Source organism: Mirounga angustirostris, unplaced genomic scaffold, assembly GCF_029215605.1.
Source record: "Mirounga angustirostris isolate CCGP_5_RB_7025 unplaced genomic scaffold, mMirAng1.0.hap1 SCAF_12, whole genome shotgun sequence".
Taxonomy (NCBI): Eukaryota; Metazoa; Chordata; class Mammalia; order Carnivora; family Phocidae; genus Mirounga; species Mirounga angustirostris.
This window is the reverse complement of record NW_026991720.1, coordinates 23,475,105-23,539,427: the sequence shown is the minus strand read 5'-3', so window position 1 is coordinate 23,539,427 and position 64,323 is coordinate 23,475,105. Positions and strand designations below refer to the sequence as shown.

At 45.6% G+C, this 64,323-nt stretch overlaps 1 protein-coding gene and 1 long non-coding RNA gene across 3 annotated transcripts; one reads left to right on the top strand and one right to left on the bottom strand.

The window, feature by feature from the left end:
* The first annotated feature begins 20,979 nt into the window (after nucleotides 1–20,979).
* Nucleotides 20,980–23,183, top strand: LOC135362074 (uncharacterized). The gene is made up of 3 exons (XR_010406397.1): nucleotides 20,980–21,116; nucleotides 22,623–22,928; nucleotides 23,051–23,183. It is a non-coding gene; the product is annotated as an uncharacterized LOC135362074 (long non-coding RNA).
* Nucleotides 23,184–32,666: 9,483 nt separating this feature from the next.
* Nucleotides 32,667–64,049, bottom strand: RBM28 (RNA binding motif protein 28). 2 transcript variants are annotated; one of them, XM_045869863.3, is made up of 19 exons: nucleotides 63,819–64,048; nucleotides 59,013–59,171; nucleotides 58,613–58,707; nucleotides 58,123–58,198; nucleotides 57,358–57,450; nucleotides 56,287–56,358; nucleotides 55,219–55,399; nucleotides 54,911–55,053; nucleotides 53,266–53,338; nucleotides 50,156–50,265; nucleotides 47,284–47,357; nucleotides 46,180–46,315; nucleotides 45,113–45,177; nucleotides 43,164–43,322; nucleotides 40,154–40,303; nucleotides 39,762–39,836; nucleotides 37,168–37,424; nucleotides 36,441–36,540; nucleotides 32,667–33,675 (listed from the first exon to the last, which is right to left on the bottom strand). In XM_045869863.3, the coding sequence occupies exons 1-19, from the start codon at nucleotides 63,934–63,936 to the stop codon at nucleotides 33,541–33,543; spliced, it is 2,271 nt and encodes a 756-aa protein (XP_045725819.1). In that variant the 5' UTR covers nucleotides 63,937–64,048; the 3' UTR covers nucleotides 32,667–33,540. The 2 variants fall into 2 exon arrangements, with proteins under 2 accessions (XP_045725819.1, XP_064431055.1); XM_064574985.1 differs by lacking the exon at nucleotides 39,762–39,836 and having other exon boundaries at nucleotides 63,819–64,049.
* Nucleotides 64,050–64,323: the final 274 nt, after the last annotated feature.

The following is a 64,323-nucleotide window of genomic DNA, read 5'->3' as shown; positions in this document are numbered from 1 at the left end:
GAGAGCAGTTCTAGGTCCAGGAGCCCACATCTGTGGTTCAGTCCTGCTGGGGAACCCCTGCACTCCTCCCTAGCTCCTTCTCTCCTCAGAGAGGCTGGTGGCTGGGCCACGCATGGGACTGAGGCTTTGGTCTACAGACAGGGAAGGGACAAGTCTGGTAGGGCCTGGAATACTGGGGAAATTGTAAGCCTGGGTAGAAACTCCAGCCTGAGAGGCTGAGGGCTTCCCTTCCAAGGACTCTGCTCTTCCTTACCCACTTCCTTGCCTTTTCCCTCTGTGCCTGTCCTCTGTGCTGAAACGCCCAGTCAGACAGCCAGCTGGCGGTCCTCTTTGGTATGGTTTCCACACAACTCACAAATCCTGCTCGCTACCAAAGAAAAGAATAGACCCAGAGTAGCCAGAAGAGACAGTGTCCCTTTCACAGGAGGAAGGGCTTCTGGGGAACCCTCCAATCCTTGTCCTGTCCCTGGAAACTTCCAGGCCATTCTCTCACTCCAACACTCTGCTGGTATCCTGAGCAAGCCACAGAGTGATGAGGTAAATGCCCCCCCCATACAAAAGTGGGCCCTGACCGCACCCATCCAGTCCTGTCCCTGGTCCTCATTGTGGAGGTCCTGAGGACTCAGCAGGACAGATTGGCCAGAGAGGAAGTGACCCAGCCCCAGAGCACTCTGGGAAACCTACTGTGTTGGCCTCAGACCCCACGATGGGGGTTAGTAGATCAGAGCCCCTTTCCAGCATTGTCTGAGGTGAATAGGACAGGGCTTATCTAAGCCTGCATGGGCCAAAAGAGAAGCCTAGTCAGCTTACTCTGCCTTCCTTCCCTAGATGATCAGGCTGTGTGCTGTTGGGACACTTCGATTCTAGAAGTTTCCGCCAGGTGGCAGAGAAAAATATCAGATGCCAGAAACTTATCCATCTGAAAGGATTTCCCCCATAGGAGAAAAAAACCCAATCACACCTTCTGCCAGTTGGAACGTCTGCAATCACTCACTCCTCATAAGTGGAAAAAGAATGTCAGGACTAATCAAATGACATCACTCTGGGAACCCAATGCATTCTGCACTGATCTTTGTGGAAAGCTTCATATGGGAAGATACAAATTCCGATTTGTCTTGTCTAGAGGAAAAATGAGTTTTAGATATGTTAAATCAAAAATGATATCTTACATACCAGACGTTAGTGATCCAGGACAAATGCCTTGGGAGAAAAATTACCCTGAAAATTTTAAGTATTCAGGTGGCCAAAGAGCTGGGAAGTGATGCAGCAGCACAAACACAGAGCGTCCACCCTGGACACGCACGGGTCCCGCACTGGGCCGCGGCAGACCAGGCGCCTCCCACAGAGTAGAGCCCTGGTTCCCGAGGACCGACCCTGGCAGCTTCCCACAACGACACCTCCTGCCCGCCTCTCCAGCACCTGCAGCTTCGCTGTCTTCCTGCTCAGCTGGGTTGCCAAGGTCTGAAGACCTCGGAAATGCCCATGGAACCAGCCCAGAGCAGGATGGTGGGGAGGGCTGGGGAGAGAGGAAAGAGGCCCAGTTTCCACTGGTTTCCCAAGCCTGACAGACACCGAGGCTATTTTTCTTTTAAGATTTTATTTATTTATTTGACAGAGAGAGAGAGCGAGCACAAGCAGGAGGGAGGGGCAGAGGGAGAAGGAGAAGGAGACTCCCCGCCAAGCAGGGAGCCCGATGCGGGGCTCGATCCCAGGACCCTGGGATCATGATCTGAGCCCAAGGCAGCCGCATAACGACTGAACCACCCAGGCACCCAACACCAAGGCTATTAAAAGCCAGTTTACAAAAACACTGGAGGGCATTGGTTGGTCTCTTCCAAGACAAGCGGGTGGGACAGAAAGGCCCAGGGAGATGTGGGTTCTAATCTGAGCTCTGCCCGTTGCTGGCTAGTGCCAAGGCTCTTGGACAAGTCTTTTCTCCCCTTTAATTCTTAGCTGATAAAACAAAGAGTTGGCTCTAAATGACATCCAGGGTCTCTTTCAATTCCATGACACAGATATTCTTCTTTCTTTCTGCTCTCTTTCTTTCAAGAGTCTGTAGAGCATGGTGAGAGCACAGTCTCTCAAATCGATCTGCATAGGTTTGCATCCAAGCTCTGCTGCTTTCTAACTCTGTGACCTTGAGCAAGTAACTTAACCTCTCTGTGCTTCCACTTCTGCAAAATGAAGATGATAGTATCTATCTCATAACCTTGTGAAAGGATAAAATGAGTTAATATGTGCAAAGGGCTTCGAGGAGCTCCTAGCACGTAGCTCTTATTTATTGAGCAATTACTGTGTGCCAGGCTCTGTAGCAGGCATAATAACTACAGAAATGAGCCAGAGTGCGTGGCCCTTCGTCTCCAGGATGTTATTGTCTCCTAGCAAAATGCTGCCAGGAAGTTCCTCTCTCATGGTCACCTATTTGTGTCCTGAAGGGTGGGTGACTCCTGGCATTCTGCCTTTGGTTTGGGGTTGGACATGCAGCAAGCCCCTCGCCCCCCCACAGGTCCCCAAAGCATGCACCATCAGCCCAACATCTCAGCTTTTTTCCTTTCCTGCTTCTTTATTGCTTTTCCACTCCTGACGCTACTTGCAGTCTGACTTCAAAGGTAATAGAAATAAATAAAAATCTCCTGCAAAAGAGCCTTTCCTCCTCCTCCCTCACCCCTTTCTCTCTTGAATTTTCTCCTGTCTCCTCTCGCTGGTGTTGCATCACTCAGTCTCGCAGCCTCGCTCCACTTGCCCCGTTTGGGGAGCTACAAGATCCCTCGGTGCCTCCCTGCCCTCCTAAGAACACACTCTGGCCTCGCTCTTCCAAGAACCCGATGCAGCCATAATCTCCTTGGTTAGTGAGGACATTGGCTGCGGGAACATTCGGCTTTGTTTTCCCAGGGGGCAGGCGCGGGGGTGGCAGCGGCAGAAATTGCTCAGCTCGTGCACAGTCAGCAGGGAAGGTAATAGGGATTAATCTGGGCACTGCCAAGTGCAGATGTGTCCCCAGCCCGGGAGGCAGGATGAGCAGTTGCTGTCTCAGGGCCCAGCTGCGACCTGCAGGGGGGCCCAGGGAGAAGGAGGAGGCACTGGCCCAGAACAGGCAGGCCCAAGGGGCTCCGTGCAGCATCCTGGAGGAATGGAGCTGCCCTGCCCAGCGCTGCCTGGCCAGGGGGGCTGCTTGATTGATGCCTTTAATAGACATGCTGGGGAGCTGGCAGGCCAAGTGTTTATGCCCAAATGCACATTGGCTGTTTAAGGAATTCCCAAATCCCTCGCTGGAGCCTAGATTATGAAAAACATTTCTAGAGGAATCCTGTGGCTTCCTTGCCACTATGATCATCCTCGGGCTGCCAGGGGGTGGGAGGGTTGGGGGAAGAGTGCAAAGGGCAGCCCTTTGGCCAATCCTGGCCAGTTCTGATCAGGCCCATTAAATTCTGGCAAATGGGGAGCTAGTGTAAAGATAGTTGTAAACGTTTCTTGAGTGCCTACATATGCCAGACTCTGGAGAAACGAAAGCAATAAGGAGCAAAAAGATAACCCGGTGGGCAGACAGTGCACAGAGGGAGGAGGAGGCTCCCAGAGCAGTGGGAAGCACACAGAGGTGGCCTTTGGGGTCCTGATACCCCTGCCATACCCTCCCCCACTCCTTCACTTCTGAGGAGCCAAAATTCTTGTTCAGTTACAGTGACTAATGAAGGGTTCCTTCCAGCATGATTTGTTTAAAGAGGACGTTCTGGAAGCCCCCCCAAACCCTCCAATAATAAGGGGGTTGGGGAACTATAATGGCAAATTTTTAGGAATCCTGACAGATCTGGGGAGGGGGAGGAATTTGGGGGATGGTCCTCAATAAATCATATGCTGACCTGAGTCAGGACACCTGGGATTTGGCCCATGCCTTGTCACTCTAGCTGGGTGAGTGGGGACAAGTCACCGAAGCTCTCCAGCCTACCTCCCAGGGTTTCTGCACTGTTTAGATGACATGACAGGTGGGACAGGAAAGGGAGAAGCACAGAACCTAGAGCACCACAGGCAGGTCCCATCTGTGGGAGCCTTTTCTATCTTCAGCCCACAGTGGTGATGCACCCCTTCCTCACATACCTCGTGCATGCTTACTGCTGAGGGTTTATTTTATTTTATTTATTCTAAGTGATCTCTACACCCAACGTGCGGCTCAAACTCAGGAACCTGAGATCAAGAGTCACGTGCTCTTCCGAATGATTCCCCCGGGGCACCCTGCTGCTGAGTTTTATATGGATCACTGTTCACATTCATTTATATACAAATAGTTGTTGAAATAATACAATATTTAATGAAGGTAAACAGAACAGTTGCGGGGGGCGGGGGGGAGAGTCTTTGCTATTGCTACATTTTGTGACCTGGCATCAAGCATCTGAAAAGGCAGGCTCGGGGCCATCTAAACAGGCTAGATGTTGCCCTGGGACCTGCTCAGCCTCTGGGCTTCCAAGCCCAACTGAAGGGGGAGATCAGGAAGTAGTCTAAGGTCTGGGATTCAGGTATGCAGGCTGGGCTCGGGGAGAGAAACAAAGCCATGTACGGTCTTTCACTGGAAACCAGACACAGGGACTCTAATCCTGAAGCTGGGTAGCTCTGGGCAAGTGTGTTCACTTCTCTTAGCCTCAGTTTCCTTATCTGCAAATCTGCATGCTGGACTTCATTTCTTAGGTCTGTACTAGATACACTATTATACAATTCCATAAATAAATGTATCAGGTGGGAAGACACCCAGTCAAGTCATCCAGCAGCCACAGTTAGTTGCTTGAGCCAACACACCAGTATAAGGCATTTGGAAAACAAGTTGTATTTCATGCACCCACTCAGGTCTGTGGGCAGTGGCTATCTGGAGTGCTGTGTTGAGAAGGAATCTGAAGACTTATCTCGGTACAGCAGGAGACAGGATAGTTTAGGGTTAAAAGCTGGGCTCAGAGGCAGACACCCCTCCACTTATGAGCTGTATGATTTGGGCAAATTACTCAATCTTTCCCAGCTCTGGGCTGGTTGTGATGATGGACGAGATAATGCCCCTAAAATCCTTGCATGATGGGATCAGGCACATAATCAATGCTCCAGGAGGATGGCCAGGGCTGTCTTGGGTGGGTCTGGAGGATGTATGCCAGCACAGGGACCTGCCCTGGGCCATTATCTTCTTCTCAACCCAGTGATCATCCTGGCTGTTCACTCTGTTTGTCCCAGGAAAGGTAATTAGGAATCTCATCAGGATAGAATCGAGTTAGAGGAGACAGCCCACCCCCAAATCCTCGTGAAACAGCTAAGTTGCTCCTTCCCTCTTCTTTTTATCCTGGAGGAGATTTATCATTTCCAGAAATGCCTTTGCACTCCCCAGCCTCTGCCCCTTTCTTGGGCCAGACAGCAGGAGGCGGGTGGCAGTCGCCTGTCTTCTGGGCTGGTCCCCGAGGGACTCAGGCCTCTCTGGGTACAGGTCTTCCTCCTGATCCCGATCCCGATCCTGATCCCCACCCCTGGCCTGGGGAGGCGCGGGTGCGTCCGGGGTGATGAACGCGCTGCCGCCTGGCCAACTGATTCCCAGCTGCGCGCTAACTCGCTGGGTCTGGGGAGAAAAATCCACCCGCTCAGCAAATTTCCCTTTATTGTTGGTTTTGTCTGTTGGCTTTCCCCCCCGTTCTCTCTTTTTCCTTTCTTCTCGTGAGTCAGCAACACGGAGTCCAGCGAAGCAGATGGGGTGAAGGGAGAGACGCACCGCGGCGCCCCCAGGTCCCTTCACCTAGTCCCGGCCGGCCGGCCCCGCGCTGTGGACACCCGCGCTTCTGGCCCTCGTTTTGCCCAGGAACTGAACGTCGGCCCCCTCCAGGGCCGGTCGAAGGGCACTGGCCGGGAAGGCGGGCGCCATCACCTGTGTTCTCGTGGGCAGATCCCTGCCTACCTGCAGCTCCCTTCCCTGCAAAGGCTCCTCCTTCCTCCTTAGCTCGTGGAAACTGGAAGAGTCCAGACCCTTTAATAAGTGCTTTACATTGAACTCATTTCAATCTCACTACCAATCTGTGAGTGATCCTGTTATTATCCCACACTGTTGCTGTCAGCAGCCAAACCAAGCAATAATAATATAATAATCAGAATACAGCAAACCAGCTATTTTTCATCTAAGCATTAAGAGTTGAAGGGATATTTAAAAGGTACCTGCCCACAAAAATATTACCCTTACACTCAGGTCTAAGAGTTTATGAGTATATTATGTATTTAGGAAAAGTATGACCCATGCAATATTTCTCTTTTGTCCATCTGGGATATACTTTTCCTAAAAAATGATCCATCATTAATCTACAATTCAAATTTAACTAGTGCCCTGTGTTTTTATTTGCTAAATCTGGCCATCCTAGCCTTACGGACCCTGCACCAAGGCTGCACAGAGGCCTCACCTACCTAGAAAAGCCCTCTGCAGGTACAACCCCAGAACCCCCAGCTATGGGGGGCCCCAGGTCACTCCTGTTTCTGCTCCACTCTACCGATTACACTCACCAGGATCTCTTCTTCCTCCTCCCCCACCTCTACAGCCTCTTCCCAAATTCATAAGCCCCCACCCCACCCCTGCCCAGGTGAGAAGATTGCCCCACAGTGGCCGCTCGGATGCTACAAAAGGATACAGCGTCTTGTCCAGAGCCCTTCCCTATGTACCCCTAATTCCATCCTGATGCCAGAGAGGAGAAAGACAGGAAAGAGTAAGAGGGTGCACAGCGAGGCTTTGAGATGTATGCTGAATTACCAGTGGACTCTGCCAGAGAGCCTGTAGATTGATTTTTTTTCAAGCAGCACATGCTTATGCGCCGGGCTCTAGGGATACGGAGTGACAGAGTGACGACCATGGGACCGTGTCCTGATGGAGCGTACATCTAGCAGGAGAACAAATTACTAGGTAAGTAACACCATGTGACAAGGGTTCTGCTGGTAGACAACATACAGCAGGGTCCCAGCGGCACCCAGTGGCCAGGGGGCTGGGGCAGAAAAAGACCCCCAAAAGAAGAGATGAGCTGAAACCCGAGGGCTGAGCAGGAGCTCTGCAGGTAGAGGGGATGTATAGGGTGGCTAGGGGTTAGAGTGAAGTGTTTTTGAAGTTCCCAAAACAAAAGAGAGGCTCTGGAACCTTGGAAACATGATGCTAAGTGAAAACAGCCAGACACAAAAGGCCCCATGTGGTAGGATTCTATTTATATGAAATGTTCAGAATCGTCAGTGCATAAAGAAGGATTAGCGGTTGTCAGAGCTGGGAGGGGGCAAATGAGGAGTGGCTGCTAATGGGATTGGGTTTCTTTTGGGGCTAAAAATGTTGCAGGGTTAGATAGTGGTGATGGTTGCACAACCTTGCGAATAACCAAAACTAACTAATTTTACACTTTAAAACGGTGAATTGCAGGCACCTGGGTGGCTCAGTCGGTTAAGCGTCTGCCTTCAGCTCGGGTCATGATCCCACCGTCCTGGCATCGAGCCCCGCGTCGGGCTCCCTGCTCAGCGGGGAGTCTGCTTCTCCCTCTGCCTGCCGCTCCCCCTGCTTGTGCTCTCTCTGTGTCAAATAAATAAATATTTTAAAAAACAAACAAACAAAAAAACCAGTGAATTGCATGTTATGTGAATGATGTCTCCATTTTTCACAAAGTGGGTGGGGTGGGAACCTGAGGCCCAATGAGCAACTGAATGAAGCCCAGGTCACGTGGGATAAAAGGGAGAGGTCGGCCAGGCCAGATCATGCAGGATGGACCTTTGGATGGACTTGACCTGGGAGCTCTGGAAACCAGGGCGGGCTTTGAACCTGAGCCCCATGGTCAGGTTGGCACTTTAGAAAGACCACTCTGGCTGCAGTGTGGAGGATGCTACCAAATGGGGGCCAGAAAGACCAGGTAGGAGGCTGCTGCCCTATCTAGATGAGGGATCATGGGGACCTGAATTGGGGCAGCAGGGAAAGAGGAAGGTAGGATTCAAGGGAGAGGACAGGAGGAACGACAGAGCTGGGGATGGCTGGATGTGGGGGGAGGGGTGCCAAGAGGGAGGCGTGGTATGTGGCCCAGGGAAACGGGACTGGGGACCACTTATTGGGACAGGGAAGCCTGGAGGTGGCGCAAAGGAGGGGGTGTCTTGAGAAAAATGGTGTGGTCCACCGTGTGGAACACCATAGGGAGTCTAGCAGGTGGGGACACACAGGTGTCCCCTGGATTCAGAGACAGATCAGTCACTGGTGACCCTGAGGGGACAGGGCTGGACCACAACTTGACTGAAGGGAGACTGAGGTAGATTGAGGAGGATGACTGGAGGAGGAAGAAGCAGAAGCTGATTCTGGAAGCAAGTTCGTGAAGGGGAGAAGCGATACAGGAGTAGAGCTGGCAGGGTGAGAGGGCTCAAGGGTGAGAGGGCTCAAGGGTGAGAGGGAAGCAATTTGTTTCCATTCTGAGAGCCCGGACTGGAGGGGTTAAACGTTGTGCAGGGTTTCTAAGGAAGTGGGTGGAGCCAGAATTAGCAGCCAGGAGCCTTGGCCTTGTGGGAGGAGGGATGGGCCCCTTTCTTAGCGGGAGGGAAGAAGGGGCAGGGCTGAGGTGGGTGGTGCCAGCGTTTGTAAGTCTAGAGATGAGAGAAGGGAATTCTCACACAACTTCTCTTCTGTCACTGAAGCAGGGGACAAGGTCAAATACTGGGGCTGCCGGCAAAATGGAGGGGCTGGCCCAGCGTATGCCTAAAATGGCTCAGAGAGCCTATTGTTAAGTTTCTAAGAATTCTGTGAGCCAGTTATTAAACATTGCTGTTATTAAAATTAACTTATAGTAAATCTGCACAAAAATGCTCAACTATTTTTTTTTATAAAGATGCAAAACCAGGGCACCTGGGTGGCTCAGTCGGTTAAGTGTCTGCCTTCAGCTCAGGTCATGATCCCAGAGTCCCAGGATCGAGTCCCACATGGGGCTCCCGGCTCAGCTGGGAGTCTGCTTCTCCCTCTGACCCTCCCCCCTCTCGTGCTTTCTCCCTCTCACTCTCTCTCTCTCTCTCTCTCAAATAAATAAATAAAATCTTTACCAAAAAAAAAAAAGATGCGAAAGCACTTTGCTTTTTCAATGAGTGGTTGCAATTGGACCTCATCAGAATGAAAAGCTGTGGCTCTCTGAAAAACCCCATGGAGAGAATCAGAAGACAAGCTGCAGACTGGGAGAAAATACTTGCAAACTATGTATCTGATGAAGGACCAGTATCTAAAATATATAAAGAACTCTCAAAACTCTGCAGTGTAAAAAACAAACAATTCAGTTAGAAAAATGGGCAAAAGGCATGAGTGGGCATTTCACTGAAAAGGAGATACGGACGGCAAATAGCACATGAAAACACGTTCAAGATCGTTAGACATTTTGGGAAATGCAAGTTCCAACCACAATAAGATAACGTGGCACACCTACCAGCATGTCTGTTAAGGATGTGGAGGGACTGCATCACTCATACATTGCTTTTGGGAACCCAAAATGGTAAAGCCACTCTGGACAAGAGTATGGGGAGTTTCTTACAAAAGTAAACATGTGCGTACAGTCCGACCCAGCAGTTGTACTCTTGGGCATTTATCCCAGAGAAATGAAAACTTACATTCATACAAAAATCTGCATAGGAATGTTCATAGCAGCTTATAATAGTAAAAACCTAGAAACAACCCAGATGTCCTTCAGTGGGTGAATGGCGCATCCCTACCATGAAATGCTAACCGACAGGAAAAAGGAACAAACTCTCGATACGTATGGCAACTTGGATCATACAGTATATGATCTTTTGGAATTGGATATTTTTTACTCAACATAATGCCCTGTGTGGGGGAGTGGGGGAATCCAGTTCCAAAAGATATTGTACTCTGAGTCCATTTATTTTTTTAAATATTTTATTTATTTATTTGTCAGAGAGAGCACACAAGCAGGGGAAGCAACAGGCAGAAGGAGAGGGAGAAGAGGCTCCCTGCTGAGCAAGGAGCCCCATGCAGGACTTGATCCCAGGACCCTGGGATCATGACCTGAGCCGAAGGCAGACACCCAACTGACTGAGCCACCCAGGTGTCCCTTTATGAGTCCATTTACAGAAACTCAAAATGACAAAACGATAGAAACAAAGAACAGATGAGTGGTTGCCAGGTGTCAGGGATGGAAAGAGGAAGAATGTGGGTCTCTTTGAAAGGACGACAGAAGCGATCCTTGTGGTAATGGAAGTGTTTTGTGTCTTGACTGTGTCAACATTAGTCTCCTGGCTGTGACATCGTACTATAGTTGTTCAACGTGTTGCCACTGGGGGAAGCTGGATAGAGGTATGGCTATCGGTCTGCATCATTACAACTCCATGTGAATTTATAATGATCTCAAAATAAAGGTTACTTTAAAAATACATGTAAGGGACACCTGGGTGGCTCAGTTGGTTAAGCGTCTGCCTTCGGCTCAGGTCATGATCCCGGGGTCCTGGGATGGAGTCCCACGTCAGGCTCCCTGCTCAGCGGGGAGTCAGCTTCTCCCTCTGCTTGTGCTCTCTCTCTCTCCCCCTCTCTGACAAATAAATAAATGAAATCAAGAAGAAAGAAGAAAGGAGGAGGAGGAGGAGGAGGAGGAGGAGGAGGAGGAGGAGGAGGAGAATGGGCAAACACTGTAAATCAGGGCTTCCCTCAGCCCCGGGCCTGTTGTTAGAACGTCTGCCAACACACCACTGGGCCGGCCGGCTTGTTGGGGGTCTGAGCAAATGGGGTAGTCTTTCCAGGGCACAGAATCAAGAGTTGCCTGGAGACACAGGTCCTCAGATTGCTGGATGCTGCTGTGGGCTCAGCTGAGGGTGGAGACCACGACTTTAAGGTGGCCCAGGCTTCCTGGAACTATGGCAAGCTGCTGGCTGCATTTGGGGGGAGGGTTGGGGTTTTGCCAGGTGCCTGCTGGGGAAGGACAAGGAAGAGAGGGAGTCTAGGATACAGACGATCAGTGCTTGAAGCTGGAGCGTGGAACCTGAGCTGGGAAGGGACGTATGCGAAGGCAGCGGAGACTGGGTTGTGGGCGCGGTGGGGAGGTGTCCGTGAGCTGAGGAGCGGGTGTGTTAAAGTGACTGAGCTGGTGAGCCGCAAGTGTGGGGGCTGTAGTCAGGGGGCACAAGCTTCGTGTGCACAGTCCTGGGGACGATCCACAGCCTAGACCCACTGGATTCCGGGGCACAGCATGGCCACGGGTATGGGCGGGAATGGAGGGCAGGGCCCTGGGGACGAAGGAGCCCAGGAGGTGAGAGGCCAGGAGTTGGCCGGTGTTTCCAGGGATGGTGGCAGGTTTGGAGTGGAGGAAGCACTGGGAGAAGTAGGGGATATCCGGGAGGGAAGGCGGGAGGGAGAAAAGGACTAAGGGAGAAAAAAAGAAAAGTCTTCTTAGCAGAGGCAAGAAGGAGAAATGAGTGTGTAAAGCCGGAGGCTGTTTTGGAGTTCCATTTAATGACATTAAATGCCTCCATTTTAATCAAAAAGGCTGAAGGGCTGGGTTAAGAATCTCAATTACCCCAGGGGCCAGACTAAACTCCTGCCTTTGCAATTCCTAAATTGTCGTAAGAGTCTGAATCTATCAGATGCTTCAGAGTATATCCCAAATCACAGGACAAACCGTAACCAAGAGAATGAAAGTGTCGGGCAGTCCACGGGACCAACCTGCTAGCAGCTAATGGCAGCTCCCAGGCACGAGTGGCTGCCTACGGGCTAGTCTGAGGGAGGAGGCTTCCAAGGCAAAGGGGCATCAACCGGAAGGCAGGAGGTAGGACCAGATCTCAGCTGGCCAGGTCTGATTCCTCCAAGGACCCAAATGGGGACCCAGAAAAACCCGTGTTCACATCCCTAGGAGTATAAGGACAGCGGGAAGTTTCCTCAAATCGCAGAAACCGTGTCTTTCTTACTCACATATGTATTTGTGCTCCCTAGCCCAGTGTCTGGCATATAGTAGGTTATAGGGGCTCGTAGGTGTTTATAGAATTAAACAGAATTTACTTGAAAAGAGAGAGAGAGAGAGAGAGTTTCAATGGAACGGTTGGGGGCTTATTATGTTTCCCTTCCAGCCAGATTTTAAGTTTAAGATAGGAGAGGGAAGGAAATATTAGCACAATTAACTCTCTGATGGTGGACTGCCAGCTCTCAGTGGAAGGTTTTCGTGCTGGTGGAAAAAAGGTGGCAAGAGCCTTCCCTTTGCTTCTCAAATTGTCCCAAGGGACACAGCTGTTCCAGGTCAGGTAGCCATGCTTGTGGTCACGGCTCTCCTCTGCAGCGAGTGAGTGCCAGGCACTGAGCTGAGCACTTTCCAAGGAGCCGATCCTGTGGAGGATTCCGTTGTTATGTCCACTTTAACAGTCAGGACGCTTGGGTTCAACGAGGCCCCTGGCTGACTGGCCACGGGGTGGGTCTGGGCCACGAACCTCCTTCTGCCCTCCCAGCCTGAGCCCACAGCCGCCGCCCCCCACCCCCACAGACCCTGGGACTGAAGTCAGAGCAAGTAGCCCTCTCCTCACCAGCTCGGTGACCCCTTGGGACAGACACCTGCCCAGTGTGGTCCCAAAGCCCGATCCAAATCATGTTCTTGTTCCGTAGGTAGAGGCAGGGGACGGAAAAATCCAGACTCCACTTTGAAAAGAAGTTCAATTTGGGGGCAAGGGAGAGGTGGAAAGAGAAGGACAGGAAACGATTCAGAAACAGCTGAACTTTGAAAAACCGCAGGAAAATCTCTCGGGCGCTGCAGGGGAGTGCATTTTTCAATGAGGCTGTGCCGAGGGACTGAAAAATTGCTTATGAGCAGAGGACATGGGCCCAGGGAGCCGTTGAACTGACAGGGCAGACAGAAGAACTGCTGGGAGGGCAGTTTGTCCAGAGGCAGAAAGGGAACTCAGAGCACACATTCTTCACCACTGAGTTCCAGGAGGTCACCAGATTCTGCAGCCACTCACTAATATGACCGCTGAATAGGATAGATGCCAAATACGAGGGCCACTGAGTATTGTGGCCACGAAATACTGTAGTAACCGAGGCCCACACCTCAGACAGAAAATTCTGGTATTTTGGTAATAACTCCCACAGACCAGGCCTAAAGACAACCAATAATGTTTGTAAAAAGAACAGTCTTGAGGCTGCTAAATTCACCTGCGGGCCCCTTGTCTGGGTGGCCGCAGGAGAAGGGCATTAGATGGATGGCAGGTTGGGCTGAGGGAGGGGAGAGGGGGAGAAGTATTATTTCACTTCCTGCGAGGCCAGAGGCCTCTCTGTCCTTCCGGGGTCTAGGGCAGGGGCAGCAAAGCGTTATCTGAGTGTGAGTCCTAGAAGCCGGCTTGCTCTCACCAGCCTCAGGGCCAGAACTGGGCCAAGAGAAGACCCTGCCACGGCTCCCACCCCAGTCTAGCTCGGGGGGCAGTGAAACTTCTTTCCGATTTGACTGGCGCTTTGGCATAGAAAACCATCTCTACTCTTATTTTTTTATTATTTTTTTTATAGTTTTTTTTTTTTTAATTTTATTTATTTATTCATGAGAGACAGACAGAGAGAGAGAGAGGCAGAGGGAGAAGCAGGCTCCCCGCGGAGCAGGGAGCCCGATGCGGGACTCGATCCCAGGACCCTGGGATCATGACCTGAGCCGAAGGCAGACGCTTAACCATCTGAGCCACCCAGGCGCCCCATCTCTACTCTTATTCACTGATATGAGCCTGGGGACCAAGTAACATTAAAACTGCCCATGCATATTTTTGGTAAAGGTGAATGTTTGCAGCCGAGAGGTATTTGGCTTTGGTTTTGGTTTTTAAATTTTTTTTTTTTTTTTTAAGTAATCTCTACACTCAATGTGGGGCTTGAACCCACAACCCTGAGATCAAGAGTCACCTGCTCCACAAACTGAGCCAGCCAGGCGCCGCCAGGTATTTGGTTTGTAACTGTGTTTGGGGATATGAAAAGGAGAGAGTGTGGGGTTCTGTTTTATTTAGATTTTATCTGTTGGCCTTTCTCCTGGGCAGCCAGGGAGTCCTGTGGCCTGTGGTCTTTCCCTGGCAGCTCATCCTGGCCACCCAGAGAGACTCCAGGAGGTGGAAGAAGCCTGGGCCTTGGTGTGGTGGCCACGGTCAAGGGTCTCTTGGGGAAACCGCCTGCAAGCAGAAGGGACCTTGGCAGGGCCTCCCCGGCTGCCTGTGGTTCTCCTACAGAGTCAGCATTACCCCCTGCCCTCCAGTCTCCAGGCCTCTCCCTGCTCTCCCCCAGCCTGCCCCAGGACGGCAGGACAGGGTGGTGTCCCCTCCCTGTGTCCCCAGGTGCTTTCACAGAGGGGACCTGGCAGCTCCTGGCAGTTGCCTCAGGCTGGGTGTGGAGAAGGACAGACAAGAGGTGGCGCAGACGGACCCAAGGCCCAGTGCTCATGTGCCTGCCTTTTCCCCCACATCCCCCCATTTAGTCTCACCCAGTGCTCCTGGGGTGGGTCACAGTTGTGGAGGCACCCAGAGGACCCCCCCCAGCACCCCGGTCCCAGACAGAATTCCCGCCCTGCAGCAGCTTGATTCTCCCCTTAGGGGGCTGCGGCCGCCCACCCCGCTGAGGGTCCACAGGAAGAGGCCAGCCACGCGGTCACGGCCACGAGGTGCGGAGGCCCCACCAGCCCCCCTGAACGGAATCTTCTGGGCAGCGAAGAGATGCCATTACTTCCTGAGCCCTCAGGGTTGGCTTTCTTAAAGTCTTCTCCTTATCACAATGATTCATGTTCATTGTAGAAGGTATGAAAAGTGCAGAAAAATAGAAAGAAGTATAAAAACAATTACTCGTGGTCCATAACGCAGAAGCAAGTACTAGTAACACTTCACTGCCTGTCTTCTCTGCTCGCCTCCTTCACGGAGCTTATTTCCCTTAACAGTAGGGGATAAGCTGTTCCCCAGGGTAGCAAACCCTTCAGGATGTTGTTTTAAAGGTTGTAGCGATGGTTACTTTATTTTGAGTCAACTTGGCTGGGCTCTGCCTGCAGCTCCCCCTGCTTGTGCTCTCTCTCTCTCTCTCTCAATAATAAAATTTAAATAAAAAATAAAATTTCAGAATGAAACTATTTTGGAATAAGTATGGTCTAATATGGAACATTATTAAAAATTGGCTTAAATTTCTAGATTATATTAATAACTGAAGAAATCTGAACACTACAGGGCACCTGGGTGGCTCAGTCGGTTAAGCGACTGCCTTTGGCTCAGGTCATGATCCCAGGGTCCTGGGATCGAGTCCCACATCGGGCTCCCTGCAGGGAGCCTGTTTCTCCCTCTCCCTCTGCCTGCTGCTCGCCCTGCTTGTGCTCGCTCTCTCTCTCAAATAAAGGAATAAAAATCTTAAAAAAAAAAAAAAAAAAGAACAGCGTCTGGCTCAGCACTCAGAAAATGTTAGCTGCTATTATTATTATTAATTTTATTATCAGTATTATTTTTACTTGGTACCATGCTGGAAGCACAAAGAGGATTTAGACACTGCCTGCTTCCCAGTAGGTCATGGTCCACTTGAAGGAACAGACAACACAGCACACGTGACAATATGGGGTAAGCAGTGAACCTTCAGGAAGGGTGCCCAGTCCAGCATGTGTGGTGGATGCTGAGGGTGGAGAGGAGAAAGGCTTCCAGAAAGAAGGGATTCCTGAGCTGAGAATCTGGGAGAAGGAGGGAAAAGCAGGCATTCTGGAGAGAAGGCATGGGAAAGAGAAATAGCATGTGGAAGGCCAAAGCTGAAGGTCTGAGGTTTTAGTTAGAAGAACAGGAAAATTTGGTCACGTAAACAGGGACCCAATGAGGAAGAGCTCTTAGTACTTCGGATAAAGTTGACCCTTATCCTGCAGCTGATGGGGAGCTGTCATGAGGACAGAAGCAATGAAGAGGGTGACACGCATGTGAGGGAGATGACCCCAGCTAAGGCTGGAGCTGGAGACGACCAGTCCAGATGGCACCTGTCTGGGGTAAGGAGGGTCTGAGCTAATGCAGTGGTGGCGACGGGCAGATCGAGGAGAGACAGCCTCCAGAATGATGTAGGGGGTAACACTGGCGGAGCTTGGCAACGTGGCCTAGAAGTGAGGGGGAGGTGTCCCCGGCAACCCTGCGGGGCCTCGCTCGGATGATTTGGGGGGATCATGGTGCCACAGACTGGGACAGGTGATGGAGGAAAAGGAGTGCGCTGGAAGGTATTTCAGTTATTTCTATTCCTGCATTTCAAACTTGCCTAAAATGTGGCCTTAAGTAACAATTTATTATTTCTCATGATTCTATCAGAGCTCAGCTGGGTATTTCTGCTGCTCCAGCTTCACCTAGGCTCATTCACTGGGCTGCACCCAGCCTCTGACGGGACTGGAAGGTCCACAGTGTGACTCATCGTGCCAGGCACCTTGGCCTCTCTCCCTTCCCATGTGGCCGGCATTGGTCCCCTCCTGCCTTCAGACTCAGAATAGGACCCAGCAGAGCCAACGGTGAAGTTCCAGTCCTATTCTGAGTCTGAAGGCAGGAGGGGACCAATGCCTCAGCTCGAAGACAGTGAGGTAGAGAGAAAGAATTCTTTATGACTCAGACTTCTTGCTATTCATGCTTTCGACAGATTGGACAGGCCCACTCACACCGGGGAGGGAAATCTGCTTTCCTCAGTTTACTGACTCAAATGTTAACCTCACCCAGAAAACACCCTCAAAGACACGCCTAGAATAATATTTAACCCAATATCTGAGCTCACGGTGCCTGAGTCAAGATGACACCTAAAGGGAAGCAGCACTGCCAACCAGCTCCCCTTCCAGAGGGAGGCATTTGTCTCCCTGCTGCGAGTGCTGGCTGCTCACAGCTGGTTCTCTCTCCAGGAACTGTCCTCCCCCGAAGTCACACCCTCTCAAAGTACAGCCCCCATCCAATGCCTGGAGGATGTGGGGGATACCAGAGCCCAGCCCCCTCACCCTTCTTTAGCTCAAGTCTGAAGGGCCATCCCAGCTGTAGATCTCCCCTTGGGCTCAGCTGATGACTCTGCTGTAACTATATCACCGTTCAGCTTCCTCTCCTGCCCAGTCCTCTTCCCTCGCTCCCATACAGATGCTTCTCCAAGTCCTCCCCCGCAACTAGACGCAAACCTCTGCTTCACAGCGTGTCCACCGGCTGACCAAGGCAGAGGAGGAAGAGGCTGAGCTCTGACTGCACCACGCGGAGGTGTAGAGAGCTTCGGGAATGGAACCAGAGCCTCCTGCCACCAGCAGGATATTTGAGGCTGCAGCTGGAGGGAGAGGTCAAGGCCTATATGGTGTGGGTAGAAGGAGAGGACCAGGGGGCTGAGGTGAAAGCAAAGGAAACACGTGACCTAACCAATTCACTAATGTTAGTAACTTAGGTTGTCTCCAATTTTCATTGTTATAAATAAAAAACATCGCAATACACGTCTTGATTACCTGAATTCTTTTGTCCACAGTTCTGATTTTTTTTTCCTAGCCCAAATTTGAGCAATGAAATCAGGAATTAAAGAATATAAGCATTCTTCAGGCTACCAGAATTATCCAAGGCCCCTATTCACGTTGTGTTTACACAGCATTCATTCTCCTGCAGCCAAACTCCTAAATTTATAAGAGACCTGATTTAAGGAAGGTCATTGATTCAGCCGGAGAGTTAATTATTCATTTGAATTGGTTTGTGCAAAAGGCTCCAGAGAGCCTACAAGAATAAATTGAAATGCTATTAGAACTAACAGGCGAATTTAATAAAGTGGCTGCATGCAAAATTCAATAGCTTCCTCATCAACTCGCAACAATCAATTAGAAAATAAAATGTGGGGGCTGCATGGGGGGCAGAGAGCATAATCACAACAGTAATAACAATAGCAAAATAGCCCGGGATTGACTTTACCAACAAATATGGGAAATGGGAAAACTCTATCTTAAAACCTGGTGAACTTTCTAAAACACATGCCATAACGCGTTGGATGGAAAGGCGTTCCGAAATGGCACGAGCGAATGTGCCGTGAACTTGGTGAGTGAACACCATGCACTGGAAAGTCCAAGGGGGTTCATTGCTTTGTTGTTGTTAAACATGCCACAGTTATTCTGAGGTTCACTCCTAGGCAAGAACGGCAAAGAAAAAACTTGAAGATGGATGAAGAGAAATTTTGCCTTATCAGATATTAAATATACAGTGGAGCTAACATTATGGAAATAGCGTAGCCCTGACTCAAGGACTGGCAAACACCCCTGTGGGTCATGCTCGCAAGCAGAAGTTCGTGCGCGAGAATCCAGTGGATTCCAGTCCTGCTGGAAGAGGCAGCAATAAGAGGCAGAGGGACAATCAGTGAACTATCTGGGGGGAAATTATACCTTCTTTTCACACCACACATCCAAATCAGCAAATTCCAGTTGATGAAAGAGTTAGATGTTGTTACAGGTATAATTGTATCCCACGGAAAAAATAAAGAAAGAAATAAATTATATATATTGAAATCCCAACCCCCAGCACCTCAGAATGTGACCTTCTTTGGAAATAGGGTCACTGTGTACATAATTCGTTAAGATAAGGTCATCCTAGAGGATGGTGGGCCCCTAATCCGATATGGCCGCTATCCTTAGACGAAGACAGCACGAGAGGACAGAAACAGAGATGGAAGTTACACCCTCCTACAAGCCAAGGAACCTGGAGGCTCCCAGGAGCTGGAAGAAGCAAGGAAGGATCATCCTTCCCTAGAGATTTAGAGCAAGCACAGCCTACTATCACCTGACTTCTAGCCTCCAGACCTTGAGACAATACATTTCCTTTTTTTTTTTTTTAAGTAGGCTTCATGCCCAAGCATGGAGCCCAATTCGGGGCCGAGCTCACAACCCTGAGATCAAGACCCAAGCTGAAATCAAGAGTTGGACACTCAACTGACTGAGACAGCCAGGCGCCCGAGACAATAAACCATCTAGTTTGTGGTACTTTGTTACAGCAGCGCAAGGAAACCAACACAAATGTATAAATTAGGACCATTAAAAAAATTCAAAGACAATACAGGTGAGGGGCGCTGGGGGGCCCAGTCGTTAAGCGTCTGCCTTAGGCTCAGGTCATGGTCGCAGGATCTTGGGATGGAGCCCCAGCAGGGAGTCTGCTTCTCCCTCTCCCTGCTCTTGCGCTCTCGCTCACTCTCTCTCTCTCTTTCCCTCTCAAGTTGATAATAAAATCTTTTTTATTTTTTTTTAAAGATTTTATTTATTTATTTGACAGAGAGAGACACAGTGAGAGAGGGAACACAAGCAGGGGGAGTGGGAGAGAGAGAAGCAGGCTTCCCGCCTAGCAGGGAGCCCGATGCGGGGCTCGATCCCAGGACCCCGGGATCACGACCTGAGCCGAAGGCAGACACCCAACGACTGAGCCACCCAGGTGCCCCAATAAAATCTTTTTTAAAAAGTGACTTCGAAAAAGAAAATAAAGGTGAAAAATGTATATGCTTTCAAAAGCAGTAAGGACTTTATAAGCATAAAGGCAATGGAAAAAATCCAAAGGGAAAATCAATACCTTTTCTACATTAAAAAACTTAAACTTACATAAAAAAAATAGGTTTACTAAAACTAAAAGGTGAATAGTAAATTGGGAGATACAATTGCTACAAAATGACAAGTGGCCATTATTCTTAATCTATAAGAATCTAAAACCCCAATAGAAAATTGGGCAAAGAACACAAACAGACATTTCACAGAATGGCCATGACTCTAAACATAAAAAATGTTTAACCTCATCAGTAATCAAATCCATGTCAATTAAAAGATGATACTTTTTGCCTTCCAAATTAATAATATTTTATATGATATACACTTAATATCGATGAGTACAGTAAAAATTGCATCCCCTCCCATAATACTGTCCAAAATATCCATTTCTAGTATTCAAAGTATAAAATTCTAAATTTTTTAGAATGCAATCTGATTTTGGGCATAGAGTTTTAAAAATCCGTACCCTTTGACCAAGTGATTCTCCTTCTAAAAATCTATCTTCAAGAAACAACCAGAATGCAGGCAAATATTTATCTACAAAGATGTTCATCACTGCGTAATTTATAATAGTGAGAAATCAGAAATAGGGTCAATATCCAAAAAGAGGGGAATCACTGCACAGCCATGTGTGCAAATTATACAGCCCTTAAAGGAGGTGATTTCAATTTAATTAATGACATGAATACATTCACAATAAAAATGTCAAACTAAAAAGCTCACTACTGTATGCATATTATAAACCAAATTTTATAAAACACACACATGCTCGCGGGGGCGGGGAAGAGGTTAAAAGAGGTTAAAATAGGGGCGCCTGGGTGGCTCAGTTGTTAAGCCTCTGCCTTCAGCTCAGGTCATGATCCCAGAGTCCTGGGATCGAGCCCCACATCGGGCTCCCTGCTCTGCGGGAAGCCTGCTTCTCCCTCTCCCACTCCCCCTGCTTGTGTTCCCTCTCTCACTGTGTCTCTCTCTGTCAAAAAATAAATAAAAAATCTTAAAAAAAAAAAAAGAGGTTAAAATAAGCCAGATTACCTTTTCTTCTGAACAGCATGATTTATGGATGGTTTTAATGTTTTTCTTATTGGGGTGAAATATATATGACATAAAATTTACCACTTTAACCATTTCTAAGTATACTATTCAGTGGCATTAAGTACATTCACAATGCCATGTAATCGTCACCTTCATCTATTTCCAGAGCTTTTTCTTCATTCCATGCTGAAACTCTATACCCGTGAAGCAATAACTCCAACTCCCTGTCCGCCCAGCCCCTCCAACCTCCATTCTACCTTCTGTCTCTATGAGTTCGCCTATTCTAGGTACCTTATGTAAGTGGAATTATACAATATTTTTCTTTTGTGGCTTATTTCACTTAGTGCAACAGACTGAATGTTTATCTGCCCTCCCCTCACCCATTCATATATTGAAATCCTAATGCCCAAGGTGATGGCATTTGGAGGTGGGGCCTTTGGGCGGGAGTGGAGCCCTCATGCATAGGATTCATGCTCTTATGAAAGAGACTGCAGAGAGCATCATCACCCCGGTACCTATGAAGTTACAGTGACATGATGACCATCAGCGAGGAAGTGGGCTCTCACCAGACATGGAATCTGCGGATATCATAGTCTTGGAGTTCCAGCCTGCAGAATGGTGAGAAATAAAGCTCTGTTGTTTATAAGCCACCCATTTGATGGTCTTTTGTTACTGCAGCCTGAATAGACCAAGACACTTTGCATAATATTTTTAAGATTCATCCATGTTGTGGCATGTATCAGAATATCCTTCCTTTTTATGGTTGATTAATTTTCTATTATATGTGTACCACTATTATCCATTCATCCACTGATGGACATTTGGGTTGTTTTCCTTTTTAGGCTATTACGAGTAATGCCACTGTTAACATTAGTGTACAAGTGTATGTTTGAGTTCCTGCTTTCAATTATTTGGGGTATGTACCTAAGGAGAGAAATTGTTGGATCATAGGATAAGTCTGTGTTTAACTTTTTGAGGAATGGTTGGTTTTAATTTTTAAAAATTTTCTTCTTCATTTTTCAGATTTTCTCTACTAAAAAGGTATTATTTTTATAATCAGAATAAAAAATGAACATATTTATTCTCAAGCATCTCCCATTGCTTTTCTTTTTTCTCTCTACACATAAAGCACTGCTTCCTTGGAGCCAAGCAAAAGATTGCTCAAATTTTCCCCTTAACTGAAAGCAAGGGCTGCACAAAATGACTATTTTAACATGCACCTGGGATTTGTTTTTTGGGGTTTTTTTTTGTTTGTTTTTGTTTTTTATTTGATAGAGAGAGAAATAGCAAGAGCAGGAACACAAGCAGGGGGAATGGGAGAGGGAGAAGCAGGCTTCTTGCCGAGCAGGGAGCCCAATGCGGGACTCGATCCCAGGACCCTGGGATCATGACCTGAGCCGAAGGCAGACGCTTAACGACTGAGCCACCCAGGCGCCCTGGGATTTGTTTTAATCAGGCATGGTAAGATGATAGACATGGAGACCATTGCCTGTATATTTTTCATTTTCTTGAGATATAATAGCCATATAACATACTGTAAGTTTAAGGTGTACAACATGATTTGATACACATATATATTGCAAAATGATTACCACAATCAGGTTAGTCCACACACCTATCGCCTCCTAGGTTGCCATGACAACTGCCTTTACAAGAATAGTTTATTGCTTACCATTCCCAAGAGGAGGGGGCCAGCCGTGCCACATGGGGGAAGCACCAGGGTCATGCAGAAGGCTGAAAGGAATAAGGAGAAAGTGTGGGCACAAGCTTTCATTGTGATTTCCATGGGAAAGGCAAGGCAAGCCAGGGTGGACAGATTTAGGATTGGCTAATTTGAATAGAATGTCAGTGGGCTCCGTGCTAAAGGGGTGGCCCCTAGTTGTTTGGTACCTGGCCCAGGGGTGATTTTTAGGGCAGGGAGAATATTGACTTGGTGTGAGAGAGGTAATAAAGGAGGTGGTTTGCATATGAAAGGAGTGCTCTCAGGCAACGTGTTAACTACCCCTAAGAATTATCTAACCCTAGGAGGACCATCAAAGCCCCAAGATGTCACAGCATCATAAAATACAGAAAATAAAAAACATGATTAATACAGTGATGTATGTGCAAGGTTTCTCTTTACAGCTGTTTGTCATAGCAAAGTTTGGAAGCCAATGAAAGTTCCATCAAAGAATGAGCTGGTTAAGTGACGGCACACTAACAGAATCAAATGCTATGATGCAGCCATGAAAAAGAACGGAACGATTTCCAAGAGATGCCACAAGAAGGAAAAACAAAACAAAACAAAACCTGGTGCAAACACCAAGTGGAATATTCTCTGTTATATGTACCCAGGTGCTTGTACATGCAGAGAATATCTCTAGAAGGGCAACCAAGAAATTCTAATACTGGTGCCTCCAAGGCAAGGGAACTCAGTGGCTCAGGACCAAGGTTAGGAGGGATAGACATTCTATATCTTTTAATTTTGTTCCACGTGAATGTGTTGCCTATTCCAAAAGGAATTTATATTTATATATATATATATATATATATATTTTTTTTTTTTTTTTAAGAAAAGAAGAAAAAACAAAAGGCCAGAGGCCCTGTTATGTCTGTTATGGGTTGAATTGTGTCTCTCAGAAAAATACACTGAAGTCCTAAGCCTCAGTACCTGTGAATGTGACTTTCTCTGGAAATAGGGTCTTTGCAGATGTAGTCAAGTTACGATGGGGTCCTTAGGGTGGGCCCTAATCCAATACGACTGGTGTTCTTATAAGAAGAGAGAGATTTGGACACGGACACCCCCACAGAGGGGAACACAGACACGAGGAGAAGACAGTCAAGTAATGCCGAGGCAGAGGTTGGAGGGACGCATTTTAGACCAAGGAACGTCAATGCCAGGGATTACCAGCAAATGTCAGAAGCTAGCAGAGGCAAAGAACAGAATCTCCCTCAGAAGGAACCAACCTTGCTAACACCTTGGACTTCTAGCCTCCAGAACTTCGAGACAATAAATTTCTGTAATTTTAAGACACCCAGCTTGTGGTGCTTTGTCATGGTAGCCTTAGGAAATTAATATAGGCCCCTCTCAACTTCCCCTAGAAGCCCAAGTTTCCTGGTTATAATGCTGGCAGATGCTTTGAAAGAAGCTTGAGGTGGAGGTGCAATCTCTGGTCATGAACCCTCAAAGACCATGCGTGCTCCTTCTGGCCAGAAGTTCTGGCCTCTGGGTTCTTCTCTGCCCCTCCTCCGAGGGCTCGGCGCAGAGCCGGGTGAGAACCTTGGATCAGACATCTGGGGGCAGATCGGGGCTTGCTTGGTTCCTAGACTGTGAGCTCCGAGCAGGCCGGAGCTGAATTCTGTCCCACGCCCTTCCCTGCAGCTCCTGCTGGAGCTCCTGGCAAAAGTCGGGACTCAGTGAACACTTGTGGAGTGAAGGCAGGCGTAGTCTATCTTGTGCCTCATTTGATCATTAAATCAGCACACTCACGGCATCCGCCTCCTGACCTTGTGAGGATTAAAGCTGCTAATGCCCACAAAACCCTTAACAAGATGCCTGGACTATAACAAGAGCACGCTAAGAAGCAGTTATTAACACTGTGTTACATTTTGGCAAAGAGGCATGTTTCCTTATAGCAAAATTGGCAAGAAGGTTTCACCTCGCGTGCCAACTCCAGTTGTCGGCTGAGGTAGCCTAGACTGTTGTGTTGAAAAGATGCTGAGGTCAAGTCTGGGCTGGGTCACGATCAGTTAGCGAGGATTGCCAGGGGCGAAGGAGGCCAGGTGGTGGCCTGGGTGCCCCTGATCTGGCGTCTCCTCACAGCGCTCCATCTCTCCCAATGGCTCCTCACAGAGGTAACACACAGACACAAGACAGACGGGTCTCCCAGCGGTGTTGGAGGGAAGCAGCAAAGGCTGAGGAGGGCACATTGCCCCGGGGACAGAGCCTCACCCCCGAGTCTGGGTCTCCCTGCAGAGGCCGCCGTGGGGCCAGTGCCCCGCTCCCAGCCTCGAGGACAGGGTGGGCTTCCTCAGCCCAGGCAGGGGTTGGGGGAAATTAGCCAGGCATCTGGTGGTGGGCAAACGCTTCTAGGACAGTCATCCTTTCTCCTCCTTCCTGTGAATTTACCCAGGACACCGGGTACAGAGGCATCACAGGCCCCCTCTTCCCATGCACCCCGGAGACCGCTGGCCCCGACCGAGGACTTCTCACTCCTCCACAAGGCTTTTCCATTTGGCGCGCTAACGGTCCTGCAAAGTGGGCTTTATGGCCTCCGCAGATGAGCAAAGAAAAGACTGGAGGGCCTGAGTGATTTGTCCAAGGTCACCCTCTTGACCCTCGGCCTTTGTCCGGTGTCACGGCAGCCTCCCGGGGAGATGGGCTGTGAGTGGGGCAGGGGGTGAGCTTCCCGTCGGGGAGGTGCGGGCCCACGCTCTGTCCTGCCCACCGGCACTGCTGGGGACACATCTGGCCCCGCTTGGCGCCTGTCGCGCTTTGTGCCTTCCACAACTGAAATCTCTCGGGAAGAGCCTTTCCTTCTTTTGTCCCTCACCCGACTGGAGCAGTGCAGACCCTTCACTGCCTCCATGGGAAAGGACACTAGTCCCTTGTTAAAACCCTACATCGCCTAAATCTCACCGAGAGGCTCAAAACGCAGACGCCCTGTGGCAGGTTCCTGGGAGCCGTGGGGGCCCTGCCCCTGAGAACATTTATGCTTCCTGGAAAGTTCAGGCACCCTGGCTCCCCACAGGGGCCTTCCCCTGGCAATGGCTCTCACCGCATTCACTTAAGTGCCTGCTCGCTACCAAATACACCCTGGGAGCTGGGCAGACAGAGAGAAAGACACCCCACCCCACCCACCCCCCTGCAGCTGCACCCCAGCAGGGAGGACAGGCCCAGAAGTAGACTTTCAGCGGTGCCACTGAGGGATCCATAGGCGCTCTGGGTGTACAGAGGGGAGTGACCCAGCTAATTAGCCCAAGTCCGGGATGTATATTCCTAGCTGTGTGGAAATGCATGGGGTGCTTGGTGCAGATGGTGAGTTTCCTGTCCCAGAGGGTCTGCAAGCAGAGGGCAGAGAGGGCCTACCTACACAGATTTCCCTTCTGTCGTCTTCATCCAGGCTCTGGGTGCGGGAATAGGGATGGGATAAGCATTTGCTCAATGGAATAATACAGCACACGCCTGACTAAGTGCTCGGGAACTGTTAGCTGCTATTATGAATTTTATATTTGAGTTTAAGGCAGCCATCCTCTTGCGGGGAGTAAGAGAACAGGAGACAAAGGGTTCTTCCCCTGCGGCAGCCACATCCACACACAGCTGGTCACAGGGCGGGAGACCCCGGCTGGCAGCTGTCCCCACAGACGGGGAGCAAGGGTGTGTGATTTCCTGAGCAGCCACTTCAATCCTAATGTCCCTTTAATAGTCCTTGTCAAACTGCCATGGCTCTCCCCAGAGACTTCCATGACTATGGAAAATAAATAGCCGTTATCTGACCTCCAAGGCAATGAAGATGTCTGCAGGATTCCAGGAAAGGCCATCCTCAAACCAAGTAGAGCCAACTCACCCTTTTGGAAATGCAAAGCCAAGGTAAGGAGAAAATCATAAAGTAAATGCACTCACTGCTCTAATTCTTTTCACCTATTTTGATGTATCTGAGTACATTTGGCTTCTGGAAGAAGAAGAGAGGGAGAGGGAGAGGGAGAGGGAGAGCAGCTACAAAAATCTGGGATGACTCCTTTTTTTGGCCCTGGGGAGAAAGGAGGTGTGAAGCAAAGGACTTAACTTTTCAGTTAATAATTTATCATCAAAGCTTGGCATTACTGATTACATGAACGAAGTTTTAAAAGGTCTTGCTGCCATCCAAAGAACGTGTGAGAATAAAGCATCCTTCTTTTTCTTACCACATAATTCGAAAAAGAGAAACCATTTTTAATCCTAAAAACACTTGATGTACCCGGCAAAAAGTGTTTTGAAATACAAGACAGTTCCTTAAATAGGCCCCAGAGACAGCTCTGGGCCAGGTCGGAGCCCTGCTCTGTTTCTAGCTCCAGGGGCCAGGGGATCTTAGCTGAGTCAGCCAGTTGCCGCCAGCTGTGAGGCGGTGGGAATGACTGCCCCTCGATGACCTCACCAGAACGATCGCCCTCTGTGACCTCAGCCAGGATTGCTATGAAGCGCACCTGAGGTAAGGAGTAAGCAAAGGCTCTGAGAAAGCAGGTGGCCCCGCAGAGCTGGCCCTCACGTGAGAAGAGCAGTGTTCACGCCCAGCGCCCCGCCCCCCGGTCAAGGTGGGGCGGGTCCTGATACCACTCTGCACCTGTCACAGCCAGACCGCAGGTCCTCAGGCAAGCGTCAGCAGCTTCTCCCACAACCAGGTTGCTCCCAGCCCCAACTGCCTCTGGGAAGGGTCAGGAGAAATGAGAGGAAGGAGAAGTTTTTGTGTTCTTTCTCCCATCAGGAGGAAAGCTTGAAGCCGGGAGAGGTTGGAGGACATTCCCACTCACCCCAAGTCTTGGCTGCCCTCTCCCACAGGTTGGGGGGGGTGGCTGAGGTTGATGGGCAGCCCCCAGCCTTGCCTTTGCCCACACTCCACGCCTGACACAATTAAAAAAACAAAACTGAGTAGATTTGAAGATCTAATTGACTTTATTTAGCAATTCATGAATGGGCAGCATCCCATCTAGCGGAGGACGCTTAAGTAGAGGGACTGCTGTGAGGAGCTGTACAAAATGGAAGGGTTTTCTAGAGGGAGGGTGGAGCAAGATAGTTATTAGCAAAAGAAGAGAAAGGCAAAGAAAAGAAAGGCAAAGTCACCTTCCCCTAGATTATCTCATCTTCGGGGGACAGAGAGGCCCTCGTGTGACAGATGACCTCCTTGGTGCTTATCAGAAAATTCCTGATTGACAGGCTAAGATTTACGTTTCTGGGGGAGATTGAAAAGGCAATTAAGCCCGGGTTTGGTGGCTTGGCCTAAGAGACACCATTTTGGGCCTGTGGTTTTATTTTTAACGACCTAGAACCCATGGCTGTGGCCCTACCACTCTCGACAGCCACGGGCTTTTCTGGGCCACATCTGCAAGGATGTGGAGACACACAGGACAGGGGAAGCCCATACTCCTTCAGGAAACTCTTTTGTGCCAGTGGGAAAACTGAGGACTGGCACGGGGCAGGCTATGTGGCCACAGAGACAGAGACACAGCCATGTCCTAAGCCCTGGGGCTGGGATCACAGGGAGCAAGTTCTTGCCATCGGTGGCTCAGTCCCCTTGAGGAGGCAAGCCCTAAAGAAATGACAAGTCAGCCACAGTTGTGTATGCTCTGTCAGTGGCTGCCACCTAGTAAGTGTCAGAGACTGAGGGAGGGATTGCAGTTCCCTGGTTTGGGCAGGGTCCCCAGGGAGAAATCCAGCGTGAATACCGGATAACACACCACTGGAAAGGTGTTCACTTTGGACAAGGAACTAGCACGGATAGACAAGAACAGTAAAAAGGACACAGGTGGTGTGTTCAAGGGACTGTGACTAGCTCTTTAGTATTCTATCACTTCGTATTTTGGGTCCCTTTCACATACCTCACTCAGGAAATGACTCTGTTGTCCTCCGTAAGCCCAGCTAAGCCCTGAAGCAGATGGCCTTCAGTGAGTTCAACAGAATGAAATGAACTCCTACTACGTGTAAATCATTGTCACGTCCTGCAGAGTATGTAGAAAAGCGTGAAATATAGTCCCTGCCCTCAAGGGCAGGAAGGATTTTCCTTTTGTCAAATGGCCAGTGACAGAGATTCAGGATGACTCTGCAGCAGTGAGATCCTCTGTCTGATAAATGGCGGCAGGCTCTGGGCAGCACAGACAAGTCTAAGGAAAACCGGATTAGCCATCTATCAAGACGCTCCATTTGTGGGTGGTCCAAAGGTATTCTGGTGACTCTGCAGTTTTCTTGTCAGAATTAGTTACCAGGCTCAGTCTCGTGTCTTCCATATTCCTCCCAGTGTATTCCTTCTCAAGCACAGGAGCCTGTCCACAGCCGAACGCCCGTTCAGAATCAGAAGCCAAAGTAATTGCAGAGATACCTATAACTCATCCACGGCTGGGCCACTGAAGAGCACCCCAATCAATGAGCAGTCTCAGACTCTGCAATCAATCCTGGTAAGGAAGAGGCATCAGAACAAGAACTAGAGAACCAACATAAGACAACACCTGTGGGTAACTTCTAAATCGGTCAACCTTGGACAAAGGAAGGCTGAAAATCTTTACCTCGCCTGAGAGAAACAAAGCAAGCTCCTCCCGGCCCTGGAAGCACCAGTTAGGGCTGAGTGGGAGAAAGCACAGGTGAGCGTCATCTGAAACAAACTGAAATACCAATTTATCTTGGGCATCCTCACAGTCTGATGATGGAGCTACTGCCATGATGGAGCGGAGAAGTTTCAGGAACTTGCCAAGTTGCGTGGGTAGAACTGCTACTTCTAGGACAGAATTGGCAGATGCCTGTCAATCAGGCCTCAAAAAGTGAGTCACGGGGAGATAAAGCAGAGAACCAGCTCCTTGGTCAATCAGAGGGCATAAGACTGAAGATTCTGGGTGGTCAGCACTCGCTCTGGCATAGTTGACCTCCTGCTTCCTCAGATGACTGAAGGCCAAATACATGGTGAGAAGGGGATCTATGGCGCCCTGAAGTTCTGGGCTCTGAATGCTTCACTGGAAAAATTCCTTTCAAGGCAAAAACAGACCACAAGATGTTTGGAAGTATTTTGAAAAATGAGTTCACATTCAGCCATAAAAAAGAATGAAGTCTTGCCATTTGCAACAACATGGATGGATCTAGAGAGTATTATAAATAAATCAGTCAGAGAAAGACAAATACCTTATGATTTCACTCATATGTAAATTTAAGAAACAAAACAAATGAGCAAAGGAAAAAAGAGAGACAAACCAAGAAACAGACGCTTAACTATAGAGAACAATCTGCTGGTTACCAGAGGGGAGGTGGGGGGATGGGTGAAACAGGTGATGGGGATTAAGGAGTGCACTGGTCGTGATGAGCACCAGGTGATGTATATAATTGTTGAATCGCTATATTGCACACCTGAAACGAATATAACACTATGTTAGCTATACTGGAAATAAAATGAAAAACTTAAGAGAATGAATTCACATGTCCTAACTGTGTCACAGAAGTTTACAGAAGACAGCTGAAACATGATGCTTGTTGCAAGCTAACCTTAAAGGTAGGGACTAAAGCTCCCGGATCAGAGCAGATTCCTCAAAACTACCAAGTAGCCGCCCAAAAAGCAAAGAAATACCACACAATCTTAAGACTCTTTATTTAAGGGGCGCCTGGGTGACTCAGTCGGTTAAGCGACTACCTTCGGCTCAGGTCATGATCCTAGGGTCCTGGGATTGAGCCCCGCACCAGGCTCCCTGCTCTGCGGGGAGCTTGCTTCTCCCTCTCCCACTCCCCCTGCTTGTGTTCCCTCTCTCGCTGTGTCTCTCTCTGTCAAATAAATAAATAAAATCTTTAAAAAAAAAAAAAAAGACTATTTAAAAGAAAGATTTCTGAGCCAGGCTACTGTAACCAAGCAGGAAGATGCTACTGAAACTTAAGTTTGACTGAAGGCATGCGGTCTTGGATGTTAACAAAATGTTATTGTTGTTTTTTGACTAAGCAGTCTGTACCTCTACCTTCATGTTTAATTCAGAAAATTCCATTTTATGAAACTTTAGGCTCTGAAGTGAAGAAGTGAGCACAACTCTCATGCAGTAATACCGCCAAGGCAAAGATAACGCACTGTAAGGTGTCCCGAAGGACAATACCATATAAGGAAGTGGGTTGTTGAGAACGTGGATGACTGGTCTGCATATCACTTTTTAAAAGAACTGAGCACTAACTTTGCAAGGTTGCGAAAGCTATCAGAAGAAGCATCTGGATCTAAGAGAATATGGCAAAGCTATCTGAATGAACACCAATTTTTATCTATTCTAAATGTTAAGACATATTTTTGAATGTTAATTCGTAGATATTTGTATACCCCAAAAAAGTATCTGGTGAGCAGAGTTGGCCAAGAGAAAACAGATTAGCTAACAGGCAGATGGTGGAGTCAGTCTGTGTATACCTTAATAAAGTATCTTGCTCCCTCCACAGTGTACAGACCTTCCTAGGACAGATGTGTGGCCAAGCTATTTCAAGAACGTTTCAAACTCCCCAAGTCATACTGTCTCAAGAGAACTCTGGAGATACAGCCCCCGTCCTTTGGTTCTCACCCAAGAAAGGCTTTTAAGTATTTTCAGGGTCTCTCCTTTATCCATTTTTAAACCAATTCAGGGCATTTTTGAGCATTCATTGGTTCTCCCAAGATACTGCAACAGCCATATCCCTAGGGTTGCAACGGTTCTCAAGAAAGCATCATTTAAGGGCATCTGGGTGGCTCAGTTGGTTACGCGACTGCCTTCGGCTCAGGTCATGATCCTGGAGATCCCGGATCTAGTCCCGCATCAGGCTCCCTGCTCATCAGGGAGTCTGCTGCTCCCTCTGACCCTGCCCCTCTCTTGTGTGTTCTCTCTCTCTCAAATAAATAAATAAAATCTAAAAAAAAAAAAAAAGCATCATTTATTATAGCACCAGGTTGGACTAGACAGAGTCAAGAACTTTGGACTATATTTCCAACTCTTTCTCTGACCCACTGAGTATTGTTTCTTCCTTTGCCCATTTTTTTTTTCATTCAAAAAACATTTACTCCTTGCCTACTATGTGCCAGTTCAATTCTAGGTGCTGTGTCTCCAGGACCAAGGAGAGATCAAGTTCCTCTCACAAAGCAAACATTCTAACGAAGGGAACAAACAAATAATTCCAGATAGACTGAGTGCTAGGAAGAAAATAAGCACAGTAACAGGATTCAGTGATGGGGACAGGACAGAGAGGAGGGGAAGAAGAGCCCTACTTTAGCCAGAGGTCCAGGAGGGGTGACAGGTTGGTGGAGATCTGAGTGATGAGCGAAAGATCTGAGGGAAAAGTTCTCCAGGCGAAGGGAACAAACACAAAGGTTCTGAGGTGGTAGAGTCAAAGGAACTGAAGGAAGGACTGGGAAGCCAAAAATGAAAGAAAGGGAGAGAAGGATAGAGACAAGCAGGAGAGGTGGCAGGGGCTGGAGAACCGAGGGCACTGCCTGTTGCAGGAGCTACACCATCTCAAGTCTGGGGCGGACTTCAGGAGGACCAAGTAGCTGCAGGCCACTGCACAGAGAATGATGACGTCTGCTTTAGAACGGGGCCTCAGGGACTAGGGTGAAGACATAAAGCCCATCTTCAGGTCATCCTGGGGCCAAACATTACTCAGCTGACCAATCCTTATGGCCTCCTCTAGCCCAATCCCCTGGTCCTGGAACCCCCTGGCACTATCCGGGACTTAGTCTACTTGGTCTGTTCTAGAGATGGGACTCATGCCCCTCTGACAGCTACACTGAAGTTCTTCCAAAATCCGATTCCTTGTGACTTTTATTCATCTGCCTCCATATATCCTTCTGGGCTCTACCAACAGCTAATAACATTCCAAGAATTCCCTTCTCAGGCAAGTCAGACCAGTTTCTTTCAGTTACTCATCTGACTTTCTAAACTTTTTAACTTTTTATTATGGAAAATTTCAAATGTCCACAAAAGCAGAGAGAACAGTATAATACATCTGCATTTACCTACGACCAGATTCAACAACAATCAACTCATGACCGATTGTGTTTCCATCTCTCTTTTTGATTTCCTTCACCAACTTGGTCATTACATTTGTCTCATAGATGTGGTGTGGCCAACCCGGGGTATTAGCAGCTGACTCTCTGGAGACATCCCGTTTCTACTACTACAGCTAACCGTCCTATTACATGTGTGGCAGCCATACTGTTGCTTCATAATGTGAATTCAATCAACTCAAACTCTCCAACCGGAATTTATGCAGTAGGGTTTTTGAACCCCAGTGAAGGAATTTATGTTTGCTCCCAGTGATTTTCACCTTATCAGATTCAGCCCATTCCTTCACGCTACCGTAATCTTTTTTGGATCTTGACTCTCTAATATTTATTCACCATCCCTCCCAGCTTTTGTGATACCTCTAAAATTTTGGGAAATAGAGTCATCTCTATCCTCTTTGAGTTTAAAAGATTATGAATTAGAATGGATGAATTAGAAAAACAGTAGAGCCAAAATGGATCAGAGAAAACTTTGGTTCAATTCCTTACTCTACAGATGAGAAAACTAAGGCTCAGAGAGTCTGTGTCTGGTTCAAGGCCACCCATTAGGTAAGGCAGGACAAGCTAGAGCCTAGGTCTCATGCTCACCGCTCCCTCGACCAACTCCTACCTCTGTTAAGTCCCGAGGAAAGAAAAGGTGGGTCATCACCAGCCAGGCTAGTGACAGTGGGCCACTGCAAACTGATTTCTAGTCAACTGCCCAGAATAACCTACTTATCTGACAAATAATTATCAGGTGTTGCTCTCTGCCAGGCCCCACTGCTCTCAATGACTTTCCCAGTCTCTCCCACTGTCAGAGATTAGGTTGGAAATCATTTTTCTCCGTTCTTACTTAATTCCTGCATTATTTAGAACTATGTAACTGAATTAGAGTTAGGAATGTCAATGTTCATAAATAATAAAGGATTCACATCTATTAGAAATGAGAAATAGTTTGTTATTCAAAAAGCCAAAAAATAGCTCATTTAGAGGAGACACTTAACAAAATATACATCTTAAAAATTCAGTCCTCAAGAATCCTTTTTACAACTGTTTCCATTTGAGAAACAAAGGATTAAATGGGCAATAATTACAGATACAATTCACACAATAACTTGGATAATACACAATAAGCATCGTGATGTTTTTCTGAGATTTCTCTCTGTGGTTCACTAATCACGCACTGGGGAGGGCCCAAAGTTCAAATGTGCACAGCCCAGGGGGTCTCCCAACAAAGTGGCAGTGCCCTGGGGAGGAAGGGGAGTGTCCTTCCCTCAGAGAATAACATTAGGGGGAGGAGGGAGACCTGGGAGCTTGACAAAGAATCCATCTTCTTATCCAGTCTGCTGCCACCATCAACTGTCAAACCATTTGCTCCTCTTTGCAAGAGGTACTCCTTTAGAAGGTCCCAGTAATTTCTGCTTATATTGTTCGACCAGCTGATTGAAGCGGATTTCGGTCTTATTTCCCTTAGCTTTTTTCCCAGGGGCCTATAAATGAAAGGTAAGGAAAAACAAGATCAATTTCAAGCATTGAATGTCACCTTACCTTCATGCCACCCAAGAGAGAATATAAGAAATCTTGTCGGCCACAGGAGGTGGATATTCAGAGAGTGACCCTTAGAAAAACCCAAAATGAACCATCCATTGGCAGAAACCAGACCAGGAATGCCTAAGAGAAGGGCCCCACTAAAACACTCTGCAGATGCTTCAGAGCTCTCACTCTCAAACGCTTCTGCAAGAACCTTCTCGCAGATGAGTCAACCCAGAGTTCGCACCTTCTTGCTGGCCCTTTCCCTCGAGGAGAATCCTGCTTATGGGATTTCAGAGATAGAGCTCTGTAAGATAGTACGGTATGGGTCAGACTTCCCAGAGGCACAGATTCCTTGAGTAGGAGAAGCTAATGCTTCTTTCACCCTTGAAATTTAAAGGAAAGGGACAAGAGAAGGGGAAAAGAAATCTTAACCTCAAATGTTCAAGAATGTAGAACCACAATTTTCTACTAAAAGGAACTAGGGCGTGCTTGGAAAAATGGCTAATGCCAGGACCAGGAAAGAAATATGTAAGATGAGCTGGGACATCTGGTTGTACCAGAAAGCAAGGACACCACCAAAGGCAGGGCATATCAGAAGGACTCAGGAGCCAACCTGAAGGGCCTTCTGCTGGCCTAAATGGGACAAGAATAATAATTGCATTTGATTGCAACATATCAGATATATAAGAACTCAGGAATCTGGGGTGCCTGGGTGGCTCAGTTGTTAAGGGTCTGCCTTCAGCTCAGGTTATGATCCCGGGGTCCTGGGATCGAGCCCCGCATCGGGCTCCCTGCTCGGCAGGAAGTCTGCTTCTCCCTCTCCCACTCCCACTCCCCCTGCTTGTGTTCCTGCTCTCGCTGTCTCTCTCTCTGTCAAATAAATAAATAAAATCTTAAAAAGAAAACAACAACTCAGGAATCTGTAATACTAAAAAGATCTTATTGGTCACCATAGGAGGTTGGTAGGGCACCAACTCGTTACTCTGAAAACTGATAAAGAGAAATTAAATCAAGCATTTATCCTGCCTTTCCTATACATATGGTATTTCATGGTAACCATATAGTTGACAAGGGAAGATTTTTTTCTCTAGAATTCTACCAAAATAATGCAAAAGAACTGAAAAACAAACAAACAAACCCAAAAACAAAACGCTAGAAAATCACCATTCTGCACCCCATATTGAAATCATGGATCTAGACAGTAATCATCAATGGGTACTAAAACTATTAGGTGAGAGACTGACGGGAACTTCACAAATGGAAGAGAGGAGGACAATCTCTAAGCCTACAGATCTACTAATCAACCTGAGCATCAGCTAAACATGGGGTAACCAGACGTTATGTGCCTTAGGATGCTGATGTGACAGAAAGCCCAGCACCACTCATGAAATATTCTTGCCAAGAAACCTGAACTTGAGGGGCACGTGGCTGGCTCAGTCGGTGGAGCATGCGACTCTTGATCTCGGGGTTATGAGTTCAAGCCCCACACTGGGTATAGAAATGATTTAAAAATAAATAAAATCTGTACAAAAAGAAAAAGAAAACTGGACTTGAATCTAATCAAGCCTGTACATCTAACTACCAGTTTATAGACAATACCAGGCATCACAGGACAGGCGAAATGACACAAGGCAGCAAGCAGCTAAACTCAAAATGTAATACATTCTAAAGGGCAAATAACTCAGTTTCTCCAACAAATTATCAGCATGGAAAAAAGGGGGCTGATGAGGAAGACTGAGTTATTATAGGAAAAAAAAGATTTAAGAGATATAAAAACCAAATGTAATGTGTGGACTCTGTCTGGATCTTAATCTGTACTAACCAACTACAAAAGAATATTTTTGAGGTAACTGGGGACATTTTAATACGGGCTGCATATTAGATGATATTAAAGGCTTCTTATTAATTTCATTAGATATGATAATGGCATAATATGTACATATTTTTAAGGCCCAGTCAGTTGGAGATGCATTCTGGGGTATTTTTCTGAGCAATACACCTCATTTTCATATAAGGCATATTTACATGTGAAGCTGAGTTTGCCTTAATATACTCTGGGCAGGGGGCGGTATGTATGAAGAATAGGTAAAATAAGAGAATGACTGAAGTAGAGAAACTAACATGTGGGTTCTTTCTACTTTTATTTTATTTATCTATTAATTTACTTAGTTAATAACTTATTTATTTACTTATTTCTTATTTATTTTATTTAAGATTCTTTTAAGTAAAGCTCCATGCCCAGTGTGGAGCCCAACTGGGCCTTGAACTCACAACCCTGAGATCAAGACCTGAGCTGAAATCAAAGTCAGATGCTTAACCGACTGAGCCACCCAGGCGCCCCTAAGATTTTTAAGTAATCTCTACACCCAACATGGGGCTTGAACCTACAACCCCGAGATCAAGAGTTGCATCCTCTACAGACTGAGCCAGCCAGGTGCCCCCATTTCAAGTTTATTTATTTATTTTTCTGAATAATTTCTACATCCAACATGGGTCTCGAACTCATGACCCCAAGATCAAGAGTCACATGCTTTTCTGACTGAGCCAGCCAGGCGCCCCCAGGTTCTCTCCACGTTTACAGCCCCACACCTCAACAGCCTCTAAAAGAGGGTGTTGCAATCCAGAAGCCCTTTCTTTTTGCTTAACTAATCAGGGCACAAAAGTGGCTACCAGCTGTGGCACAGCCTTGCCGTATCAAAGCCTCGTGCCCTACAGAACTCACCTGCTTGGAAGGTAACATCTGCTTCTCTGGCTTCTGCTGGGTCATCTGGGGCTTTGGCTTTTTGGGAGGGAGAGACTTCACTTTGCCTTTGTCCCGCAGCCTGAAATAAGAGGTCAGGTAAGTGTCACTCTGAGTTCTCCCTCTAACTGGCACCTCCGAGGCCAACTCAGCCACAGGATAAAATTCCTTATCTTACACTGGCTCTTTTCTAAGCCCAGGATAAGTCATTCTAAAAAGGGAAACTAACAGAATATCCTAAGGCTTAACATTTGTATACTCTTTTATTTCAGCCTAAAACCTCAAGGGATTCCCAAAAACCGTCATTTATTTAACAAATATTTTGTAAAGATTGACTTTTGTTGATAGCATGAATCTGCTGCCTCAAACAGGATCTGCAAGATGAACTCAAGTAGGTGGGCCTCAGCTGACAGAGACAGCCCTCTGGGTGGGAGGAAGCTCTTCAGACGAGGAAAACAATGGCACAAAAGCTGCCCTAGGAGTTCCTCCGAGGCCCCCTCCTCCGCTAGTCCTATTCCAGCCTCCAATTGTTCCAACAGCGGCCTGTCTGCCAGTATAGAGATGCTTGCACGTTAACCCTTTATGGGGACTGACACAGTGCTAAACGTACCTTTCATCCAAACAAAAGCCACAAAGAGGAAAAGGGCTAAGCAAAACCAAACGCTCTGAGAAGCCACCCGCTATGCTATGCCACCATTCTGCATCTCACCTAATTTTGGGGCCTCGGTGCGAGGGAAGCACCAGGACCTTTCTTCTCTTCTTTCCATCAGGCAGCTCCACCTGCTCCACTTCAGCCTTGGTCTGGAACCCTGTCCACGAGGACAAACGCAGCTTCCCCTTCTGCTCCAGGGGGGCCTTGCTTTGTTCCTGTGTGTGGTTTTGAGTTGCTTTCCATTGCTGGTCTTTTCCAAGTGCTGGTTGTTCCTGCTGGGGCTCACCATTTGCAGGCTTGGATTTCACTTTTTGCTGCATAAAACAAGAGACTGCCATCTAGTTTCTGGATGAAGTTTATTTGCTGGAAACACTCAGCAGAAAAGGAGGTTTACGCGAGCTTAGTGAAAGAAGAAGTCTTCCCCTGAATAGTTAGAAATTATAGGAGAGTGAATACAAGTTTACAGGCCCTGACATAGTAACAGACGGCTACCAGGTTGGGGGACACAAAACCACCACTTCCCTTTCCATATGCAGGAATAGGGGAAAGTACATGCACGCCCAAGACTCGAAAGCCAGTGGGAAGAAGAAAAAAGAAAAACCAGTAGCATGGGGCAGTTACTAAACAAATGTGTGATGGGAATCCCAGAGGGAGAAGAAAGAAAGGAACAGAAGAAATATTTGAAGTAATAAGAGAATTTACCAAACTTAGTGACAGACACTAAACATACTATTATTTAGTATTTAAGTATTCCTTTAGCAGGAAGCTCAGCCAAATACCGAACAGGATATATACCAAAAACTCTCTACCCAGGCATATCATACCAAACTGTAGAAAATCAAAGACAAAAGTGAAGATCTGGAAAGAAGGGGTGGGGGGTGAGATAAAGAATACCTTACCTACAGAAAACAAAGATATTATTACACTGAATTTCTCTTCAGAAGCCATGTAAAAAAGAACAGAGAAATATTTAAGTTTGGGGGGGAAAAAGTCACCAACCTAGAATTCTGTATCCAGTACAATCATCCTTCAAAAGTGAAGGAGAAATAAAGACTTTCTCAGACAAGCAAAATTAAAAGAATCTGTCACTAGGGGACCTGTCTTGCAAGAAAGGCTAAGTGAATTTCTTCAGAGAAGGAAGATGACTGAGGTCAGAAACTCGAATCTACATAAAGAAAGGAAGAACATTAGAGAAGGAAAAATTGAAATGAAGACTAGGAAAAGATGCTATGAGAAGGAAGACATAAAGTATGTTACGAATTTATGCTGCACTGTGGTAGAAGGAAAAAAAAGAGCCACATTAAATTAGTGTAATAATTGATACAACAAAGATCCATTATATGCCTGTAACGCGCCAGTCTCCGTTTCTAAGAAAAGGGTACAGAGGGAAAAAATAGTGTCTACCTTTGAGGACTCACGGACCAGTGGAGGATTAGAGACACACAAATAAGGCAAAGTGAAAAACTAAAGACCTTAAGGAAGTTCACGAAAGTACAAGTTATGAGGTCTTACCTCTTTTGAGAAAGGTGGGAAAATGCTACTTGAGGAAGCACATTTGATCTGAATATGGAAACTGTGTAGAAGTATCCTTTAGTCCGGGAAAGGGGCACTTTTACACAGAGAGAGCAGTATGTACAAAAGTATAAGCAACAAATAAAGCCATCTGAATCGTTTTTTAAGCCTCTAGTTTCAGAATCACTCTGAAGCAATAGCTTAAGGCAGTAAGTCAGTCTCCACCTAGGACAACAAAGCTACCTCAAACAAGAACCAGATCCCGGATTTTCCTACCCAGGGCCGCTGTATTAACCACTGAAACTGCTCTTCCATTGGCCAGGCCCATGGTACACACCACAAAGACTGCAGATGTTTGGTATATAAGCAAATTCAGGTATATTATCCATGGAAGCTGTAGCAGTTATGGTATCAAGAATACTCTGGCCTTCTAGTCCTAGGGCAGGAGGGGTAAGAGAATGAGTACTGATTATGCGCTGACCAAGCACTGTGACCATTTAATCCTTATTGGTCATGTGAGGCAGATACTGGTAATCCTATTTTACAAACTAAACTGAAGCTGAGAAAGGTACTTAACTTGCCACAGAACTCAGGGGTACGGCCTGAGTCTGAACATGAGTAACCGTGTTCCCGTTCTTTCCTTTACACCACACTAGATTAAAAACAATACTAAAACTATCAGGCAGCACGTTTCTGGAGCCATCTAAGAAGAAGGAAGAATTACGGAAGAGATAGCTGAAATCTACAGCAATGTAAAACTTTCATCTGGGCCATTACCTTTGACAGGCACGTCACCAAACACTGAACTGCTCTTACTTATTGCTAATAACATCAGCCTGATGCTCCTCTCTCCTTCCTTTCCCCTCTGTGGACCTCTCACAAGAAAGGCCAGCAGAGAAGATGGCCTGGAGAGTTCTAGGGAATTAAGAGTAAAGGGTAACAACCTAATGAGGTAGAGACCTACTTCAAGGGTGCAGAACCACAAACTGAACAAAATAGGAGTTTAAATATAGCCTGAAAAAGACTGTTTTAACTGAACTATACACTTAAAAATAGTAAATTTTATGTTAGGTGTTATCTGACCACAATTAAAAAAAAAAAAAAACAAGCAAAAACAGAAAAACATTTCAGTTCTATACCAGGCTGCGCTGAATCCTCAGTTCCTTTATTTTAAGTTTTCTTCGATCCTCCAAAGAGAACTCCACTATCGGTCTCTGTGTCAGAAGGAGAATGTCATTCAGTAGATTTCTTAAGTTTCTGAGTGCAGTGAGCTGAGCTGTCCCCCACCCCTGCCCCCTCTCTTGCTCACTTACTCTACTTAAAGGTAAGAGGCCATTCTGCACAAAGTCTATCCAATTTAGATTTCAATTCCTGCTAATCATCTTATCAGCTGAACCACTGCTCATTCCCTCCACGGACTGGCTACCCTTTCCCATCACACACAAGTCAGAGGACACTGGACATAAAGGAGAGAAATGGTTTTCTGCAAATGGCCCTCAAGGAACAGGTCCGCCCACAGGCTGAGGCTCACCTTCAGAGGCCCAAAGATCTCTGGATTGTTGTTGATGTGGCGTAGGGCTGTCAGGGCATGCTCGTGCTCCTGGAACTCTGCAAAGGCGTAGCCCAGGGACTGACCCTTAACTTTCCCATGCACTCCTTTGAGGTCTCGCATCACCCTACACTAAGAGTAGAATAAGAGAAAGAACCCATGATTACAGGATGAGAGCATGAACAGACTCCCTGCAAAATCAGGTGATTGCAACAGAAGCCTCATCTATATCACTGCCATAGCACTCATACTGGAGTAATACCTACCAATGTCTTATTAGAACACACCTACTGAAGGCATAAAACCAATTAAATAGACACTTTCTAGCTTTCTAAGAGTTTACAGAGATCCACAAAAACCTATAAATAAGCATGCAAATAAAATACCCCCCAATTATAATAGCCAACTGTGAACAATACATACAAGTTGAGAGGTATATGGTACTTTAAATGGTGTAAGTTATCAGTGAGGATGAAGTGCTGTCCATAGATCTCATCACTGAAGAAGCCACTCACAAAGGAAATTACTAAAGAAGAAAAAGAAGGCCTGATGGCTTTAGTTTAAGAAAGACATCGGGGGGCGGGGGGTGGGCGCCTCGGTGGCTCAGTCGGTTAAGCAGCTGTCTTCGGCTCGGGTCATAATCCTGGGGTCCTGGGATCGAGCCCCATGTCTGGCTCCCTGCTCAGCAGAGAGCCTGCTTCTCCCTCTCCCTCTGCCTCTGCCTGCCACTCTGCCTACCTGTGCTCTCTATCTGTCGAATAAATAAATACAATCTTAAAAAAAAAAAAAAAAAGACAGACATTGAGGGGCTCAGTCGGTTAAGTATCCAACTCTTGATTTCATTCAGGTCAGGATTTCAGAGTCGTGAGATCGAGCACTGAGTTGGGCTCCCCACTCAGCAGGGAGTCTGCTTCTCTCCCTCTCCTTCTTCTCTCTCTTTCTCAAACAAACAAATAAATCTTTTTGTTTGTTTTTGCTTTAGGCAAATTTTATTTTATTTTATTTTTATTTATTTGTTTTTTATTATGTTATGTTAATCGCCATACATTACATCATTAGTTTTTGATGTAGTGTTCCAATAAATAAATCTTTAAGAAAGACATTCAGGCATGGGGAAGGGCCTGCCTGACATAGCCTCAGGAGTATAGGAAGAAGCTTCAGCTGGCTTTGCTCAGAGTTCAGACCTTCTCTGGCATGATTTTTCCTTAAATCCTTAAGCTGAATGTAATAGGCATCCTGGGGCATCGAGGATACCATACCATAGTAGCATATCTTGGAAAAACTGATTGGTTACATGCTATTACTCCTGGAAGCTGTAGTTCTGATGTAATGGAGACATCTAGGTATTAGGACACCTGGATGCTGCATGTGGTATACTTCTGGTGCCTACACTGTCCCTACAACTGTGCCAGGTACTGTAGGGAAGTTAAGAAAAGCTTAAAGTGAGGTTCCTGTCCTCAAGAAGCTTATGATCCTGCTGAGATACTATACCTACACATATTAAAGAATTCAAGAGAAAATTCAAGGGGCGCTGGGGTGGTGTAGTCAGTTAAGCGTCCAACTCTTGGTTTCAGCTCAAGTCAGGATCTCAGGGTAGTGACATCGAGCCCTGCATGGGGCTCCATGCTCAGCGTGGAGTCTGCTTGAGATTCTTGCTCTCCCTTTCCCTCTGCCCCTCCTGCTCGTGCTCTTTCTCTCTCAAATAAATAAATAAATCTTAAAAAAAAAAAATCCCCTTAAAATGACAATAGAGTTTTAAAATAAACAAACAAACAAATAAATAAATAAATAAACAAAATAAAGAAAAAATTCAACACAATGCAAATATTGTAAAACACATGAATTTCCCTAACTGGGGGTGCCTGGGTGGCTCAGTTGTTAAGCATCTGCCTTTGGCTCAGGTCATGATCCCAGGGTCCTGGGATCGAGCCCTGCTTTGGGCTCCCTGCTCTGCAGAGTCTGCTTCTCCCTTTCTGTCTCCCTCTGCTACTCACCCTGCTTGTGCTCTCTCGCTTGTTCTCACTCTCAATAAATAAAAGCTTTAAAAAACAGATTTTCCCTACTGATGATAGGTCTTCAATGTACAGGCACTTACTAAGTGTTGTGGATGCTGATACGAGAAATTACACAACTGACCTCTACGCCAGTAACACTTTGAACAGTTTTACTGAGAGCGGTGTCAGATATGTGCTGATACGTTCACATTCTCCCATGTAATTCCCCAAATACCAATGCCATACATTTTGAAGAGATTTTCCAGGATTAGGAAAACAGTTTACAGTCACAAATCAGAGCAAAGTAGATTTATAATATTGGCTGTGTTACTTATTCAATAAATACAGATTGAGAGATTACTGTATTGCAGGTACTCTGCCAAGACCTGGGAGCAATGACAGACCTCCTCTCCGAGAGCTCATTCTGGTCGGGAGAAATGACTGTCAGACAATGACAGGACGGTGTAACAGTAAGTGCCGTGACAAAGGCCTGCAGAGGGTGGGGCAGAGGAGAAGTCTCTGTACTCACACGGCGGTTTAATCAAATCTCGGTGCGAATCCAGTGTTTGTCTAATACAACTACAACTGCTGAAGACCTGCATGGCTCTCTGTGCTTACCACACAGCACTTTCCATACATTAAGAGCCTAGATGGCACTAAAATGTTCTTCTAAAGAGCAAATTACACAGATTATTTTCTCTGCAGGAAAATTAACATTACAGCACCTACTATGATGCTGAGCACACAGCAAGCATTCAAATTAATTCATGAGGGCAGACACTTCCTCACATTCTGCTGCAATTTGGACAATGCGTGTGAAAGGCAGTTCTAAGAAGAGAAAACAAACAAACAAACATGAGAACTGCCAAACTCAGCCTCATCTGTTGACAATGCACCCAAAAGAAACTGTCAATCTACTAGCACTACAGTCTGAAATAAACGCTCAATGTGATCCAAGATGAGTACCAAACTCCAGAGTGGGCACGGCCAATTCTCACCTCCTTGAGGCGCACCCCCTTCTCCCCTCGGGTGGCACTCAGCAGCAGCTTTCTGAGCTTTTTGTCGTCCACACCCTTTGGGAGGTTGTGCAGGCAGAGCCTGGTCTGGGACACAAAGATATTCTGGTCCTTGAGTTTCTGATGCTTCAGCAGCTCAAACTGAAAGAACAACAAATTGTTAATACAATCCACCCTTTAAAATTGCAGGTTCATAATTCTCCAAAAGTAAAGAACTGTGACCACCACCCCCCATCCAATAACCACACATATGGACAAAAGGAGGGAAATCACCCACCTTCAGCCTTATGATGCCTAGCACAGGGAAAGAAGGGTTCAAAGAGGCAAGATGGTGAATAGTTGGTAAGATCATGGGCTCTAGATTCAGACTAAATTGGAAATCCATCCCTAACTGGAGAAGTTACATGAAATTTTTTAAGCCTCAGTTTTTCCCCTCTACAAAGTGGAACTGTAGGTCAAAATACCAATCTCTCAGCACTGATGTAAGGCTGAAATGAGGTAATATACAAAAAAAAAAAAAAAAAAAAATCCCAAACTCAAAACCCAGCCCAAAGCAAATAATAAATAATATTGTGCTTACCATCTATGCCTAGTCCTTATCTGCCCACCAATTCAAGCTAATTATCTAGTCCTTCCAAAAGGAAATGGAATTTGTTTAAAGAATACTTGATAGAATGTTGTCTCAACTCTGCCACCTTGAGGCAAAAGGCGGTCCATGACCACAGAAATGAATTTAGCTTCTGGAGCATTGGACTCAACTATGCTGCACAAAACACTAGTCCCAGGGCAACGTCTGCTAAAGTGAGAGGGTAACATTCTTCTCCCAGTGTGTTTTTTAAAAATCAGGTTGGTAGAAAAAAGTTTAAATTACATTTTTTCTTTTACCAAGTCTTATTTCTGCTGTTCCTTATCTGGTAAAGGTACTAACAAATCACAAAATAAAGATACTCTGGAAATGAATATTAAAGGGTTATTTGAAGAGGCTCTCATGCCCAAGCTCAACAGTATGATTTTTCTCCCAGGAAAAGCTGTGCCTGTTGTGAATTATAATGCATATAATCTGAGCTTTTTGCTAGAAAAGTTTGTTCTAAGGGAAAATTAAAATGTGTCACTATCATGTTGTGATCAGAAAGGGGCATACAATGCCCACCAAATACCATGATTTCCAGATGCTCACTACCAAAAAAAGTTGTGAACACGAAAGTAGAAACTGTATACAGGAAAAACACACTGCTTCTTGGTGTCATTACATTCTCATCTCTCTTCTTCATCTTCTGTACCTTCAAGCTCCAAAGCTCATTCTCTTCATGGTCATGCCTCTTTATCATTCTAGGCTGGCTTATTTGAAAGTAGGCTACTTGGGCTAAAGTTAAAATTATTTCGAATGAACACTACTAAGCAGCAAAGAAACTCAATGATATCAGTTATCAGTGGAAACTCCCATGACATGGAGTTTTCCTAAGATGATTTTACAATCTGGACATAGCCCCCTACCAAAAAAGGACATCTTAACTTTTCCTCCTAAGACCCACATCTACCTCCTTCCCTACTAACTACAGCCCATTCTGATCTTCCTTTCTTAGGTTATTCTGCCTTTACACTGACACCTAATTATATATAGCCTTAGCCTCTAAGTGCCTATCGCATTTTGTAGAAGCATACTATTTGGCAAACATTTACTGCTGAGCATTGGGAAATTAAAGAATAAGACCCAGTCCTTATAATGGCATACAACGCTCACATAATATGATGTACAATGTTGGGTTATTTGCTGTTTTACCCGTGTGCTTCCCTCTAACAAGACTGTAAGCAAGCAGGGTCTGTGACTGATGCTTGGCTCTCTGACAGGCACCTCCAGCATTGAATAGCTATTATTTATTGATTTATAATAAGTCATGCAGAACTTGAAGGCTGGTGCCTAATCTACCCACCCTTTCTCTTTTGGCCATATCAGCAGCGCTCACACCCTCGGCAGCCTTAGTCCCAGCACGAATCACTGCAAAAAGAGGGAAAAAGGCCAAGACATCAGCAAGGGAATTTTCACTGAGCAATAAGAGGAATGTGATTTGAATGATGCAAGCTCTTTGTACAGGGCCCAGAGGACTATGCTGGCCAGGACATAGTGGCATTTGGGTGGGTCCAGAAATAGGCTACAGGGCTAAGTTCTCAGCTCTGTGCTGCTCTCAAGGACTAAAACTGAACATTTTGTGAATTTGTTCCTCTTCTCCTTCCCTCCCCTCAAAAAGCTTCATGTGCGTATGCCCAACATCAGATGGAAAGGCCTAGAAGAAGTTCTGAAAACAAGTACATTTTAGGTATTTGGGATACAAAAGTGCTCCACCTATACCCTGCCCTTGGAATTTTAGTGTTCCTCGAGTACTTGGGGTCAGTACTAGGCAGTGAGTTAAGCCAACCTGAAAACAGCCACCTGGCCAAACAGAGGCCTAGAACCAAAGGCTAAGGGCCTTACACCACCAGTCTGGGCTGTGCGGCTGTGCAGCAGGTAGGCTGACAAATACTGTATGACCTAGAGGAAGGGATTCTTCGGTTTGGTTTTGTTTTCTAATTGAAGCTAATTTCTGATTATCTTTCTGACATTAAGGGAAAGGTACTGGGTGCACATTTTAAATCTATGAATAATTCAGAAGGGTAATTTTAGTCATAATTTTCAACTCCTTCAGAAAAACTATCAGAAATCATGACAAGAAGCAAAGGTAATTTGAACTTTTCCTCCCTCTTTGCCCTGCTAATCCTCTGACCTAAAGGTCTCAAGGCAAGCAGGCAGAAAGGAGAATGGGACTGGTTAACCGACAAACTGAGTGAAGGTTTCCTAACAGAAAGACCCATCTGCTCGAGTGGAATAATAATGTAACGCTGTTGAAGAGGACATGTGGGTTTTGAATGTGAAACATGCCCCCAGACATAACGTTGCTGGTCACTGTCATGGCACACGGCCCGCGGGTCAGAAGCCGGGCTCACCCCCCCTTCCACTACTCACAGCCTTCTCGGGCCAGGTAGAGGCTCCGGGTCCCAGTAGGCTTCTTCACCTTCTTTGTCTGCAGCTTTGCAGCCTCATCACGGGTCACTGCCAAGTCGACCCTGAGCTGCCGGCCATCCAGTTTAAGCCCACCACCCTGTAACAGATTGCAACCCTCTCCCTTAAAATTCACAATGAGTAGAGACAAAGCCCCCAACAAGGAATGCCAAGGAAAGGGCAAACAGCAAATCCCAATTATGCTATGGAACCCAACCCACAGGATGTTTTAGCCCAGGTGGCTGCACGTGGACTACTGAGCCTAACATCTAGTATAGCTGTGCAAAAGACCATGTGTATACTGAGGGCAATTGGTAGCAATTTATTTTATGGGAATTGATTAGGCCCAAAGTAGGCCCAAATTGAGGAAAATTGATCTATATAGAGCCAATTTTATTAAATTCTAAAGAAAGCTAATGAAATGGTAGTCTAAACTCTACTTAAGAGAATTTAAGAGATAATGACAATACAGGATAACTTATCTCAAAACACTATACACTTGCTTATAGAAGACACAGAAAAATCCATCACCCATACATTTTTTCTCATTGACTCCACTTTACAGATGACCTTAATCCCTTCTTGTCCCAACCTTTCATGTCATCAGCCTATGACTGAGGCTGACATACAGACAGTGATTAATAAACATTAGATATATTATTATACCTGCTTCCTCACTTATAAAATAGGTATAATAATTGATCTTTTTTTTTTTAAGTACACTCCATGCCCAGTGTGGAGCCCAACATGGGGTTTGAACTCACAACCCTGGAGATTGAGACCTGAGCTGAAGTCAAGAGTCAGACCCTCAACCGACTAAGCTACCCAGGCACTCCAATAGGTATAATAATTGTAATTACCTTACATACCCCTGCAGAACTGACATAAGGATTAAATAAGGTAATACATGTAAAGCTGAGTGCCTAACACACACCAAGTGCTCAATAAGTGTTAGCTTTATTATTATTATATTATTGACAGTACTAAAAAGCCGGGCATAAACAGCAGATGCTGGTGTTCGGAGCCACTATGCCCTAAGTTAAGGGGTAAAAGAAATGTCCTCCTTACCTCAATCTCTGGAGAAGCAGCTTCAAGGCATTTCTGAGCTGCTTCTTGAGTCATGAACTGGGCAAATGCACAACCTGCACAGAGAAACAAAATTAAGTGAGATGCCCAACCCCTATGGCCCACCAGGATGCCAAAGATGACGCTACAAATGGCGGGCTGACACAGAGTGGAAGGGGGAGCAGCGTCCTTCTGTTAGGGGCTAGGAGACAGGCACTGCGCCAGGCACTGAAGGTTCAAAGATAGATGGGACATGTGCTTACAATGAAATTTTACTATTACTTCATCTTTTCCAATGCTTCTTAGAACTTTAGTCTCATCGTTGCTCTCCTTAGTAAGAAAAAGCCACAAGATATGGTAGAGAAATTCCACTTAAATCAGCATTATTTACTGGCTTGCCTTTTAGAGGACTAAAAAATGAGGCAGGAACCACCTAACCTGAAGTTAATTACAGATCTCACTGTCCTCAAAGGCACTTGGGAAACATCAGATATGGGCGGACTGGCCTCTTGCAGTCAAAGTCCCTGGCCTCTATCACACGAATACAGCAGTGAACCAGAAAGCCATCAGCTCAATTCTTGACTCAGACCCTCAAATTTGCACAGGCTCTCACCATCACTGGTTAGATGCAGAGCCAATCAATCCATCCTAATTTCTGCTATTGATAAAAAGCAGTTTTTATCAGCAAAGAAAAAAAGTTCACCTTACAGTAGACTCCAAAAAAGAAATACAAGTTTCATACTATTTTGTTAGTATTCCTTTATACAAATTTAAATATTCCCTCATGTATGAAAAAAATGTCGTATTTCCTAGAGCTACTGGGACATTGACTGATCTTTTGTCCTCTAAAAGAATGAATGGCAGCAGACTGAGACAACACACGTGGCAGGCCAACCCAAGAGTCACCATCTAGGTGAGGTCCTTCCTGCCTCCTCCAGGCAGGGCCAAATGCCCCACCCACCAAGCCTCCAATCACATCTCTCTTTTTACAGCTCTGGTCAGGTGGCATCTTCCCAAACAGAAGGAATGCCTCAGGAGTAAGGGCCATGTTTCTAGGCTGCTAGCACCTACCATAGTGCCTGGCATTAATAGATACTCAATAGGAAGAAACAAACAATACAGAAAGAAAGGGAGGAAGATGGGGGAAATATGTTCTAACTGACAGATTAGCTTATTCATCCAATATGAAGAAAAAAGGTACTTCTCTCTGAATGGGTAAGAATTTTAACACTGGAAATGCCTAGGTCAGTATTGGGTTTAGTCTTAACACTTCCCTAAAAGTCTACAGATAACTTTTAGCTCTGCTAGACAGCGAAATAGCATGCTGACAGGGATAAATGCTAGGAGGCAGCCAAGGCTGTGTGAGTACACAAAAAAATTTAATAAGAGCTAGAAAAAGACAACGTATTTGGGACACCTGGGTGGCTCAGTCCGTTGAGCATCTGCCTTCAGCTCAGGTCATGATCCCAGGGTCCTGGGACGGAGTCCCGCATTGGGCTCCTTGCTCGGCAGGGAGCCTGCCTCTCCCTCTGCCTGCAGCTCACTTTCTCTCTCTTCTTCTCTCTCTGACAAATAAATAAATAAAATCTTGTGCTCACTCTCTCTCTCTTCCTCTCTCTCTGACAAATAAATAAATAAAATCTTTAAAAAATAATAAAACTATGCTTATTAAAATCATTAACTCTAAGCTAATATTAATAGATCAAGAAAGAGACTGAGCAAGTCAACTATTGACTACATTCTGAAAATACCAACCCAACAGACTACTACACTCAAAAAGAAACAAAAGATATCAAAGTAATGCAATATCCTATAGTACTAGGAACATTCTATGTAATTCTAGTTGCCCATTTTTAGAAAAACATACTGGAAATGCAGAAGGTCCAAGAAGTATAGTTGAGTATTAGAGTTGAAGACACATTAAGTGATTACTCCAGTTGAACCTACTCATTTTACAGATAAGAAACTGAAGCCTGAAGTGGTTAAACAATTTGCCAAAATCACCCAGCTGGTCTATGGCTCAGCTACAATTAGATCCCTAATATCCAGGAAGCAGTTCAGCTTTCTTTCCATCATACTGACCTACTTATATCTTTTTGGCTAAGGAAAAACCAAAAATGATCAGGTCTCATCAATTTGGAAAGTATGGTTTAGAACAGAGGTTCTTAACCCTTGAATAGATTCCAGAAAGCCCACAAACCCTCAGAAGTGGCATTTTTCTGGAGAGAGGGTTCATAGCTTTTGCTAGATCTCAAAGGAAGCAAGAACCAGAATGAATTAAGAATTCACTGCTTTAGGAGAATGACTGCAGTTGATGAAATCAAAGATTATGAATAGACTGAAAAGATGCTGCTCCCCTAAACAACAATACACTAGAATGAACTGGGGCCAATCCTTAAAAGTTCAAAAGAAATAGCTTTAGGGAAAAAAATCCAAGGCAGCAGTCCTGCTATATACAGCTTTCCTTCTGACTGTTGCCACTGCAACAAAATTTCTGTTAGCTTCCATCTCTAACAAAAGCAACCGAAAAAGATCCCAGTAATTTCAAGCAATGTGGAATGATTAATACCCATGAGATGCTATCACATTTGAAATTCAAAGGAGAACAAAAAATGGAATTCATTACCCTAAAGTAAATAAGCAAGGGCTTAAAAAGCTTAGACAAAACTGTGGCTGGCAGCACCATGAAAGATGCTGAGTTTGATATCTTGGAAGACAACCTCAGAATGTCCTTGGTGCTTCTATGGACCACAGAAACCTGGGCTGGATGGACTGTAGACCCCTCAGAATGACACATGTTATGCTCTCAAGTAACCTAGTCAGTGTCCATGGCAGCAGTCTCCACCTTTTTAGGGCCTAACAAGCTGACAAGTACCTTTAGAATGCTCTGTGTCTGGATGCAAGACAATACGGACATATTTAAGATCTCCAAATTGCTGGAGGAGCTCCCCGAGTTCTTCTTCCTCTGAGTCAAAAGACAGGTTTCTACGGAAGATAGTCAAGTCACAAGAAAAGTCAATTACTAAAGTGAGATCCTGTGTTCTAGTACAAGGTGAGTAAGACACCAAGTGGAGTGGTACTCTCGCTCATGACCACCCTCTGGGGTTCAGATATAGTACCAATACATAGGGGAGGCCCCCAGTGGCCCAGCCTCTGACGTGTGACTCTGCCCCTCATCCATAACTGACTAGCCTTTCTATGTCAATCAGATTCTCTCCCCCAGGAATTTAAAACTTGAACAGACATACACAAAGGCCAGAAGCTGTTGATGCAGATTCATTTCAAAATAGCAATACCCCACCCAAAGGAAACTTCTGGGAAGCAGAAATCTGAAAATGTCCTATATCTTGATCTGGGTGGTGGTTACATGGGTATATATGCACAAAAAATTTCACTGAGCTGTACATTTAGATTAATGCACTTTACAGAATATATGTTATGTCTTGAGAAGGAAAAAAAAAAAGGCAGTAAGTGTTCCCAGAGAAAAGACCCACAGCCTCCTACAGCTGGGGCCCAAAACATCCCAGATTTTCATCTCCTTCTTAAGGTTTACTCTTCGACAGCTTTGATCCTGTGAACCACCCAATGTTCATCCAACAAACCCGCTTTTTCATTTACATTGGCCAAAATTAGTTTCTCTTATTACAAACAGAAGATTCACAGCAAGCTGATGAGAAAAGTCAAGTGTGTACGTGTGTCTGTCTGTCTCTCTTGATTACCCATTTTCCTTTCTGTGTTGCTGTGAAATCCAGGTTTCAGTTAAAACTTTACAAAAGCCAGAAAATACTTCAAAATAATAACTCAAAAGCAAACACAGTAAAGTTTACTAGCTAAGTACAAAACAAGAAAAGCACTTATTTCTCTTGATGGGATTAAAAGATGTTAGAAGATTTTGTTCTAACAAATTTCAATACATTATAAAGATCTTTCATTTCCCCAGCTATGCACATCCTTCCAGGGTAAAAACAAGAAACAAAAAAACGGTCCCCAATAAATATTTATAATTTTTCTTCTCTATACTCAGTTAACAACCCCATAAACAATTCCATCTTATGAAGTAACCGAAACAAAAAAATGTTCTGCAATAAGACATATCCTAGCCATGTCACTTCTTCTAATTTGTCTCATTGTGTATAGTTTTCTCTCTCCCATCCTTTATTTTCCTAAGTTTCATTAAAAGATGTAGAAATAGTAAGGAATGGTGACATTTCCTCCTTCCTATTAAACAGCATCCTCTACAAATACAGAATTATTTATATGGCCATTCCAAACAACACAATAAGAACAATTATGAAGAGGGCGCCTGGGTGGCTCAGTTGGTTAAGTGACTGCCTTCGGCTCAGGTCATGATCCTGGAGTCCCTGGATCGAGTCCTGCATCGGGCTCCCTGCTCGGCAGGGAGCCTGCTTCTGCCTCTGACCCTCCCCCCTCTCATGTGCTCTCTCTCTCTCATTCTCTCTGTCTCAAATAAATAAATAAAATCTTTAAAAAAAAAAAAAAAAAAAGAACAATTATGAAGAGACAAGCCATGAAGGAAGAAAATGGGCTACAGCGCAGCTTATGAAGGCTAAACTCATCTTTGTAAACAGCTATGATATGGGCATGTGTGCGGGTGTTCTCTGAGCAATCATTAAGGTTAATATTTTGTGTCTTTTTGCTCATTTATTTCCTAAATTACCTACAATAAGCATAAGTTACTCGTATAATAAAAACAATCTTAAAAGACTATAGAGGAAGATAAAATACACATCTTTAAAATAAGACCCAAATAGCCCTAGCACACTGGCACTTAAGAAAGGACAAGAAAGGGGGTGCCTGAGTGGCTCAGTCGGTTAAGGATCTGCCTTCGGCTCAGGTCATGATCCCAGGGTCCTGGGATCGAGCCCCACATTGGGCTTCTTGCTCAGCAGGGAGCCTGCTTCTACCTCTCCGTCTGCCCCTCCCCCTGCTTGTGCGCTCTCTCTCTCTCTCTCTCTCTATCTCTCTCCCTCACTCTCTCTCAGATAAATAAATAAAATCTTTTAAAAAAAAGAAAGAAAGAAAGGACAAGAAGGCATGCCTGAGGTATCCTAAAGATATCCTGGCTCTATGAAATGGCCAGTGTACCACAGTCAGTAGGACTAAAACGGCAATGGCAACATGGAATAAAACCCATCTCCACCTGACTCCCTCCTTAAGATTTCCTGGAAACAAATGGGATGCCTTATTTTATTCTGGACACTACTTTAAAAGGTAAGTTAGGCATAGAGAAAAATTATCTGGGACAAGTGGTATCACCCCTCTCCAGCACTTCCCCTAAAACAAAAGCCAGAAGCAAGATGTTTCTAATAGCTGAAGAACTGATTTATTCCAAATGATGCTACTCCGATTACAAAGAAGGAAATGTAAATGAGGACAAAATCTGGAGACCCCTGCTCTTTATCTTCTGTGTGCAGTTCTGATTCTCCTATATTCTCACTGTTTGCTATGTTCCTAGGGCCAGATGTATTCATGGTCTTAAAGGCATCTAATTTTCTGGCCTACCTAACAGAATTAGTACCGGGGGGCCAAAAAAAAAGAGTGGGGCGACTGGCCGGCTCAGTCAGTGGAGCATGAGACTCTTGATCTCGGGGTTGTGAGTTTGAGCCCCACACTGGGTATAGGGCTTACTTAAAAATAAAATCTTTACAAAAATAAAGAAAGAGAGAAAGAAGAAAGGAAAAAAGGAGAAAAGAAAAACCTGTGAGGGCAACATAAACAGATCTTAAGGTACCAAAGGCATACCTGATAGGGGCACCTGAGTGGCTCAGGTGGTTGAGCGACTGCCTTCGGCTCAGGTCATGATCCTGGAGTCCTGGGATCGAGTCCCGCATCGGGCTCCCTCCTTGGCGGGGAGTCTGCTTCTCCCTCTGACCCTCCCCCCTCTCATGCTCTCTGTCTCTCATTCTCTCTGTCTCAAATAAATAAATAAAATCTTAAAAAAAAAACAAAAAAACAAAGGTATACCTGATAAAAACAGTCTTCCCTTCGTTCACGTCAGAGGGTAATTTCCTCTTCTTTTTCTTTGAGACTTGCACATCTAAAGTAAAAAGAGAAAACAACAAACTGAAAAAGACTTAGTGCAACCCATATGACAAGGGGCTAACTTCTTAGATATGTAAAAACCTTGCATAAGTGAATAAGAAAAAACAAAATTAAAAGTGAACAAAGGATATACAACTAAATACATGAAAAGATGCCCAAATTTACTCAAGAAAAACATAGCACCAGGAATAAGATACTATTTTTTATTCCAACAGATTGGCAACAACCAAAAAAAAGGATGAAATGTGATGTGGTAAGGGTGTGGGACAAAAGACATTCATATATACTGTTGTGACAGTCTAAACATTAAGAACATTTGAGGAGAAAAAAATACACATTCACACACACAAACATACACTATATTTGACGTGTGTGTGCATACACGTGTTTTTGCTTATAAAAGTATTAAGATATGGGGCGCCTGGGTGGCTCAGTCATTAAGCGTCTGCCTTCGGCTCAGGTCATGATCCCAGGGTCCTGGGATCGAGCCCCGCATCGGGCTCCCTGCTCAGTGGGGAGCCTGCTTCTCCCTCTCCCACTCCCCCTGCTTGTGTTCCCTCTCTTGCTGTGTCTCTCTCTGTCAAATAAATTTTTATTTATTTAAAAAAATAATAATAAAAGTATTAAGATAGATACACAAGAAACTTTTAACATTGGTTGTCTCTGGGGAAGGGTCCTAAGTGGCTGAAGACCTGGGTACAAGGAAGACTCACTGTTTTTAAAAACAGACATATATGCTTACATATACATAAAAAATTTCTGAAAGAATATGAAAGAAACTGCAGTGGTTACTTTGAGGGACTCTTGGGGGGAGTGGTGAGGAACTTTTCTTTCTATATTACTCTCCTGCACTATCCTTTTTAATTTTCTGCCATTATTATGTATTGAATCAATAATTTTTTCAAGGTAAAGAAATGGTAAGAGACAGATGAAGCTGGTTATTAAATGCAAGGTCTCATAGTCCCATCAGTATAGAAGCTTCTTTGATTCTAAGGTGTCTACCATTCTCTCCTCATGGAAAAAGCTTATTTCCTCAGATTTTTTATATGGCCAAACCAACATGCCAGACTTAAACTAAAGAACCAGTTACTGACCATTCCTCATTCTGTAATGACCAGCCTCCCTCAATAAATGAGTTGAATTTATGCCCAACAATCTTTATAAAGGGAGCAACAGGGTTTGATTACAGTTTTCCAAAATGCCCCAAGGGGTCCTTTATCCCCACCTCAACTCATAAGAGTTGTTTAAAATCCACTTGGTGTTAGGATACAATATCCTGCTTATCCAGTTACTCATTCATCTTGGATAAGCAAGAGAAGTAGTGCCTCAGCATTAAGCCAGGTTTTAAATTCCCTGAGAATCTTAACCCTCAAATACTATTCCAAACGTATTTAAAAGACAAAACAAAAATCTTGAGAAGGAATATAAAGATATCCTTTCCAGCACTGAAACATAAATCTGACAGAACACCTTAGGGCCCTATTTAAAAAGAGTTGTGCACTGAACTGATGCACATTTGTCAGTAACTGGTTTTAAACATAAAGGTCCACAAAGATCCCAGGCAAACCTTCGTCGTCTTGCTCTTCACTGTTGGTATCACTCTGAGCCAGTTCCTCCCCGCCATCAATACTCTCTTTTTCCTCTAGGTCGCTGTCATCGTCAGAATGCTCCTCCTCACTGCTCTCCGCAGGTGCGACCTTCCGGACTGCTCTGCAATGGCAGTCAGAACTAAGGATCTGGGCTGTCAGAGGGGTCTGTCCACGGTCATTACACATGTCGCCTCTGCCGTGATGGGGGCAGGGAAGACATCACTGTTCCTCCCAGAGACAAGCCTAGCTCTGCGTCTGTTGTCTCGGAACAAAATGAGCTGCTTACCTCTTTTGAATCTGTGCAGGCTTGGTCACCCTTGATTTTTTATTCTCTTCCCCCTCCTCCTCTTCCTCTTCTTCCTCTTCTGTGTCATCCTTTTCTTCCTCTTCCTCTTCTGTATCCTCTTCTTCCCTGCCATTCTCTTCATCTAATTCCTGATGTTTAGGTTCAGGCCTCTTCTCCTCACCTATACATTTAGGTAAAGAAAGTTAGGAATTCATTTAGAATCCAAGATTAACTTGGACAAACTTAACTTAATACCCCAAGTTCCTAGTTCATTGGGACTAGGACTAGGACTTTAACTATTTTTCTCAGTATTTTTCTTACTGCATGTAAGAGAAAGTATGAGGGGAAAAAAGCAAAAACAACAAAAAGCCCTCATCACTGAGATTCCCTGGAAGCCCGTCCCATTTGTCGGAATGAGAGAGGTAGCAACTGAGCCTCTGCAAACAGCCTGCCGCTGTACACCCCGCTGTACGCCACACTGTATGCCCCACTCTACGCCCCGCTCTATGCCCCGCTGTACACCATATTGTACGCCCCGCGGGACGCCCCGCGGTACGCCACAGCCAGCACCGTGTTCACTCTGGGGCCCGGCCATGAACTTTCATCCCGGTGAGTTCTGTTCTCGGAGCTCCTGGTGGCTTAAAAGCCACCTGCTTTCTAAAAAAACCCTCAAGTTTTAAGTTTCCCTATTCTGAACATTCCATCATTTTATGAGAAGTGGGAAAGGACAGGCAGCAGAGGGGACAATGAACTCAGGTTTCACTCCTCATTCACATTCACACCCAGGAGTGGTCTTAGACTCAAAAGACCCTATGTTTTGAGACCAGATCACCAGATGGTACAACATGAATCGACAAACAGCTCTGGGCTCACTTCTGAGCCCACAGGAACTCAGAGTTTCTCTTAATCCCTAGTCTTATTCTTTCCGTTAATCTTGTGCTTTTGGTATCTTTAACCCAGTATTCTTACTGAGAAGCAAGTTCCCTTATAATTTTACCCTAGGTAGAGCTGTTTCCACACCCACCCCAGGACATACAACCCCTCCTACCCAATATCACCACATCTTACCTGGGGCAGAGGCAGACTGTGTATTTTTATATTTATCCTTTGCCACAGCCCAATCCACAGCTACTGTCCGCCCTGTCAGATAGAAAAGTAGCATCAGAAAGGTCTTCCTCTTTTTAAAGTCTCTTGTAAATGACTTCCTATTCATCCAAGACAGTGATAGAACCAAAACAGACAAAAGAAACTGCTAATTCAGAGAATGTTGGTCCTGAAATAAAGCTCAGAGTAGCCTACCGTTTTTGTTGTTTTTTTTTTTTTTTTTTTAAGATTTTATTTATTTGACAGAGAGAGACACAGCGAGAAAGGGAACACAAGCAGGGGGAGTGGGAGAGGGAGAAGCAGGCTTCCCGCTGAGCAGGGAGCCAGACGCGGGGCTTGATCCCAGGACCCTGGGATCATGACCTGAGCCAAAGGCAGACACTTAATGACTGAGCCACCCAGGTGCCCCTAGCCTACCGTTTTTAACCCTTAAACTTTTTAATCAATGTAAACAGTTATTTTGCCTTTCTACAACAGCCCCCACACCTGGGGTAAGAGAGAGTAAAAAGGTAAAGAAAGAAAGAATGGGAACAGTGTTTCCAGTTAGACAAGTCTCTAGTTAGACTAAGCAAGAGGCAAAACAAGTGCTCTGGAATAATCTGCACTCTGCACAGAAATTACAAAGTCTCCAAACCAAGCCCTTCTTTAGTATCTAATAAATGAACACAGCCAGTTTAACAGCCCACAGGAGCTGAAGGGTGCTGAAGAGTGACCACAACCAAGACAGAGAAACCTGCAAAACCCACAGCCCCCGGACAGAACCTGCATCTATCAGTGATTATTTTAGGGACATTTTTTCATTAAGGATTTAAATGCATACTCATCTCCCAAATAAAGTAAAGCGAATAATGGCATGTGTTCTTTCAAGTTTAACCCTAAGATCAAGCACTAGGAATATTTCACCAAACAGCTTCTATATTATCAGTAAGACTCAACAATTCAAACACCTTTTGAAAATGTAGAAAGTGGGTTACTGTGCTAATTCACCAAACACCAGAAATATCTGGGTGAACGGTAGGGGTACAGAAAACTCACCTTTTATCTCTTTCATGTTCATGCTTTTGAGAGCTTTCCCTGCTTCTAGAAGGTTTTTGAACTGGACAAAAGCAAAACCACGCATCTTTCCATCTGTGTGCAAATGTACAAAGAAGTTAGAGGCAGCAGGTGGGGAGCCAACGAACACTAAGAAGGACATTACAGCAACCTGGGCTGGCAGGATGACCCAAGCCCTGCCAACCAGTCAGCCCCTTGCCCAAAGCAATAGCTTTTGTCCTCCTGCTGAGGATACCCTGAGTCAAGCTGGCGGAGAGCAAATGCATTTTCTCAAACTGTAACTTGTCTTCTAAAACTAGTTCTGAGATCTAACTAAAAATGCCATTGGGGGAATAAGTACTATTTCTGAGTTTTTGTTATGTGTCAAGCACTGTGCCTGATACTTTATATACATCATATCATCTGGGGCTCACAAAGAGTATGACATGAACCTTGTATTTCTATTTTGATTAAAAGATTTTATTTATTTGAGAGAGAGAGAGCGCGCATGCACAGTGGGGGGAAGGGACAGAGGGAGAGGGACAAGCAGACTCTGTGCTGAATGTGAGCCCCACGGGGGGCTGGATCCCACAACCTTAAGACCGTGACCTGAGCTGAAATCAAGAGTTGGACGTTCAACCAACTGATCCACCCAGGTGCCCCTGTATTTTTATTTCAAATATCGGTTAGTTCAAGGATGAAATGGAAAAACACCATTATGTTAAGTAATCTTAATCTAACCCACAACAAACAAGGGTTTGCTAGTACCTGGCTTCCGGGGGATGTTTACTTCCAGGACAGCTCCATATTGAGCAAATATTGTCTTCAAGTCATCTTCTGAACACTGATGCCAAACGTGAAAGGATATTATCACAGAAAATAAACATGAAACATCAACCATTAACTTAGTTCATTACAAAGAACTTGAATACTTTCACTCCTTTTTTACTTTTGACCCTAGGACATCAAGCATTTCTAAACAGAAGACATATTGCTTTGGATCTAACAGACAAAGAAGACAGATATCAAAGAGCTCTTCCTCCCCTCCCTATCTCAGCTGTAGTGTCCCAAAAGGAAGGCATCTTCACACTTACTATCCTTAATTAATTGTTTATATAGGCCCATTTTCTGTATTCAACAAGGCTAAGATTCATGCCTGGAAGGAATTATGTCCAATTATACCATCCTGGTGAGGAGCTCCACCAGTGAGCACCAACAGCCTTCAGAACAGGTCGCGTTAGTGTTCTCTGTCACTCACCTTAAAGCTCAGGTTCCGAATAATTAATCTGGCTTTCTTATCTGCCACTTTGGGTTTTTTAGGCTTCAGTTCCTTCTTTGGGGGTTCTGAATTTTCTAAAAAATAAGAGGCAACAAAATAAGTCTGTGATCCAGCCTCTAGGCCCAGAACATCACAGGAAAGAAGCTACTAGCAAAAAAAAAGGCATTTCTCACAGGGTTAAGTATGACAACACCCAGAACCACCAGATTTCCAAAGTTAGAATTAAACAAAAGACAAAAATGAGTAATAAAATACATTAGATGATTTTGGACATCAAAAGGAAATTTAAGGAAGTTTTAAATTTAGAAGCTATCCCCTATCCTCCCTCCCCCTCCTTCCCTTCCTCACCCTGAGGGAAAATTCCCTACTAGAAACTCACCATTTTCCACCTTTTCCTTGGACTTGTTCCTCTGTTTTTTCTTGGCAATAGTCACGTTGATCTTACAGCCTTCAAAGGTGGTAATCTCCTTGAGGGCCCTCTGAACATCTTCCAGCATAGAAAAAGTGACATAGCCAAAGCCTCGACATGCCTTACTCCCTGAACAGTGAAGGATGAGGGGGAGAACTGTAAGCCAAGAGCCCTAAAACAGTAAACTCTCTCTTTAAAAAAAAAAAAAAAAAAAAAAAAAGTAAATTCTCAAAGTCCTAACTAGCAGATATACTGCCAGACCATCCTATTATCAGTTTGCCAAAATTCTCAGGAGGGATACAAACAAAGTTGGCATCAGTGGCCCCTTCCCCACTTTGCTCAGAAATTGTTAGGCTTCCTCTTCTAATTTGGTGTCTTCACTGTTAGCTCTTCTTCCTCCTTTCCTGATAATCTTGAGAATATGGAGGACCCATGATACCCATTATATCCCCAAAGAAGAATTCAACATCAAATAGAATGGAACATCACCAGAGAAGGTGGGAAAGGTAAGTATGGTAGCTTTGAAAACTGCAATGCAATAATGCAGCAGATCAGAAATGAATGCCTGAGGTCCTGACAAAAGAACCTCAATAAACAATAAACATTGCTTCGGGAGCCTGCAGATACTATTACCATTATTACCAAACCTTAGCAATCAATATCAAACTTAACCTTTACAAAGCTGTAAATCTCTTACTCACTTTCATCTTCAGAACACACTAAGGTAGGTAAAGTGAATATTATCATCCTTTCTTTCCAAATGAATAATTTGAGACGGAGGAAAGTAAGTGAACTGGTTAATGCACCAGGGTGTTTGTAGCTGAATTAATTCCTCATTACTAGTCCCATGTTCTTTCCATGGGACTCCACCAATATAAAGGCCACAGAGAAGAATATTAGGACCAAGCAGATGAATGGTTGCAAATAAAAACTATAACTCACCTTTGCCCTTTTTGGTATGCTTTTTTTGATTTAACATTTTTGTGTAGTAAAATGTTTAAGTCGTTTACTGCATCAAAAAGGAAAAGACCAGGTAGTCTGCCTACTACCCAAAGAAGAAACACAGCTCACATGCTCCACTTCTTTTTCAACTACCCTCGAATCTACTTCAGGGTACAAGCCCTCAAACACATGACGCTGATCCACATAAATGGTTAAAGCTGATACGTTGCACTATGAAGGCATACTGTGATCTGGAGATCAAGGTTTTTCTCTTGGGACTTCTCACAAAAGCCTGCCCACTCACTGTCAGAAATCAGAACAAGAGGGTGCCTGGGTGGCTCAGATGGTTGGGTGTCTGCCTTTGGCTCAGGTCGTGATCCCAGGGTCCTGGGATCGAGTCCTGCATCGGGCTCTCTGCTCGGCGGGGAGCCTGCCTCTCTCTCTCTCTCTGTCTCTTATGAATAAATAAATAAAATCTTAAAAAAAAAAAAAAAAGAAATCAGAACAAGAAAAGTCAGGGCCCTTCCTGATCAGTACAACCAAAAACAAAGCAGTTGAAACGTGAAGAGGGGTGGGGGAGGCCCTGGGTGGCTCAGTGGGTTAAGCATCTGCCTTCGGCTCAGGTCATGATCCCAGGGTCCTGGGATGGAGCCCCACATCAGGCTCCCTGCTCTGCGGGAAGCCTGCTTCTCCCTCTTCCACTGCCCCTGCTTGTGTTCCCTCTCTCACTGTGTCTCTCTCTGTCAAATAAATAAATAAAATCTTTAAAAAAAAAAAAAAAGAAAGAAAGAAAGAAACGTGAAGGGGTTCAGCACCAAAATAAAAGCATGTACTCACAACAAATGCCATTCACTGTTTGTCTGCATAAAGCACTCTCATTTTACTTGAATCCTCACAACAGCCTGTGAAATTGTTCCCATCTTCAAGAGGTTAAGTCATCACTACTAAGACCTCATCCCACCTCCCCTCCCTCCTTCCCATCCCCGTAAGTGCAACACTCTTTCCAACACATCCTGACTATCTGAAAAGAAAAGTATATAGTCTTTCAAAAAGGGAATAGAGTTGTTTTTGTTTTGGGGGTTTTGTGGGGGGGGTTTTGTTTGTTTTTTTTATTTAGACCACATACATAGGATACAAGGTAAGATTACACCTCAGCTATATTCTGAGGACCCAAAAGAGAATTCCCATTCAATGCCTGTTCTTCCCTGGAACAGAAGCATCAAGCACTGGACAGTAGTGTTTCTCAAAGTGTTTTGACAACCCACAGTAATGAATGTAACTTATAGTAGAACCCAATACACATATATATTCTTTATATAAAACCAAAGGGATGCCTGGCTGGCTCAGTCAGTACAGCATGCGATTTTGATCTTAGGGTTATAAGTTTGAGCCCCACATTGGGTGTACAGATTATTTAGAAATAAAATCTTTACGGATGCCTGGGGGGCTCAGGAGTTATGCATCTGCCTTCAGCTCAGGTCATGATCCCAGGGATCAGTCCCGCATCAGGCTCCTTGCTCTGCAGGGAACCTGCTTCTCCCTCTGCCTGCCGCTCTCCCCTGCTCATGCTCTCTCTCTCTCTCTCTCTGACAAATAAATAAAATCTTTAAAAAATTTTAAACAAATAAAAATAAAATATTTTAAAATTATGAATATTAATCCTTTACCACATATACATATACTTTCTATTTAAAAAATTCTTGTCATGACCCACTCAAAACCCACTAACAAGTAAGGATCTGCAGTTTAAGAAACACGGCTGTAGGGGCGCCTGGGTTGGTTAAGCGACTGCCTTCGGCTCAGGTCATGATCCTGGAGTCCCTGGATCGAGTCCCGCATCGGGCTCCCTGCTCAGTGAGGAGCCTGCTTTGCCCTCTGACCCTATCCCCTCTCATGTGTTCTCTCTCATTCTCTCTCTCTCAAATAAATAAATAAATAAATAAATAAATAAATAAAAAAGAAACACGGCTGTACAGCACTCTCATTCTCTCACTAACCCACATCTATACTTAAAATGGCAAAGAACCAGGCTGGTGTCATGGCTTGTACAGCAATCAGAGCCATGTGGACAATACCGTTATTAACAAAATACAAGCTAATGATGGAGGGATTATTAGCACACAGTTAGCCTGCCTACTCACATACTCAGATACCATAGGGGGAAATGGGGGTCCACAAGATGCCAGTTCCCACCAGTTGTTCTGCTGAAAGGCAAAGAAGTGGCCACCTACAGAGACAGCCTGATGACTTAGAAGGGAGCTAAATATAACATCAGGTGCCCATCTTGAGTGTCCTTGAAGTCTAGGTAAGACGAAGGAATGCTTCTCTACAATTAAAACCCTTACAATTCTCTCTCATTGCAATACATGCCAACCCTTTCTCATAGTGATGCAATGAGCATCACACAGAATATGAGGTACATAGCAGTATTACACAAGTAAATATCCCCAGTGGCTCAAGCCAAAAGCCTTGGGAATCAGACTTGACTCCTCTTTTTTTCATACCCTGCATCTGAGCCATCAAATCCTCCCGGTTCTACCTTCAAAAATATCCATATTCCAATCACTTTTTACCACCTCCACTGCTACCATCCCGGTCCAACACCATAATTTCTCACCTGGATTATTGCAGAAGCCTACTATTTGGTCTCCCTGCTTCTGTCCTATTCTCCAACGGCAGCCTCAGAGTATCTTTTAAAATGTAAGCCAGATCATACTTACCGCTCCCTATTCAAAACCAGTAGTTTCTCATCTCAGAGTAAAAGCCAAAGTCTTTGCAATGGCCTTTAGGTCCTCCATGATCTGGTACCCTAGAATCTCACTTCCTAATTCTCTTACCTTCACTCACTTACCCTGGTCACCCTGCTCTCCTGGCTATTCCTTCAGTATACCAAGAGTCCTCTTCAGTATTCCTGAGCTTGCTGTCTCCTCTGCCTAGCCTCCTCCTCCTGGAGAGACACATGTTCACTCCCTCACCTCAGTCAGGCCTTCCCTGGCTACTCTATCTATATGGCACAGGAGTGCCATTCCTCACTCCTCTACAACCCCCTCCCCCACACTCACTTACAGAGACTCCTTATCCTTCTTCCTGACTTATTTTTCCCCTTAGTATTTACCACCATAACCACTATATATCTTGCTTGTTTACTGGCTGTCTTCCCCATCTTGAAGACTTAAGAGCAAGTTTTTTGGCTTGGTCTGGTGCACGCTGCATCCTCAGGACCTACAACAGTGCCCAGTACATAGCAGGCATTCAAAAACTATTTGAATGAATAAATGAGTAAATGAGTAACATACTGGTTAGGAGCTCCAGGTCGGGTGATCAAATTCTGGATCCGCTACTTACAAGCTGTACGAACTTCAACTAAAGTTACCAAATTTTCCCTAAACTCCAGATTACTCTCTGTAAAATGGGGTTAAGACTCTCCACCCAACAAGACCGTTGAGAAAACTAAATGAGATTAACACGTGCGGAATTCAGCACCGTGCCTGGCAATCGGTTGACTCTCAATAAGCCTTACTGATGTTTTATGAAATGTAACTGTATTAAATATTAAATGTTAACACTGTTACCAAATAAGATCTTGTATGTGAGCGCACGTAGGAAACGGAACGTAAACGCTATGTAACCCTGAGGCAATGCCTTGCCTTTCCGAAGTGGACCTCTATGGACTCACCCAGAACCGAGTCGGTTTAGAAAAGAAACCCAGTGCCCAGCCCCTTCCCGTAGGAGCGGGTACAGAATTATCTGGCTTGCTGAAGTCTGGGAGGGTGTCCTCGCTCGGATCCCGCTCCCCGGTACCCCAGCCCTATCCTCGACAGCCCCGCCCCCTACCTTTCTCAGTCACCACGAAGCACTGCTTCACCGGCCCCACCTGACTGAACAGCTCCTCCAGCTGCTCACTGCGGGCCGAGGGCGGGAGGCGGCCCACAAATAGGGTCAGCCCGGCCATGAGGCTGGGAAACCAAGGCGCGCGAGACCGCGAGGGAACCGGGCCCGCGCACGCGACGCAACGACCTGACTTTGGCAGGCCAACCACGCCAAGTGGCCCGGAGATTCCGGAAGTGCTCGTGACTCAAAAGAGTCCGGAGGAAAACATGGTGGGGAGGGGGAAAAAGCGTTCCGGAATGAGAAAAAAAAAAAAAAAAGGTCATGCCTGGGGGCGGAGCTTCTTGAGCGGGGCTCCACCCCCCTAATCCCAGTACTGCCCCTCTGGTCCTCTTCGCCCCCGGGCCACTGTAGGAAACCGGCATCTCCAGCTCCTACCCAGATTAAAATCTCACTTCCAGGAGATGATCCCAAAGTGCCACGGCAGGCAGAGGAAGTCGTTTTTTGCTCG

What these genes read in the sequence shown, in the direction of transcription:
- RBM28 (XM_045869863.3), bottom strand. Translation starts at nt 63,936, where the DNA reads ATGGCCGGGCTGACCCTATTTGTGGGCCGCCTCCCGCCCTCGGCCCGC. An exon ending in CAAGGAAAAGGTGGAAAATG is followed by an intron (nt 58,708 to 59,012) that starts GTGAGTTTCTAG and finishes CTTATTTTTTAG; the next exon opens with AAAATTCAGAACCCCCAAAG. An exon ending in AGACACAGAGCATTCTAAAG is followed by an intron (nt 47,358 to 50,155) that starts GTACTTGTCAGC and finishes TTCTCTGTGCAG; the next exon opens with GTTGTGCATTTGCCCAGTTC.